Source organism: Ambystoma mexicanum (genome assembly GCF_040938575.1).
Source record: "Ambystoma mexicanum isolate Mex_15411 chromosome 12 unlocalized genomic scaffold, UKY_AmexF1_1 Mex_chr12_unloc.2, whole genome shotgun sequence".
In the NCBI taxonomy this organism is placed as follows: Eukaryota; Metazoa; Chordata; class Amphibia; order Caudata; family Ambystomatidae; genus Ambystoma; species Ambystoma mexicanum.
The window spans coordinates 7,838,965-7,911,053 of record NW_027182323.1 but is presented as its reverse complement, the minus strand read 5'-3'; the positions used below and the strand labels follow the sequence as shown (position 1 = coordinate 7,911,053).

Here is a 72,089-nt window from a genome sequence, read left to right as displayed (position 1 = left end):
CTGAAGATAAGAGAATCACGCTCTTCTACAGAGGTCTACGTGGGGAACTTAAAGACGTTTTAGCACAGGTGGTTAATCCGCCGCAAGACTGTTCAGATTATATCGACCTAGTGGTCCAATTAGATCATCGGCTACAGAACAGGAAGACTGATCGATCCAGATTTGAAACCCGGGTACTTTCAAGACCTCAGAGCTCCGCTAAAGGGAATGACTCTGTGGAACCAATGCAAATAGGAGTAGTAAAAGGACCATTAACTCAGAAAGAACGGGAAAGAAGAAGGCAATTACAGCTGTGCCTATACTGTGGGAATTCTGGACATTTCCTTCGTGATTGCTCAGTGAAAGTGGTCAAGAAGACCGTAGGAGCTTCTGATAAAAATGCTGAGAAACTGGAATCGGGAAACGACCTCGCCGGACAAGCGTAGAGGTCCGCTTGCCGAGCGTTAAAACCAGTTCCTTGACCTCGCATTTGGTAATGCCTATGGTCCTCATAAGTCCCAATAGACCAGATCGCATGCATGCTATCAAAGTATACATTGATAGCGGAGCAATCGGTAATTATGTGGACCACGACTTGGCTACCAGGATGGATCTTCCCCTACGTCCCAAGATGGTAAAGGACGTAATCACTACAGTGGATGGTACTGAAATAGCTTCCGGACCAGTTTCTCATACCACCATGGAGGTAACGTTGTTATGTCAAGGCGGACATCGGGAGAAGATCGTGTTTGATGTAATCAAGGCCCCGCAGTTTCAGGTGATTCTGGGAATGCCTTGGTTGGAAAAGCACAATCCTCAGATAAACTGGCGAGCCAAGGTAATTCGGTTTCCAGAATGCGCTTCAACCTGTTATCCTCAGCCCGAAATCAAGCTAGCAGCCATCACTTCCGAGGACCCCCGATTACCTCTGGAATACCAAGAGTTCAGCGACGTCTTTCAGAAAGATCAAGCCAACACCCTGCCTCTGCATCGGTCATACGACTGCCAGATAGACCTGATACCTGGGTCCACCCCTCCGTGCAGTAGAATATATGCCCTTACTGAACCAGAAAACCTCCATCTCAGGCAATACTTGGACCAGTACTTGGCTAACGGATTCATCCGCCCCTCGAAATCCCCGGCTTCCTCAGCTTTGTTCTTCGTCCCGAAAAAGGAAGGTGACCTAAGAACGTGTATCGATTATCGCACCCTGAACCAGATTACAGTAAAAAACCGATACCCGTTGCCCTTGATTCCTGAATTATTGGACCAGGTAAAAGGCGCCTGCATATACACAAAGTTAGACCTCAGAGGAGCTTACCATTTGGTACGCATTAAGGAGGGCGACGAATGGAAGACGGCCTTTCGCACTAAATATGGATTATTTGAGTATCAAGTAATGCCCTTCGGACTATGTAACGCACCGGCCGCTTTCCAGTTTTTCATGAATGATGTCCGCAGAGAACTTATTGATGTGTGCGTAGTCGTTTATATTGACGACATCCTGGTATACTCAGCCTCAGAAACTGATCATCGTAGACACGTCACAGCGGTTTTACAGAGACTTCGCCAATACCGCTTGTTTGCTAAACTGGAGAAGTCCACCTTTCACGCAAAGGAAGTGGAATTTTTAGGGTTCATCTTATCACCCAACGGAGTTCACATGGACTCAAGAAAAGTGGATGCTATCACCAAATGGCCTTCCCCAACTTCCGTGAAAGGTGTGCAGAGCATGCTGGGCTTCGCTAATTTTTACCGAAGGTTCATTCCTGAATTCTCTCGGGTAGTCCAACCTATCACGGCTCTTCTGAAAAAGAATAAAAAATTCAAGTGGACTCCAGAAGCCGAACAAGCCTTCCAAGAATTAAAAGCCAAATTTATCTCTGCTCCAGTCTTAAGGCATCCCCGTCCAGAACTTCCCTACATCGTCGAGACAGACGCTTCCAGTCTTGCAATGGGGGCGGTGCTGTCACGAAGAGACCCCAAAACGCACCAGTTACACCTTGTAGCCTTTTGGTCTCGCAAATTTTCGGCTCCTGAGATCAACTACACAATTACGGACAAAGAACTCTTGGCAATTAAGTCCGCCTTTAAGGCCTGGCGGCATTATCTTTTGGGAGCCCGGCACACAGTAACTGTAATCACGGATCACCGTAACCTCCAGTACCTGAAGTCAGCTAAAGCTCAATCTTCGAGGCAACTACGCTGGGCTTTATTCTTCGCAGAATTCGATTTTGTAATCACATTTCGACCAGGCGTTAGGAACGGAAAAGCAGACGCCCTTTCCCGGATAGGGGTAGACGAACTTACAGCTAATCCGGAGCCGGTGCCAATAATTCCTGAACAAAAGATACTAGAAGTAATCAACACATTATCCCTCGAAGAGATTAAAGCAAGGGTCAATCAACTCATAACTCCCGAAGATTCATCGAATTGGCAATTGAAAGGAAAGGATTTTACAATAGATCAGAACCTATTGTATTTCCAAGGAAGACTATTCTTACCCTGCGCTGACTTACAAAAACAGGTCATCACCTGCTACCACGATTCTCTAATGGAAGGACATCCTGGAGTTGCCAAAACCTCAGAGAAAATTAAAAGGCATTTTTGGTGGCCATCTTGGAGGAAAGATGTTAAGGAGTTTGTGGCTTCTTGTGGTATCTGCGCACAAAACAAGAGTCAGAAGGAAAAACCAGCAGGATTATTACGTCCAATAGACATTCCACCAGGCCCTTGGCACACGCTCTCGATGGATTTTATCACGGATTTACCCCCTTGCTCCGGATACAACACAATTCTAGTGATCGTGGACCTTTTTTCAAAAATGGCTCATTTTATCCCACTGAAGGGTTTACCTACAGCTTCCATTCTAGCCCGAGAATTTCTTGAAAGCATTGTCCGGTTGCACGGTTTCCCTTCAGTACTAATCTCTGACCGAGGGAGCCAATTTATTTCCCATTTTTGGCGGAGTTGTTGTCGTTCAGCACAAATTGATGTACGACTTTCCACCAGCCATCATCCTCAAACCGATGGGCAGACTGAGAGAACTAACCAAACTCTAGAACAATATCTGCGCTGCATGTTGCATCAATCCGAGGGTACTTGGAAGGATGTCCTTTGGATTGCTGAATACGCTTACAATAATTCAATCCATTCTGGGACGGGAAAAACCCCTTTTTTCCTGCTGTATGGAAGTCATCCTCGAACCTCAAATCTGGACCCACCTCAAGCTCTCGGAACACCTGCTGTTGACCATCTGCATTCGACGATAACTCAAGCATTTAAAGAAGCCGCAGCTCATCTTCAACGAGCTAAAGAATCATACAAAAAAGGAGCAGACCAACATCGAAAAGAGGCTCCTCAATATCAAAAAGGAGATCAAGTCTGGCTGTCCACTAAACATTTATCTTTAAAAGGGCCACGCACCTTCAACCCAAGATATTTAGGACCCTACTCGATCACGGCCGTGATTAACCCAGTGGCTGTCAAACTAGAATTACCTACTCGAATGAAGATACATCCTGTCTTCCATGTTTCTCTCCTGAAACCTGTGCAACCCGGAACCCGTTTGACTAAACCTCCTGAGCCAATCCAAGTTGACGGAGAATCCGAATTTGAAATTCGAGACATCTTGGACTCCAAAATTTCCAAATCAAAACTATACTACCTGATTGATTGGAAGGGATATGGACCCCAGGAGAGATTTTAGGAACCCTCAGAATATGTACATGCACCTCGTCTAGTCCCAAAATTTAATCGGGCTTTTCCCAACAAGCCAAAACCTCTGGAAAAGACAAGCTTGGGAGGGGCCTTGAGGGGGGGTGCTGTCATGACCGCAGCCTCCAAGGAGTCAGGTTTAGCCCAACTGCCTCGGAAGCTGGGTCACAACCTCATTTCCAGGCACCCATCGGCTCCCATAGGGGCCTTATGGACCTTGTCCTGGCGCCAGTGGCGCCAGGCTCATAAGGGGACCCAGTCCCGGCACAGGACGTGCCGGGCTCATGATGTAAGGAATGGTGCTTGGGTGGACCTACCTGCTGCAGACCATGCTGCTCACTCACCTGCAGGATGAAATCCTCATCCATCCATGGCTGGAACTACTTTACCTTCTGGGTGTGGCCAGCACCACTCCCTGGGACTGGATACTGGAACTATTCTGGAAGCTGGGACTTCTTTCCTGGGCGAGGCTGCTGTGGAAGGAGACACCTAAGCACTCCAGTAGGCTATTTAAACCACGCCCGATCAGAGCAACGTGCTTCGCGTTATTCTGCAATAGCAGCAGGACGCTCACCGTGTCAGCTCCAGAGAATCTTCAACTTCTGCATCTAGGGAAGAGAAATCTGTAATCTTACCTTCTGAAATACCATCTTCGTCTTCTGCAGCATCTGAGAAGGGAAAAGAACACCAGGTTAGCACGAGATAAAAACCAGCGCAGCACTTACCCAGTCCATCGGTGCATCTCAAGCCACGGGCTGCAGCTTTCCATTTTTCGGCACCCTGTGGAAGCAAGGACATTGGTTAGTAAACCTCCGTGAAACTTTCCTTACCTGCGCTGCATTCTTCTCGCCTCCGCCGACGCTGCTACTCGCATCTGCAAAACAAAAGGACATCATTAAGAAATACAAAACTCCATCTATACCCATGTGTTTTGGGCAGCTCTCATCTTTCTCTCTCCTCGGCGCATTCCTCGACATCTATTTTTTTACCCAGCTGCTTCTGCAACCTGAAAAAGGAAAAGAGACATTAAGAAGTGCTTTTAACTTCGAATTGACATTTTCTACTTACTTGCCTGCAATACCTTCGCCATTCCATCGCTCTCCGGACCTCCATATTCAAGCAACCGCCGTTCGTGCTGCTAACGACGGCCTAGCTCCAAATCTTCATCCTCTGCAACCAAGAGGCTGGACAATTAACCAGTGAAGTAACTGGCTTCGGCGCCCCTGCACAGACGCAGGATGGAGAGCTCCGCTTTCACCTACATAAGGTGAGCACATTTAGCCTACGAACTACTTGGGGAGTACCAGGAAGGGGAGTCAGCTTGCCCAGTTAGGCTTATATATCCTTATTAACCCCTTGCTCTCATAATTGCAGACACCTCACCCTTCAGATCAAGATCTCAGTGAGGAAAGGGCCTTTCCAGGGTGGCATTCGAGGCCTGTGCGTGACCCTAGAAGACTCTGAGAACCCCCAGCCCAGACCTGCGCCTCCGAGGGATTCAGGTGAGCGTTACAGAACGCGAAGACTACCGCAATATTCCCACCCAGGCGCAATGGAAACCTCGGACACAGATCAACTGGCTCAATTGCTTGGGGAACTAAAGGCAGAAGTACACGCATCTCGCCAAGAAACAAACGCTTTACGAAGGGAGTTGATCATTGCCAAGGAACGGACGGATGATCTGGCCAGACAGTTGCTACAGGCTCAAGCGGGACAGACGCCACTGCCTCCCTATGGAGGGGGCGGCACTCCTACAACCTCAAGTAATCCGGTGCAAATTAATCTGCCAGGGAATGTGCCTTTGGCCCCGCCCGAACGTTTTTCCGGTGATCCAAAGCGATATGCAGTATTCATCAATCAATGCCGCTTGCACTTTCTGTGTAGACCCGCCGCATTCCCAACGGACCAAGCCAAGGTAGCGTTTGTACTTTCCTATCTTAGCGGTAGTGCTGCAGATTGGTCCATTCCTCTCGTGACACAGGATGACCCGCTCCTCTATAACTTTCAAGACTTTCAGACCAGTATGGAAAAGTTGTTCGCAAGACATTCACAGGGGCAGGCCTTGGACAATGAACTCCTGTCACTCAGACAAGGTAATCAGGATCTCCTGGCTTACATAGCGTCCTTTAATAGACTGGTGGTTGAGACCAGGTGGCCTGAAGATAAGAGAATCACGCTCTTCTACAGAGGTCTACGTGGGGAACTTAAAGACGTTTTAGCACAGGTGGTTAATCCGCCGCAAGACTGTTCAGATTATATCGACCTAGTGGTCCAATTAGATCATCGGCTACAGAACAGGAAGACCGATCGATCCAGATTTGAAACCCGGGTACTTTCAAGACCTCAGAGCTCCGCTAAAGGGAATGACTCCGTGGAACCAATGCAAATAGGAGTAGTAAAAGGACCATTAACTCAGAAAGAACGGGAAAGAAGAAGGCAATTACAGCTGTGCCTATACTGTGGGAATTCTGGACATTTCCTTCGTGATTGCTCAGTGAAACCGGTCAAGAAGACCGTAGGAGCTTCTGATAAAAATGCTGAGAAACTGGAATCGGGAAACGACCTCGCCGGACAAGCGTAGAGGTCCGCTTGCCGAGCGTTAAAACCAGTTCCTTGACCTCGCATTTGGTAATGCCTATGGTCCTCATAAGTCCCAATAGACCAGATCGCATGCATGCTATCAAAGTATACATTGATAGCGGAGCAATCGGTAATTATGTGGACCACGACTTGGCTACCAGGATGGATCTTCCCCTACGTCCCAAGATGGTAAAGGACGTAATCACTACAGTGGATGGTACTGAAATAGCTTCCGGACCAGTTTCTCATACCACCATGGAGGTAACGTTGTTATGTCAAGGCGGACATCGGGAGAAGATCGTGTTTGATGTAATCAAGGCCCCGCAGTTTCAGGTGATTCTGGGAATGCCTTGGTTGGAAAAGCACAATCCTCAGATAAACTGGCGAGCCAAGGTAATTCGGTTTCCAGAATGCGCTTCAACCTGTTATCCTCAGCCCGAAATCAAGCTAGCAGCCATCACTTCCGAGGACCCCCGATTACCTCTGGAATACCAAGAGTTCAGCGACGTCTTTCAGAAAGATCAAGCCAACACCCTGCCTCCGCATCGGTCATACGACTGCCAGATAGACCTGATACCTGGGTCCACCCCTCCGTGCAGTAGAATATATGCCCTTACTGAACCAGAAAACCTCCATCTCAGGCAATACTTGGACCAGTACTTGGCTAACGGATTCATCCGCCCCTCGAAATCCCCGGCTTCCTCAGCTTTGTTCTTCGTCCCGAAAAAGGAAGGTGACCTAAGAACGTGTATCGATTATCGCACCCTGAACCAGATTACAGTAAAAAACCGATACCCGTTGCCCTTGATTCCTGAATTATTGGACCAGGTAAAAGGCGCCTGCATATACACAAAGTTAGACCTCAGAGGAGCTTACCATTTGGTACGCATTAAGGAGGGCGACGAATGGAAGACGGCCTTTCGCACTAAATATGGATTATTTGAGTATCAAGTAATGCCCTTCGGACTATGTAACGCACCGGCCGCTTTCCAGTTTTTCATGAATGATGTCCGCAGAGAACTTATTGATGTGTGCGTAGTCGTTTATATTGACGACATCCTGGTATACTCAGCCTCAGAAACTGATCATCGTAGACACGTCACAGCGGTTTTACAGAGACTTCGCCAATACCGCTTGTTTGCTAAACTGGAGAAGTCCACCTTTCACGCAAAGGAAGTGGAATTTTTAGGGTTCATCTTATCACCCAACGGAGTTCACATGGACTCAAGAAAAGTGGATGCTATCACCAAATGGCCTTCCCCAACTTCCGTGAAAGGTGTGCAGAGCATGCTGGGCTTCGCTAATTTTTACCGAAGGTTCATTCCTGAATTCTCTCGGGTAGTCCAACCTATCACGGCTCTTCTGAAAAAGAATAAAAAATTCAAGTGGACTCCAGAAGCCGAACAAGCCTTCCAAGAATTAAAAGCCAAATTTATCTCTGCTCCAGTCTTAAGGCATCCCCGTCCAGAACTTCCCTACATCGTCGAGACAGACGCTTCCAGTCTTGCAATGGGGGCGGTGCTGTCACGAAGAGACCCCAAAACGCACCAGTTACACCTTGTAGCCTTTTGGTCTCGCAAATTTTCGGCTCCTGAGATCAACTACACAATTACGGACAAAGAACTCTTGGCAATTAAGTCCGCCTTTAAGGCCTGGCGGCATTATCTTTTGGGAGCCCGGCACACAGTAACTGTAATCACGGATCACCGTAACCTCCAGTACCTGAAGTCAGCTAAAGCTCAATCTTCGAGGCAACTACGCTGGGCTTTATTCTTCGCAGAATTCGATTTTGTAATCACATTTCGACCAGGCGTTAGGAACGGAAAAGCAGACGCCCTTTCCCGGATAGGGGTAGACGAACTTACAGCTAATCCGGAGCCGGTGCCAATAATTCCTGAACAAAAGATACTAGAAGTAATCAACACATTATCCCTCGAAGAGATTAAAGCAAGGGTCAATCAACTCATAACTCCCGAAGATTCATCGAATTGGCAATTGAAAGGAAAGGATTTTACAATAGATCAGAACCTATTGTATTTCCAAGGAAGACTATTCTTACCCTGCGCTGACTTACAAAAACAGGTCATCACCTGCTACCACGATTCTCTAATGGAAGGACATCCTGGAGTTGCCAAAACCTCAGAGAAAATTAAAAGGCATTTTTGGTGGCCATCTTGGAGGAAAGATGTTAAGGAGTTTGTGGCTTCTTGTGGTATCTGCGCACAAAACAAGAGTCAGAAGGAAAAACCAGCAGGATTATTACGTCCAATAGACATTCCACCAGGCCCTTGGCACACGCTCTCGATGGATTTTATCACGGATTTACCCCCTTGCTCCGGATACAACACAATTCTAGTGATCGTGGACCTTTTTTCAAAAATTGCTCATTTTATCCCACTGAAGGGTTTACCTACAGCTTCCATTCTAGCCCGAGAATTTCTTGAAAGCATTGTCCGGTTGCACGGTTTCCCTTCAGTACTAATCTCTGACTGAGGGAGCCAATTTATTTCCCATTTTTGGCGGAGTTGTTGTCGTTCAGCACAAATTGATGTACGACTTTCCACCAGCCATCATCCTCAAACCGATGGGCAGACTGAGAGAACTAACCAAACTCTAGAACAATATCTGCGCTGCATGTTGCATCAATCCGAGGGTACTTGGAAGGATGTCCTTTGGATTGCTGAATACGCTTACAATAATTCAATCCATTCTGGGACGGGAAAAACCCCTTTTTTCCTGCTGTATGGAAGTCATCCTCGAACCTCAAATCTGGACCCACCTCAAGCTCTCGGAACACCTGCTGTTGACCATCTGCATTCGACGATAACTCAAGCATTTAAAGAAGCCGCAGCTCATCTTCAACGAGCTAAAGAATCATACAAAAAAGGAGCAGACCAACATCGAAAAGAGGCTCCTCAATATCAAAAAGGAGATCAAGTCTGGCTGTCCACTAAACATTTATCTTTAAAAGGGCCACGCACCTTCAACCCAAGATATTTAGGACCCTACTCGATCACGGCCGTGATTAACCCAGTGGCTGTCAAACTAGAATTACCTACTCGAATGAAGATACATCCTGTCTTCCATGTTTCTCTCCTGAAACCTGTGCAACCCGGAACCCGTTTGACTAAACCTCCTGAGCCAATCCAAGTTGACGGAGAATCCGAATTTGAAATTCGAGACATCTTGGACTCCAAAATTTCCAAATCAAAACTATACTACCTGATTGATTGGAAGGGATATGGACCCCAGGAGAGATTTTAGGAACCCTCAGAATATGTACATGCACCTCGTCTAGTCCGAAAATTTCATCGGGCTTTTCCCAACAAGCCAAAACCTCTGGAAAAGACAAGCTTGGGAGGGGCCTTGAGGGGGGGTGCTGTCATGACCGCAGCCTCCAAGGAGTCAGGTTTAGCCCAACTGCCTCGGAAGCTGGGTCACAACCTCATTTCCAGGCACCCATCGGCTCCCATAGGGGCCTTATGGACCTTGTCCTGGCGCCAGTGGCGCCAGGCTCATAAGGGGACCCAGTCCCGGCACAGGACGTGCCGGGCTCATGATGTAAGGAATGGTGCTTGGGTGGACCTACCTGCTGCAGACCATGCTGCTCACTCACCTGCAGGATGAAATCCTCATCCATCCATGGCTGGAACTACTTTACCTTCTGGGTGTGGCCAGCACCACTCCCTGGGACTGGATACTGGAACTATTCTGGAAGCTGGGACTTCTTTCCTGGGCGAGGCTGCTGTGGAAGGAGACACCTAAGCACTCCAGTAGGCTATTTAAACCACGCCCGATCAGAGCAACGTGCTTCGCGTTATTCTGCAATAGCAGCAGGACGCTCACCGTGTCAGCTCCAGAGAATCTTCAACTTCTGCATCTAGGGAAGAGAAATCTGTAATCTTACCTTCTGAAATACCATCTTCGTCTTCTGCAGCATCTGAGAAGGGAAAAGAACACCAGGCTAGCACGAGATAAAAACCAGCGCAGCACTTACCCAGTCCATCGGTGCATCTCAAGCCACGGGCTGCAGCTTTCCATTTTTCGGCACCCTGTGGAAGCAAGGACATTGGTTAGTAAACCTCCGTGTAACTTTCCTTACCTGCGCTGCATTCTTCTCGCCTCCACCGACGCTGCTACTCGCATCTGCAAAACAAAAGGACATCATTAAGAAATACAAAACTCCATCTATACGCACGTGTTTTGGGCAGCTCTCATCTTTCTCTCTCCTCGGCGCATTCCTCGACATCTATTTTTTTACCCAGCTGCTTCTGCAACCTGAAAAAGGAAAAGAGACATTAAGAAGTGCTTTTAACTTCGAATTGACATTTTCTACTTACTTGCCTGCAATACCTTCGCCATTCCATCGCTCTCCGGACCTCCATATTCAAGCAACCGCCGTTCGTGCTGCTAACGACGGCCTAGCTCCAAATCTTCATCCTCTGCAACCAAGAGGCTGGACAATTAACCAGTGAAGTAACTGGCTTCGGCGCCCCTGCACAGACGCAGGATGGAGAGCTCTGCTTTCACCTACATAAGGTGAGCACATTTAGCCTACAAACTACTTGGGGAGTACCAGGAAGGGGAGTCAGCTTGCCCAGTCAGGCTTATATATCCTTATTAACCCCTTGCATCATAATTGCAGACACCTCACCCTTCAGATCAAGATCTCAGTGAGGAAAGGGCCTTTCCAGGGTGGCATTCGAGGCCTGCGCGTGACCCTAGAAGACTCCGAGAACCCCCAGCCCAGACCTGCACCTCCGAGGGATTCAGGTGAGCGTTACACATACTCTATAAACGATTTGCTCTGTTTACATACATTCTTAGTGTCCACATTTTCTTTACTACTCCTAAGTGTGCATGGTACCTTGTATGGTCTTCTAAACTCCAGGACATATAACTGCAATCTCCACCTCGGTTGCACCATGCCCATTTTCCCCAATAGTTGCGTGAGTTAGTCGGGAACATGACCTTGGTGCCTTGCAGGAACAGAGGACACTGCTTCAGATATGAACTTAACGCATTGAGGGTCCTTGTTTCTTCGTCTTCTGTCTCTGCGTCCAGTAATAATGTCATTCCTATAGTCCTTTCAGTAGTTTTCCTACACTGCAATATTACTACTCTGACGACACAGAAGGTGAATAAAACTAGTATTAAAGCTGCTACTAGTACCTTCAGTCTATTGGCCATCCACAAGCTTATCCACAAGAAGATGTAGTATAACCAGTCGTCGTCTGTCCCTATGGAGTTTGTCTCTGCTTCCATTTTAACATGTAAGTCTGATAGCGAGATGATGGCTTCTGTTAATGTTCAATTCTCCTCATCATGGGTGGGTGTGTACGTGCAACAGGAAGGCCCAATCTTGGCACAGACCCCTCCCTCCATGGCAGCGAGGAGGTCTAAAACATATCTCATCTGGGGGGTCATTAACCTGACAGCTCTCAATTCTTCTTTTATGGCATTGAACCCTTTTGTAGTTGAATTTATTGTCTGCATCAGCTCCCATCATGTAATGTGGAGCCATTTAGCATTCACATCAGCTTGGATTGGTAGAATGACAGACGCAAAGAACTTTTCAGTTATGCTGAACAGTCTATGATCTGGTGGTATTGTGTCTAGTGCATCTTCCATTTTTTGAGGATGCACAGTTTCCTCTCTTCACTCTTGCCAGCTCTACAGACCTCTTCTTTCTCTGAGGAGCATCCATCTTCAGGAACCCGTCCACTTGTATGTCTTCGTGGGGTACTACTAATGCTGGTGTATTTATCTGCATTTGAGAACATATTCCTCCCCAATTTGACGGCAGTTGCATGTAGGCCTTAGATCCACAGGCCCAGTAATGATCCGTTAGTACTGAGTTGCTGACCTTCATGCCTGGGATCATAGATATTTGCTTGCATCCCTTTTTCTCTCTAATCTTCACTGGGCCATCATTTTGGAAGCACAATGAGGCACTCTCGAGCTGTGGAATTGCCATAGGACCAGCTTCATTTTCCACCCAAGTGAGCAGTTGTGCACTGACTTCCCATTTCTTGAGGCAATTATCATTTTCCTTCTGCACTACTTCTACTGGAACCGTTAGGAGTGCATGTGCTTTGCTCCCCACCACTCCTTCTCTCCACCTGTCAGAGGTATATACTAGTCCAAATACTAATAGTTGTGGCCTTTCCCAGAATCCTATTTCTACAATAAGTGTTCCTTCCTGTGTCACAATACAGAAAATTCTAATATTTCTTTTCATATCACAACAATGTATTAATTCCTTCATGGAACATTGAAAAACTTCATTTACAACAACATTAAAAGGTAATTGAAATATTAATACAAAACATGCATTTTGGACAATGTGCAAATAGTGCTACCCAGTGAGGCACAATCATTAAAGTGCAAGTTCTGTTATTCAACCAAAACACAAGATTCCCTGATTCACAATGTGCAAACATAGACAAAGATTAAAAATATGTTAGTGCAAAATATTCAAATAACCCTGATATAGCCCCTACAGGTTTCTGAATTCCGTAAATATACAGTAACTTGAATGGTCTATGTCCAAAAGATGTTTCGGCGTGTAACTTTTTTTGCCTTCCTCAGGTCCTTTCAAAGGATTTTCTGACTAGACATCAGTAAAACAAAATTAGACATCTAACAACCTTGTTGGTCACTTTCACATATAGTAGCTCAATTGAGGAAATAATGGATGCATCAATTTGGACTGTTCTGTGTACTTGTCCATCTTTGCGGAGTGTTTAAAGAATATGTATTTCTTTTGGGATCATGTAGGAGTTTTCATATCCATTGGTGGCTTTTTTGCATGCCCATGGGAAAAATAAAATGTTTGCAGTCAATCTTTTGGGATCATGTAGGAATTTTCACATCAAATACATTTAATATGCCCATGGAAAGAATACCATTCATGCAATAAATCTCTTTACTTGAGATAAACGCTCCCACATGTCTCGGAAATAATTAGTGCTGGGATATACTTGTGCTGTGTATGCACATCTGCCTCTGACTGCAAAAATGATTTCCTTCTCCACCTGGCCAGAACAAAATCATTTTTTCATATATAATAGTTTTTCCCTCAGTTCCTGTCTTTTGAGGTTAGCGAGAGTACTTGCTGCTTTCCCAGCATCCTGGCATCCCTCCTATTTCTTTTGGTCCCGTCTTAGGACATGGCAGCTCCTTTTGTGCTACTACCTTAGCTTCCCCCTTGTTGACCATCAAGGTTGTACTCTATTGTTTTGTCTGTGCTCCAGTAGTCATTTATCATTTGTTAGGTCTTGATGTAACTGTCTTCATACGGGAACGTCTTTCGCAACATCCATCTCAAGGTGGTCCACTTCCCCTTAAATCGACTTTGGGTTGTGCAGAGCGACAGGTGCATGAGGCACTGCCTCTGGTGGTTGTGATTTCAGTTTCTATGAATGTTCTGGATTTATGACATTGGGGAAGAGAGAGCACACATAACAGCTCTCCTTCATTGTTTCCTTCCCCACCTTGTTTATGTGCTTGTACCACATGTTGTTGGACACATGGGCTGAATTAATTAGATATGAATTTACCTGTTCAAAATCTATTTTTGTATTTCGTTTAACTCTTTTTACTTTTCTAGTAGTTTTGCTCATCCGCTGAGATAGGGCTTCCGTCACAGCAAGGATAGGGGTTGTGTGGTAATAAGGGCTAGAGTATGTGCGTGTGAGGAAATCATTTGGTGCAAATCAAAGAAGGTACAGAAATAGAGACAACAGAAGGCACAAAACATCAATACAGTGGATCTTATTACAGTTCCCATTTTTCTAATGAAAATGTCCTTTATGACGTCCAAACGTCTGAAGGATGGCATGGAAAGCCTAAAAAATGTGTTGTTATTGTTTAGTGTGGTAGTGAAGCTCTTCTAAAATATTGAGCAAGTACTGTATAAAACTATATAAAGCAATAATAATGAGCAAGTACTATATAAAACTGTCATGCCCGCGCCGCTGGCGCACGCATTGGCAACCATCATGGACTACTTGGTACTCATTTATCACCCTAATACTCCTTGAACAACTCCTTTTCACGCCTTGGTCTTTTATTTCCATTTGCTCAACTTTGGTTCTTTCTTATTTTATTCAATTAACTACATTTACCATAATGCACCTGGCTACAGTCCTCAATTCCTGGCTATTCTCATTCATCGTTATTGGGACCACAATCCCCAGAAGCCCTAGCAGCCAGTGCTGCTTCCACCTGCTCAGGACCAGAGAGGGAGGAGGCAGATTGTCTTCAGGTGTGCTGCTACAGGTGCTGTAATTAGCCTGCCTCAGAACAGGGCAGGGCTGTATATAAGAAGCTGCCTGCAGGAGCACAGTGTCTTGCATCTTGAGTCTCCCCGCTCCTGTTTGCCTTGACCCTTTACTTTGTATGCTGTTCCTGTTGCTACATTATCCTGTTTTGTTCCAGTGCCCTTTCCGGGCTCCCTGCCTTGCAGCCGATCACGCTCCGCTGCCTTCTACCTACAGCCCTTGTCCTCTGGGCTTCCTGCCTTGCAGCCTATTACAGTCCTCTGCAGCCCTCTACATTCAGCGGCCCTGCTCCTCTGGGCTCACTCCTTGCTGCCCTGCTCCTCTGGGTTCCTTGCCCTGCAGCCTGCCTCACTCCGGCTGCCTACAATCCTTGTCCTCTGGGCTACCTGCCATGCAGCCTGCCTCACTCCGGCTTCCTACCGTCCTTGTCCTCTGGGCTCCCTGCTCTGCAGCCTGCTTCACTCCAGCTGCCTACAGTCCTAGTCCTCTGCTGCCTGCCTTGCAGCCTGCCTCACTCCGGCTGCCTACAATCCTTGTCCTCTGGGCTCCCTGCCCTGCAGCCTGCCTCACTCCGGCTACCTACCGTCCTTGTCCTCTGGGCTCCCTGCCCTGCAGCCTGCCTCACTCCGGCTGCCTACAGCCCTTGTCCTCTGGGCTCCCTACCGTGCAGCTTGCAACCTTCTGCTGTCTCCAAGCCCTTGTTCCCTGGGCTCCCTACCTTGCAGCCTGCACCTCTTCGCTGCCTACATCCCTGCTCCTCTAGGCTCCCTACCTAGCGGCCCTATTCTTTTTGGCTCTCTGTCTGTCGCCTACTACTAATCTCTCTCTGTCCTGTTCTTCTGGACTCCCTGCCTTTCAGCCTACTACAGTCCTCCGCAGTCCAATACAGTTTGCCTGCACCTAGTGCCACTCTTGACTGCAGACCTGCTTCCTACTTTGCAGCCTTCTGTTTTCCTGACTGCTGCTCCTTGTTCTCCTCCTTGAGTCCTCTGTACTCCACCTTAGGTTATCTATTTCAGTCTAACTGCCTTTCCTTCATTTCCTTCTGCTAGATTGCTCATTGACTTCCTTTTCGCTGGATATTTCTGTTCTTGTCTTCTCATGTGTCTTATGTAATCCCTTTGTACAGAGCTTGCCTGTTGGTTTCCGACAGGCAACCTCTGCCCCTTCTTTTGTCGCGTTTTCAGTGTTACAGACACCCACTGCTGTTGTTCCCAGCCATGAGCATACAGCGTGGGCCTCTCTTATAGCAATCTGTGCAGAAGGCTGGAGTTTCCTAAGGTTCGTGGAACACTCTTTCCAATTCCAGTATACATCCCAAGAGGGAATCCATTTTGTTTGTACCTTTGTATCTTTTGCCCCTTTTGGCTCACAGCTACTGTTTCCTACTCTTCTTTCTTGTTGAACTTCCTGCTGTGTGTGCTTATCTGCTACCTTACCTCAGCACAGCCACCCAAACCCTACTTGGGTACCCTATGCCACTCTTGACACAGTGCCATTCCTGACAGAATGCAAGACCAAAAAGATTCTTGTTCCATAGGCAGGAAGGGCACACACAGACCAAAGATGCTTTCTTTTCGGTTCAAGAAACCTCTGCAAAAATCTAATGTTTTCTTAAGGACTGCAAACAAAAACCATAGTTTAAAAGACAGACTCGCCCTAGTAAACAAAGGTTTACAAGCACAGTACTACACTCACTGGCTCACTGACCCTTCCATGTGTAACTACTATGACATTTGCAACTATGATCCGCAGTCTCTATCTATAGAAGAGCTACAGCAAGAAAATGAATTCCTGCAGATTTTGTTAGCCCAACCAGTGGAAAACACTCATGCAGTTTCTGGCATTTCTTCTGACACTACATTCGACATTCAGCCAGTACACAAACCTTGTATTCCTTTATCCCAGGCTTCCCGGTCTCAGGACCAATGTTGTAACACTGCTTCAGCCAAGGATATTGCACTCATTGTGGCAGACTCTCAACCAGAGTATGCTGTTGCCAAAGTGATATGCTCAAGATCATCTTGGCAAACTACACAACCTCCCCTGACTGCTGTAAACACTCATTTAACCGGACAAGGCATTCAGTATCCTGAGGTTAGTGCAGCTGGTCCTGGGTACAAAAGACCAATACTGACCATCGGTTGTCTTAATGCTTCCCCAGTAACTACTAACCATGATAACTCTAAGGTCAGTCTTCCTATTGCAACACCCAAATTTTCTGCTGCACCAGATTCTGAAGCTGTAGAACAGGCTAATGGAACATACCTGTTACAAGAACAACTCTTAAGCCTTAAAAGACAAACCGAAGACCTCTATGATGAATTTGTCTATCTGCATTATAAGAATCTAGCTAAGGGACACAATTTACTAGACCATCTGACACTATGTCCAACACCCGACATTCTGTCTTTAGAGTTTAACAGATTAAGGCCTGTACTGGTAACACAGAAGAGGATACAGACCTATACAGAGCAGTTGGAAGACCTGAACTTGGCATATACATACCAGTTAAAGCTTGACACCGCTCATTCACTTACTAGCCACAGTAACACAGGCTGCCGTTCAGATAGTGAAGAATGGACTCCTCCAGTGGGCCAGATCGCTCACACGGCCATTACACCAAAGATCAAGTGTAATCATCTGACTGGACATTCCGCTGAGTCAAAGGATTGTTCCATTCTTGCCCTTGATGTCAGTCCTTTACTCCCACTTACAGCCTCTACTGAAGTGAGCAGATCTGAGATGTATTCTGCTTCTATGAACATTGGCACTCCTGACCAGGAGTCAGATCCTGAAACATACCCAGTACCTGTCTGGAATCCAACTTTGCCTACTGTCAATACCCCAGATCCATGTATCAACTTGGGCACACAAGACTTTGCAGGCCAGCCTTCGGAAGGCTTACCCTTTCCTGGTACTACATCCACCATGCTACTTGTTACAAGATCTGCTAGCCCTATCTCTGCTGCTCCCCCTGCTAGTACTCCTGAATCTGCTACTGATGCCTCATCTCAGATCACTCCTACTGCAGTCGAAGCACCCCCTTCCTCTCTGCCTGCAAGGACAGTACCTGTTGCAAAGCCAGTTAAAAGTTCTCCTATTAAGGCTACAGCTCCGGTAGATCCTGTTGGTGCCTCTGCAGCACCTAAACTACCAGTCACGACACCATCAGTCTCAGTTGCGTCCCTGTTGGCTGGTGCTCCTGTGACACCTATACTTCCAGCTGTTACAGCATCTGAACTTCCTACTGCCATTCCTGATCTTCCTGCAACTCATGGTGTTCCTGCAACATTTGTTACTCCTGAAGACTCTGTCGCAAATCTTCATGTTGCCATTGCTGCTTCTGACTATTTGGACGACCGTCCTAGAGCAACCAATTCAGCTGAATCTCTGGTTCCATCTTTCAGCACTGTACCATTGCCAGTCCTAAGGAAGACCACTTCTTTCAAAGCAATATATGCCGTGGAGTCTGCAGCACATCTCCACAGTTCCTCAGTTCATGAACGCACTGTTGGGTTTTTGGTCCCTAAGAAGTTGTCTTTTCTGAATTATACCTCAAAGGTTTGAAACATTGGTAATGTCTCCTCCCTTCAAGACTCTCACCTTGCAGCATTAAACAGTTTTTGGTGCTTCATGATGTGCCTTTTTGGTATAAGACTCTCTCGCGGTGTGACAGGCCTTGGACGTGCTCTTCTTGTTGGTCAGTCTTCAGGGGGCCTGGAGAGGGGCATGGAGAGGGGCATACTGTCATGCCCGCGCCGCTGGCGCATGCATTGGCAACCATCATGGACTACTTGGTACTCATTTATCCTCCTAATACTCCTTGAACAACTCCTTTTCACGCCTTGGTCTTTTATTTCCATTTTCTCAACTTTGGTTCTTTCTTATTTTATTCAATTAACTACATTTACCATAATGCATCTGGCTAAAGTCCTCAATTCCTGGCTATTCTCATTCATCGTTATTTGGACCACAATCCCCAGAAGCCCTAGCGGCCAGTGCTGCTTCCACCTGCTCAGGACCAGAGAGGGAGGAGGCAGATTGTCTTCAGGTGTGCTGCTACAGGTGCTGTAATTAGCCTGCCTCAGAACAGGGCAGGGCTGTATATAAGCAGCTGCCTGCAGGAGCACAGTGTCTTGCATCTTGAGTCTCCCCGCTCCTGTTTGCCTTGACCCTTTACTTTGTATACTTTTCCTGTTGCTGCATTATCCTGTTTTGTTCCAGTGCCCTTTCCGGGCTCCCTGCCTTGCAGCCGATCACGCTCCGCTGCCTTCTACCTACAGCCCTTGTCCTCTGGGCTTCCTGCCTTGCAGCCTATTACAGTCCTCTGCAGCCCTCTACAGTCAGTGGCCCTGCTCCTCTGGGCTCACTCCTTGCTGCCCTGCTCCTCTGGGCTCCTTGCCCTGCAGCCTGCCTCACTCCGGCTGCCTACAATCCTTGTCCTCTGGGCTACCTGCCCTGCAGCCTGCCTCACTCCGGCTGCCTACCGTCCTTGTCCTCTGGGCTCCCTGCTCTGCAGCCTGCTTCACTCCAGCTGCCTACAGTCCTAGTCCTCTGCTGCCCGCCTTGCAGCCTGCCTCACTCCGGCTGCCCACAATCCCTGTCCTCTGGGCTCCCTGCCCTGCAGCCTGCCTCACTCTGGCTGCCTAACGTCCTTGTCCTCTGGGCTCCCTGCCCTGCAGCCTGCCTCACTCCGGCTGCCTACAGCCCTTGTTCTCTGGGCTCCCTACCGTGCAGCTTGCTACCTTCTGCTGTCTCCAAGCCCTTGTTCCCTGGGCTCCCTACCTTGCAGCCTGCACCTCTTCGCTGCCTACAGCCCTGCTCCTCTGGGCTCCCTACCTAGCGGCCCTATTCTTTTGGGCTCTCTGTCTGTCGCCTACTACTAATCTCTCTCTGTCCTGTTCTTCTGGACTCCCTGCCTTTCAGCCTACTACAGTCCTCCGCAGTCCAATACAGTTTGCCTGCACCTAGTGCCACTCTTGACTGCAGACCTGCTTCCTACTTTTCAGCCTTCTGTTTTCCTGACTGCTGCTCCTTGTTCTCTTCCTTGAGTCCTCTGTACTCCACCTTAGGTTATCTTTTTCAGTCTAACTGCCTTTCCTTCATTTCCTTCTGCTAGATTGCTCACTGACTTCCTTTTCGCTGGATATTTCTGTTCTTGTCTTCTCATGTGTCTTATGTAATCCCTTTGTACAGAGCGTGCCTGTTGGTTTCCGGCAGGCAACCTCTGCCCCTTCCTTTGTCGCGTTTTCAGTGTTGCAGACACCCACTGCTGTTGTTCCCAGCCATGAGCATACAGCGTGGGCCTCTGTTATAGCAATCTGTGCAGAAGGCTTGAGTTTCCTAAGGTTCGTGGAACACTCTTTCCCATTTCAGCATACACCCCAAGAGGGAATCCATTTTGTTTGTACCTTTGTATCTTTTGCCCCTTTTGGCTCACAGCTACTGTTTCCTACTCTTCTTTCTTGTTGAACTTCCTGCTGTGTGTGCTTATCTGCTACCTTACCTCAGCACAGCCACCCAAACCCTACTTGGGTACCCTGTGCCACTCTTGACAGAGTGCCATTCCTGACAAAAACAGTCACTCCCACACAAGTCGAATTGGAAATTACTGAACAGGGTGATAACTGATGGGTCACCATGATTCAGGCGCCCATATGTTTGTGCCACATAAAGAAAGGAATGCATGAAAGAACAATCTGGGAGGGATAATTCGGCTGTTTTCTATTATAAATGTAATGAAGTGCTCTTCAACAGTGGGATGCAATTATAGAATCATATATTTTGAATAGGCCTTTGGTTTCATGATGAATACCTAATGTGAAAGGAAAACATGTATTTCAAATGTCCATTGCGTTCACAATGAATACCTGGTGTGAAAGGAAAAGGTGTGCCTATTCTAGCTTCATGTCTTGCTCCTCCTTAGCTCTGGTCATCAAACTTGTTTGTCTCTGTTGTGGGGCTTCTTCTCTGTCTTGTTCTTCTTCTTGCATCAAATCGTCTTTGCAGTGGCGGAAGAAGGTCTCAATTCGGCAGGGCTTGACATCTCTAATATAGTTCCAAGCCTTTTTACCCCTAAGCTTAACAGCACAATCAGTGACCTGCTCTACTGTAAAGGGACCCTCAAACCTGGTGTGCAGATATACCAAGTCATTGGGGCATAGAGGTGCCTGTTTTAGTAGCTCAACTGTCGTTTCTGGTGTGTTGTCTTCCTCACTCTTTTCGACCTCTCGCGCTGTGTTCAAAGCTGTTGAGAGATAAAAGAATCACTAGCTATCATCTTAGCCAGGTAATCATGCATTTCATCACACAGAATAACAGCAGTGCCCTGGGTGTCTGTCAACGCTCTAGTGGGAGGAGCAAGTGAGAGTCACATGCATCGTCTTGTCATCATCCTCATGGGGAGTTAATTGGTCATCAGATCCAGGTTGGTTACGCAGTGCAAACAGGGCTAGGGGTAGGCAATGGAGCCATCCCTTTTTCAGTGTGGCTTTGATTTTAGCTAATTTTCCCTTCAATAGGCCATTGAGGCACTTACATATTCCATTCGAATGCGGGTGATAAGCACAGGAAAACTTGTGCTCTAGCCACAATAGGGCTGTATTGTGTTTGAATGTCTCATTTACAAAATGAGGCCCATTGTCAGACTGCGGGGCCACACCCACACCCCAATGTGGAAATACCTCACTAACGAAGAATCTGGATGCCCTAAGGGCATCACGGTGTGATCATGGACCAGCTTCTATCCATCTGGAGAATGGGCACACCACTACTATCATGTAACTGTAGCCTTGACATACTTGGATCATGTCTATGTAATCTAAATGGAGGTGTTGTAAGGGCCCAATTGGATGGGGTATTGCTCCTTGCACTACTCATAGCGTATTACCAGCATTATATTTCTTGCACACATTACAGTTGTCTATAAATGTGGCTACATGCTCTGCCATATTCTGACAGAACCACTCTTCCTCAACATGTGCGGCAAGTAAGTCCCTGCTTAAATGAGTTGGATAATGCAATTGTGCGAGGGCAACTTGTAACAATGCTGCTGGAATCACTGGCTTACCTGTGCTTTCTTGTCGCCACAGCACATTGGTAGGGGATATTGAATAGCCACTCCTTACCCACAATTCATTCTCTTCCATGGATGCCCTTCCCTGAAACTCCATTATCTGTTTTGCAGGTAGTGAACTGTACCCTTCCCTCAGTAACATATTACACACACGTATGCATGTGTGATATGGGGTATTGAACTCTGTAATTCCTGTGAAATATGATGTGCGCTTCACTTCTGCATCTGCTGCTTCACAGCCCCAGGAGACTAGGTCCTACCCTCTCGTGTGTGCTTAGCACTTCACGACCGCTATGGTTGATGGAAGTTGTAGCGCATCTATGAGTCAGCCCAATAGGGGTGCGTGCTGTAGTGGTGTGTCGTCAGTACATCGGAAGCTCCTCCTCTGCCACTGTGACAATCCAGCGTGTACTGTAGATGTCACGTAGGCTGAATCAGAATACACTGTAACTTCCTGATCCTTACATGCTTCTAGTGCCATTATGAGAGCCACCAATTCTGCAGCCTGCGACAAAAAATGTGATGGCAATCTTGCACTTGCCACTACCTTGGCTGTCCCGTCTGTGTCCATTATCACCACTGCTATACCAGTATGTCTTTCCTCCATCGCCTGAACTATCGTTGAAGACCCATCACTATAAAGTACGTCTCCCCCTTAAACGGTATTCTCCCTCACTTTAGGAAGATCGTCATACTGTTCCATGTATGTAGTACAGTCGTGCACATAGTCGTCTTCCTCCACAGGTTTGGCTATGAATGTCGCCAGCTTTACAAATCTGCATCTCACTACCTTTATTGCTGGATTCGAAATGAGTACTTCATATCCAGATGATCTATGGGTAGTCAATGTGCTGTTAGGCCTTTTGAGGATCGTAAAGAGGACATGCGCCACAAAAAGCATGGTGCTGCACCCTGTTGTGATACTTGCCGACTTCCGCTACAAATACGGCAGCTGCCAGAACCTGTTCGTAGGGGCAATTTCCTCTCATTGCTGGGCCCAGCAAGCCATTGGTTTGTGTCCTAAGGTTGTCTTTTGCGTGAGTACCCTGGTCATCACAACCCTGTTGGCGTCTGAGAACAAATAGAATTTGTCCTGGTAGGTGGGGATTCCTAGCACTGGAGCTGTGCATTTCACTTCCTTGAGTTCCTTAAATGCTTCAGTCATATTGTGTGCCCAAATCAGGTAATTTCCCCCCCTCTGTGTCCCACAGAGCCCACTCAATAGGGGTCTTGTGTATGTGCTGTGATCGAATACCCAGGCCCTGCAATAATTACGAAGACAAAGGAACTGCTGCATCTCTCTCACTGTCCGCAGTTGTGGTGTTCTGAAGATAACCTCCACCCTTTCAGGGATTACTTTTCTTCCCTCTTGAGAGATTAACTGTCCAATGTACAGTACCTCCCTCTGGCAACATTGTAGCTTTGTCTTGTTTACCCTATAAGCCTTCTCTGTTAGTACTGTCAGTAAATATACTCAGTCCTTGCAGCACTGCTCTTTGGTCCTGCTTCATATTGAAATATCATCCAGGTACTGAATAACTGTGCTCTCTGTCTGTATATTCCCTGAATCCATTTGGAGTACCCTGTTAAAGTTAGATGGTGATTCACAATACCCTTGAGGTAATCTTGGATGTTTCCACTTTAGGTTTCCATATAGGAAGGAAGTCAGGTGCTGTGACTCCTCGTGGAGCGGTATAGAGAATAAAGCATTCTTCAAGTCTATTACCATGAAATAGGTATCTTCTGGTGGAATGCTACGTAGGATTGCCGCTGGGCTGGGGACTAATGGAAATGATGCCTCAACAATCTGATTTATAGGATGTTAGTCCTGGATAAAATGCCATGATCCCCCGGTTGCCTTTTTCACCGGATACACAGCAGTGTTGCACTGTGACTCCGAAGGGACAGAAATATCTTTTTTCACTAATGCAGCGATTGCTTCATAAATGCCTTTGTCTACTTCCCTAGATGAAGGATATTGTCTTACTCTTAGTAAAATGGCCCCTGGCGTGAGCTTTATTTTGACCACCCCCCTCCTCTTAGCAGGCCCACGTCATATGGACTGTTAGTCCACAGGCTACTGCGGTAGGTCATCTTCAAGAAATAGTGGTGCTGGTTTCTCCAGCAGCAACATTCTCTGCAGTACCTCTCGATAATGTATCCACACCCAATAGGTAATGCTCATGGAGAACACTACCTCGTGGTCTGAGCGCTTGTCCGAAACAATTCTTCGTATGTCAAGTCAGTCAGTCTGTATCCTTCTCCTACTGCCACTACAGTCCTCCAAGCTTATCCCGTGCCATCAGTCCCATACAATACTATTCTTTCGCCCCTCACTATAACTGCCTCTAGTTCTATTGGTATCACTTTCCCTTCCTTCTACTCTAAGGGAACCTCTGGTCTGAACAAAAATGTATTGGGTATACATAGCAGTTTGCCTTGTATTCCTGGAATCCATGCTATTAGTACTTCTACTCCATATTGGAATAGTACATAATTCACTGGCATCCCTTCTGTGTGGTTAGTCCGCAATTTGACTGAATGAGATCCCTCACATTCATGTAGTGAATCCCTGGAGTTGAACACACTATCCCCTGATCAGTGTATGAAATGGTCATGTTAACCCTGCTCATCATGTCCCTTCCCATGATGTTCACTGGTGTCTGTCGGGAATACAGTAATGGCATAGTCAAGTCATGTTCCCCCACAGAAAGTGGAAGTTCATCGGTGAAAGGAACCAAGGTAGTACCCCTAGAAAATCCCTACACATTCATGGAAATGCCTGACATCGGATATCTCCCCATCTTAATACAGGACCTAGTCGCCCCTGTACCCATAAGGAAAGACACAGTCTTGTCACCTATGGTCATGCCTATATATGGTTCCTCGTTCGGGTCGGGTGTAACGGATAGGATCAAGCACATCAGGTTCATCTGTGGTTTGTCCTACTGTGGATACATTGTCATTCCCATCCCAGTAAAGAGGTTGCCGCCACTACTGTCACTCCACTCAGCTTCTGTATGTCAGTCTGCTTCGTGGAGTCTGTGTGTGTCATTGCTACAGCTTTTTGCTGGGTGGTGCTTGCTGTGCCTGTTGAGATAACCGTGGATATTCTTGTGTTCGCAGTGTTTTCATCGTGGGTCAATTTGGCTGCATTGGTGTTTTCCTGAGGTTGCATGAGGTTGCACTGGTTGTGGTGCATATGTCTGTGTTTGCGTGTTATCTTGGGCATAATATTCGGCCTGTTCTGTCTAACATGTTGGCTGATTTGTCATTCCCCCATTCTGCTGCATCCCGCCTCTGCTCCTGCACATTCATGCTTTGTGACCTGCGCTTCCACATTGCCAGCAGTTTATGGGACCCCCCATTATCCTCGACTGTCCCCCATCAAACCGGTCTCCATTCTTTTTCATTGGATATTCAAACCCTCTTCCCCGGGGTGGTCCACCCTGTCCCCTTGGCCAATCATTTGTATCGCCTCCTCCCATAAAGGCTCCTCCTGCTGTATGTGGTTGATTCTGTGCATTTTGGGCAACTATCCCCCCTCCACTTGTCAGCATCGCTCTTTCCATTGCGTACTTTGATCGTTTTTTCTGTACCAGCTTCGCTTCCTCCTGCATTCTGTCCTCACACTTGTTTCTCGCGTTCTCCTGCAATAGTGCACTATAGTCAGCTGAATTTCTGACCATGGTTTAGCCTCCATCCCCACTAACTTCTTCAGCTGTTTCTGTACCTGTTCTGGTAGGCCCTGGCATAATAAGTGATAAAATAATCCCACTGTTTTGTCCCACAGTTAACGAGTCAAGAGATGCCAATGCTCTTGAATCTCCTGAGTATATTGAAGTGGGTCTTCATCCGCACGCATTTTGCATGCCATAATCGTGCTTATGTCTGATGTGTCTGGGTACTGTACCCTTAGCACTTGGCATATGGCTGCTCAGCAGTTGTTGAACTCCGGGGTACCCTACTCTTTTCCAAACATTATCAGCTGCTTCCCCAAGAATAACTGAGAGTAACCTCTTCATGTCTCCCACTGCCAGTGTCTTTCCTGCTGTCACTCTCTCTAGTTAATAAATTCATTTCCCAGCCACTGCAGTCAACAAAGGCAATTTACACCTCAAAGAATCCTTATAAATATGTTGCCACGGAATGTATCGTAGTCATCCGCACCCCCCCGCTGTCATGATCCCTGCCACCATCCTTCATAGGCAAGTCATTGGAGCCAGGCTACGATTCTTCATTATGGCCTTAAGGGCCTTGCCACCTCATCAAAGACTCTCCTGGAGTCAATCCTGGCGTCTTTGAGGATGACATGGGATCTGGACGGTTCCATGTAATAATGTTGCCACAAAAATATCGCCGAAAAATTGTCGTTTTTTGTGGCAACATTATTGCATGGAACATGCAGGGGACACCCCGCAAACCCCACATTTTTTTGTTTTTCTTTTTTTTCTTTTTTTTGCCCCTGTCGCCATATATATGATCACCCAAATCATATCGCCACAACATTTTCCCGGCGATATTATTTGCGGCGACCATATATGTGGCGATATTATTACCTGATACCATCTGGACTTGTTAAATTAGCTTTTGTGCAACATGGAGGCACCCACATAGCTCAGTTCTAAGAACTGTGCAGTGCGGTCTAGTGTTTTGGGTGTGGTCAGGCCTTGGAATACCTGGGGGCTATATAAGCCATGCCCAGGCAGAGGAACATGCTTCACGTTACTCTGCGGTTAGCAGCGTGAGTCTCACCGTGTTCAGCTCGGTCTCCTGAGTTCCTTACCTGCCATCCATCGCTCACCCAGTCCAGTGAACACAGCATCTCGGCACCGCATCCATCTCCGGAACGTTGCAACCTGGAAAGAAGGGAGCGAAAACAGCATTAGTAAGCGTTTCCATATTTCAATGAAGAAAGCAGCAAGAACCATCAGACGCTTACCTGAATTCGAGCCGCTCTTGGTCAGCACCCATTCCAGGAACCTCACAACGACCTACAAAAGAGAGGAGTCACAGGTTAGCACATGAAAAGTCAAGAAGGCGCCACACATCGCACATTCACTCACCAATTAGTGCTCTCTCGGTCAGCATCCATTCTGGGACATTACAGCGGCCTACAAGAAAGAGGGGAGACACAGGTCAGCACAAGAAAAGACAAATAGCGCTGCGCATCACACATTCACTCACCGCCTCGTACTCAACCCCAATCAGCACAACAATAACCTCTTCCTGCACCTAGGGGAAGAAACAGAGACAATATCAAGGGACAAGAGAAAGAGAGAAGGACAGATTATCAAGACTGTAAAAAACAGTACGCTCACCTTAACGAACTGGAGTCACAGCAGGTCTGGACTCGAACAGGGCCCGCACCAGTGAAGCAACTAGGTTGCGATGCGCCAACACCAGCTACGCTCCCCTGCACCCAGAAGCAGGACGGAGAGCGCATCATACAAAAAAGCAAGGTGAGGAGAAGGTTTGGTCCTCCAGGGAGGTGGGAGCCAAGCAACAAGAGAAAATAGGGTTTTAAATCCGATATTCCTGTATTGCAGGCCCAATCATCGACCGAACAAATTCCAAGGGAGCAGTTCGAGAGTGCGAGTGGTCCTACCAGGGCTGAGTGGAGTCCGGGTGGATATCAGGTGAGTGTTACAGAACGCAAAGCCTCATACCACAATCCACCATGGAAACATCAGAAACCGACCAGTTAGCGCAGATGCTGGGGCAGTTACGTGCTGAAGTACGTTCAGCCAGGCAGGAGACCAACGCCCTGAGGAGGGAATTGATAGTTGCTAAAGAACGCACCGACGGATTGAGCAGGCAACTTCTCCAATCACAGGCATGACAGGCACCGCTGCCTGGTAGCGTTTCATCAGTGCCAACATCATCAGCCAATCCTGTACAGATAACCCTTCCTGGGGCAGTTCCTCTGGCGCCACCTGAACGATTCATGGGAGATCCCAAGAAGTATGCAACATTTATGAACCAATGTCGCCTTCATTTCCTTTGTAGGCCTGGGACTTTCCCTAACGACCAGTCATGGGTAGCTTTCGTTCTATCTTATTTGAGTGGCAGTGCTTCGGACTGGTCTGTACCATTCATCAGTCAGGATGATCCTCTGCTACATGACTTCAGGGTTTTCCAGCAAAAGATGGAGAAGCTCTTTGCTCGTCGTACCCATGGGCAGGCATTAGACATTGAACTTTTGTCCCTCTGTCAAGGAAACCAAGACTTATTAACATATATAGCAACCTTCAACAGGCTCGTGGTAGAAGCAGGGTGGCCTGAAGAGAAAAGAACCACATTATTCCATCGGGGCCTACGAGGGGGAGCTAAAAGACGTTCTTGCTCAAGTGGTTGATCCACCAAAAGACTGTGCAGAGTTTATTAATCTTGTTGTTCAGCTGGATCATAGGTTGCAATACCGAAGAGTAGATCTGATTAAACTGGATGCCCGCGCTGCATATGTTCGATCAAAGGACAATGTCCCACATTCAACAGAAAGTACGATGGAACCAATGCAGATCGGAAGGGTAAGTGTCCCTTTAATTAAGGCTGAAAGAGACTAGAGAAGGCAACAGGAGTATGTTTATACTCTGGAAAGCCAGGCCATTTCCTTAAAGAGTGTCCAGTGAAACCACCAAGGAGAACGGTTGGGGCAACAGAGAAAGAAGATACTAACAAGGAGTCGGAAAACTACCAAGCCTGACAAGTGTAGGTGACCGTTTGTCGAGGGAAGAAAGTGAACTACAGACCTCCCATTTTGCGTTGTCAGTGATCTTGATCAACCACCAGCAACCATCTGAGATGCATGCCGTAGAAGCATACATAGACAGCGGAGCAGTTGGAAACTATATGGACCAAGATCTCGCAGTAAAGATGGAGCTTCCCTTATGCCCAAAGTCGACCACTGAAACGGTCACCACCGTTGATTGTACGGAAATAGCTTCTGGTCCAGTATCCCAATCTACAGCAGTCTTAACCCTTGTGTGCCAGGATGGACACCGGGAATCTATTGCTTTTGGCCTCATCAAGGCGCCTCAGTTTAGGTTAATCTTAGGGATGCCGTGGTTGGTAACTCACAATCCTCGAATATATAGGCGTGCAAAGAAGTTGACCTTTTCCGAAAGTTGTGCTCTCACTTGTTACCACAGAGAAAAGCAGCAAACAGATACAAGTACATCTGCTCATGGAACAGCGGCAATAATTCTGGGTGTAACCGGAACCCTACCAAGTGAATACCAGGACTTTAAAGATGTATTTCAGAAAGAACAAGCTAATACCTTTCTGCCGCCATATAACTGTCAGATCGACCTGGTACCCGGTGCACAAATCCCTTGTGGTCGAATCTATGCACTCACCGAACCAGAAAACCAGCATTTGAAGTCTTATTTAGATCAATACCTGGCAAATGGTTTTATCTGCCCATCTAAGTCACCAGCAGCCTCTCCTCTATTCTTCGTGCCGAAGAAGGAAGGAGATTTGAGGACTTGCATTGGCTACCGCACATTAAACCAAATCACTGTAAAAAATCACTACCCACTCACACTTATTCCGGAACTGTTAAATCAAGTCAAAGATGCCCAAATCTATACTAAACTGGACCTTAGAGGAGCGTACCATCTTGTTCGAGTAAAAAAGGGGACAAATGGCAAACCGCCTTTCGTACCAAATATGGCCTATACGAATACCAGGTAATTCCCTTTGGGCTTTGCAATGCTCCCACTGCATTCCAGTACTTCATGAACAACGTCTTAAGAAAATGAATTGACATTTGTGCTCTAGTCTACATTGATGATATCCTAGTATATTCAGCTTCAAAACAGGACCACGTCAAGCATGTTTGCTCTGTTCTTGCAAAACTCTGCCAACATCAACTATATGCCAAACTCGAAAAATGCTCATTTCATGTCACCGAAGTGGAGTTCCTCGGTTTCATCCTCACCCCAAAAGGAATCCGAATGGACGTTCACTAAGTAGATGCCATTCTTAATTGGCCGTCACCAAATTCGTTCGAAGGAATCCAGAGCATGCTGGGTTTTGCAAACTTCTACCGCCGATTCATCCCAGGGTTATCTCAGATAGTGCATCCGATCCCATCATTATTAAGAAAAAACAATAAGAAACTCCAATGGACAGAAGAAGCAGAGAAGGCCTTCCAAGAACTAAAGGTGAGGTTCATTTCTGCCCCGATTCTACGACATCCTCGTCCGGATCTCCCTAACGTGGTAGAAACGATGCCTCAAGCATGGCAATGGGAGCTGTTCTCTCGCAAAGGGACCCCAAAACTGTTCAATTGCACCCTGTAGCATTCTGGTCACGTAAGTTCTCACAACCCGAACTCAACTACGCTATCACGGACAAAGAACTTCTAGCCATCAAGTCAGCCTTTAAGGCCTGGCGACGTTATCTCCTAGGTGCCAGGCATACAATCACCGTAATAACTGACCATCGAAACCTACAATACCTGAAAACAACAAAGGCTCAGTCTTCACATCAACTACGCTGGGCCCTCTTCTTCGCGGAATACGATTATGTGATAACGTTTCGACTGGGAGTCAGAAACAGAAAGGCTGATGCCCTTTCCCGTATGGGTATTGATGAGAAGGTATATATGACCCCAGATCCAGTGGCCATCATTCCAAGTGACAAACTCCTGGGCCTTACAGCAACAATGACTCAGAGCGAACTGCAGGAGAAGATTCAACACTTGATGAGTCCTAATCTATTACAAGAGTGGAGCACACAAGGAGAATACCATACAATTAAAGACCAACTACCGTATTTCAGGAACTGTTTATACATACCAAGTAAAGAATTACAAGAACAAATCATCTCTGTCTATCACGACTCTTTAATTGAGGGTCATCCTGGAATTGCTAAAACTCTAGCCAAAATAAAACAAAGCTCCTGGTGGCCCCTTTGGCGCAAGAACGTTATTCACTTTATCCTATCCTCGGAGTGTGTGCACAATAATAATCACTGAAGCAAAAACCAGCTGGACTCCTTCGACCATTGGAAATTCCACCGGCACCCTGGCATACACTGTCTCTCGATTTCATCACCGACTTACCTCCCAGTCAAGGATTCAACACCATTCTAGTGGTCGTGGACTTATTTTAAAAAATGGCACATTTCGTTCCTTTTAAAGGTCTCCCGAATGCATCTAGCCTGGCAAAGGTATTTCTTGAACATATTGTGCGGCTACATGGGTTTCCTTCGGTGCTGATCTCAGACCAAGGTACTCAATTTGTGTCTTACTTCTGGAGGAAGTTCTGTTCTATGACCCAAAGCGATATTCGATTATCCACTAGTCACCATACCCAAACGGATGGTCAAACAGGAAGAATGAACCAAACACTCGAACAATACCTACGCTGTATGCTACATCAAGTGGAAGGAAGTTGGATGGACTTGTTTCATGGACAACGAGCAGAGGCATTCCAGCAATTATTAATCTGCTGATGCATCAGGTCCGGTTCTCTGGGGAGAGTACCTTGTGGTTAGCCTGGGTCAGGTAGACAGATTGGAGAATGGTGGTTCAATGTGTATGCTTCTGATGAAAAGATAAGTTGAATTAGTGCTTGGAAATGCAGGGCAAAAGATTTGATCTGTTCAGTTTTAGGTCTCTTGAAACATGGCTCGTTCATTCAACGCCGAGCACACTCCACACAGTTTTGACCTAGCACAGCCAGTTTGATGCACCCTTCTTCCACCACTACTGCTGTAAGGGCCAGCTGTGTGCTGGAGGATCTGAGAGTTGATGGCAATGGGAACTTTGCAGGCATAGAGTCCCTGTCTATTGCCGCTCAGCATGTGAGTGCGCTTTACGTGGAAATGCCCCAGAAACTGCAGGCACATGCAGTTCACTGCAAATTTTGCTCGGTCCTGTGAACGAGACTGTAAATATGGAGCCAGAAAGTGCATTAATGTATTATCCTAATTATGTGCCTTTTTTAAGTGGACTCGCTTAACAGAGCAAAGCGCAGAAGCATCATTGAGACACAAAGTTTACATATTTACTTTGCTGCTCTTATGATGCAGCTATCTGTGTGCCAGCAACAGAGCTTCACCAACCAAAAAGCACCTGTTTAAAAGAAAAACCCTCTTCAAGGTTCATGAATTCCCACCTGAATTCCTTTATGCGCTACAGAGTGCCTTGACCAATGGATAGATGAATGGATGGATGGACGGCATAGGTTGGTGTATATAGTAATGGATCCATGGATGGATGGATGGGCAGGAGGAAGTTGGGCCAGCTGGAATTTTGTGACAATGAATCTCCATATCAGTGTTTATTGCACAACTTATTTTGTTGCATGTGTTAAATCACTGAAAGTACAGTGTGTTTATATAGATTTTTCAGGTTGCCATTATCTCACCTTCTGGGACGTATAGCTTACTATTCAGGATGTGAAAATTAAAGCCACAAAATATTCTTTTCGCTTAACATGTTGCTATACGGATTTACATGTTGTCATGTGGCTCGATTATGCCATTTCTGTTTTTTGTAAGTAAACTCTATAAGACATTATTACTGAAGGCCTTGAAATCCAAACTATTTGTACCCAGTCAAGCTTGGAAGGTATGTGATCAAATTTGAAGAGTGGCGCTTAGCGTTCAGCCAAAGTTTGTGATCCTCCTAGTCCATTCCACCCACCCCCCTCCAACAGCTGTTTGGCCATCCCACTCCCTCCTTTTTGGATGCAGCCAGAGTACCACTAGTTTCGTATTTCCACTTCCACCACTGCACACATCACAGTCCCCAGAATTGTACAGCACATGCATTAATCCACTCCTTTTCATGCATAGCCTGTTCTTGCAGGGGTGAGTTGTCGGATTGGCTTGGGGTCCGCGGTGGCACCAATGGAGAGTGGTAGATTGAGGCAGCGTGGGCCAGCCCAGGTACTCGCATTCACAACGTGGGGTGTATCTGTGATTCTTCTGTAATGCCGGGTGATGCCTGTGCGACACACAACCTAATTCAACAGATTCCTGCGGCAGGTGTGTTCACCCACTGGATTATCATACCGGTGCGTGGCCTCGAGCATAACGTGTTCTTGCAGGAGCTATGCCCTGCAAGTTCAGAGAGTTGTGGTATCGCCAGCGGTAACAGGTGGCCCCAACAAAGTGTGGGAGTTGTTGGCAGTGTGTGCCAGGTACTCAAGACCAGCTTACAGGATGTGAGCTGCCTCTGTAAGGCAGGTCACACCTGATACCATAACATGCCTCCACAGATTTCTGCAGCAGGTGTAGTCGCCCATTTGGTTATCTTACCGGTGCATGCAATGTTGTGAATTGACGTGATTCACGGATGCTGGTTTGAGGGCCCCTCTTTTTGAGGCGAAGGACTGGCCACTTTTCTTTTAGGTGCCCGGCCGTCTTTCTTGTCCCAGTCCGAGCCTGACTGCTATATGACAGCTTTTACGCACTCTCGTGGTCATGCAGGAAGCTGATCAGCAGGCAAACCTTCCCTCCAGCATCCCACCAGAAAATGGAGGCTGGCTCCATCCCTGGATCTATACCGCAAGGGATGCAGGCCATTCTAGTATACATCACATTTCCTTCACTGTTGACAACTTTCTGCGCCGTCTAGCGGTGAAATTCGATCAGCATGACTAACTCCCCTCACCCTCTCTGGTTGTAGACGACTTTTTCTGCAAGGGAAATCACCTTCAGTAAAAATGTTTATGGGTGAAATGAGCTCAGCAGGTGTTCTACTTTTCAACATTGTTTTTTTTTATCCGATTCTGTAGTATTGTGGCAAGTTTTAGATGCAGAATCATTAGCATATGCAGAACAAAATCGAATCTGAAAACTATTATTGGTAGTCTTAAGGAGAGTTTGAATGTAATGATAGCAGTGACAGCATGGAAGCCAATATACATAAATGCAATTGGCCTGGGTTTCTGATATAAGCCGTGTTGAGGTACACAACGACAGTGCCTTCTTAGCGCAGTAGGCAGCGCGTCAGTCTCATAATCTGAAGGTCGTGAGTTCGAGCCTCACAGAGGGCATTTACTTTTGACTATTCATTAGAATCAACTGCTTCGGGCCTTTTCAACCTTTACTTTTAAATATTATTCTCCTTCGGCTGTTGTGCAGATCCATGAAATCACTGCACATTCTCACTCCAATTCATCCATTCGTAAATCAAGTCATCCATTAATAAATCACATTAATTGCAGTAACAGTGGCCTGGTTTTCGATTAATCTCAAAGGAACGCGGGATTACCAGCTCATGTCATTCAAAGTGCAGGAGAAAGATAGTTTGTGCTCGTGTGTAAAAAAGCATGTGATCCAGGCAACGTATGGTGCCGCACTCAAACCAATATATATGGATCCGGGGGAATCTCATCACGGATTACGTTGAAGGTTGACAGGAGATTTCAAAAAATGAATTCCCAAAATCACACAGGTCTGCCATTTTCTTGATATCCACTCCTGTCAATAAGAATGGTCCAGTGCCTTTGAAAGCCTACCGGTTAGTTATCAAGGCAACCTATAGATTCAAGAAAGCATCCCATTTTGGGTCCGAGAACAAGACAACTGCAGTTGCTTCATCTGAGCTGTACATTGAAACACAACACAAAAACCAAAGTCTAGCATCATCTACTCTCGGGGCATTATGTACTAATGTGCTTTAAATGGGCGGGTACTTGCCAGCCCAGAGTAGCGGCATGTCTTTTATCGGAAAGACTATGGTGTTCCTTACGAGTTTGCCGGTAAGCCGCCAACAGCAAACACAGCTTACTGCTTCCACCGCCCGATATCCCGATATTACCGGGATATTGCAGCTGGCGCAGTCACGGTAAGTGCCCATTGAGAACCACTGAATCACTGGCACCGCTGTTAACGGTGCCAGTGATACAGTGAATTCACTGCCGGCAGGGGCCTGAAAATGAGAAACAGTTCAAATGTTTTTGCCTTGAAAACAGGCAAAGACTTGGATAACTCTCTGCAACTTAATTTTGGGCTTTGAGCTACAAAATAACTAATGTCCCCTCATTACTATTCACTGACGATTACAAAGAGATGTTAAGTGTTCAAATACCACGGTGGTCGCTCTTTTCTGCCTGAGCGGGGTTGTTTACCTTGCTTGTCACACAGCCATCCTCAGATCACCGACGAGATATGAGAGAAGAGAGGCACTGCATTTTATTGCCGGCCCATACAAACCCAGAGATTTCTTGCTCTTCCCCAGGTACTCGGAGAAGAGCATGAAAACCCAGAGACCCTGGGACAATCCCCAAGGTTTGATAGGTCTCGGTGGGGCACATAACACGCCAAATGGGATTGTGGATGCTTGGGAGTTCGGAAGGGCAAGGACAGTGTCCTGTGAAACCATTTTGTGAAGTTGTCCACCCTAACAACGAGGGTTTTGCCATTCGACCAACAGCACACGGCAAATAGGTGCCCATGTCCCACCTCGTTTTGGGCTGCTGCATCAGATGCAGCCTGGAGCTGTGAGGGACATGGACACCAGACAGTGTTGCATGCTCTGACTTCAGCTCCAGTCCTGCGCGCATTTACTAGTCTGAACTTCTGAAAGAAGTCAGGTCATTTCTTTCCGGGGTCAGAGTGTACGACTCCAGAAAGAAATGATTTGACTAACTTCTGAAATCGGACTAGTGAATGCGCTCAGGGACTTAAGAAAGTAAAGTTCTAGCTGCAGCGCACACGCCGTTGTTTATCAAATGGCGCGGCGGAAACGATTGCATGTCAGTTTAGTCTGGATTTTCCAAGCTGTGTTTGGGGGACATGTTGCAGGACTTTTTTGTGGCTCGCTCCCCCACTCTTGCAATGCTGTATACTCCCCTGGGGTCAGGAGTGGCAGGGAGCGGTGTGTGGGGGTCATCTCCAAAGAATAAATGACACACCTGAAAGTTATTTGCATGGCCAGTCACTGACAGATTCCGACCTGCATTCCAGAACACCTAATTTTCCAGAAGCGCTCCTCTGAATTTGAAATGTGCAAGTCCCCAGTTTGAAACCAGATAAGAGTGCCCAATGGGTTAATGGACTGACTTCAGACCTCTCTGTATAACCTGCAGGCCACACATCCAGTTCTGGTGAGACTCCGATGCATGTTTGCTTGATAGGCTGGGAACTTTAGTCATCTCGCCTGGTCTCGAGAAGTTGCCCTGTTTGATTCGCAGCACAGAAAACTTATCAGCACTGACATTAAGCTTCACATATTTTCCTCATGTCAGTCGGGTGCAGAGAGACACGTTTGTATGCTGTGGGTTACCGAGGTAAGAGTGCACAAAACATAGGCACAATTGATAGTGGGCTTGCAGGCACTTGGAGGGGCACTAGGCGTTGGGTGACCATGCATGGCTCCACTTGTAACACACTTTTCAAAACTGTCCATCAGCCACCAAAATGCAACCTCCCCCCAAACAAAAGTTGAGAGTTGCTCAAACCCTGTATTTATACCTCAGGGGATTCAGGGCACTGTAGTTTGCATCTCATTTCCTTCACTGCTGTCAGGGGCGGACTGCCCTATCGGACGTTCTGCCACCGGCAGAATGCAATTCGGACTCGGGATGGCCTGGGGACAGTTTTACAAGCCACCCTGGGGCCAGTTTGGAATATAACATTATTTTTGCGATTGAGTAACTTAAGTTACTTTAGGCAAGGTAATGTTACATATTGCTCTGAGTTACTCGCCGCCGCACAGCTGATGGAATGCAGAAGGCATCCATCAAAGAAGGTTAACACTTAGTAAGTGTTAACTTTGCTTTGATGAATGCACACAATAGCTGAGGCCGTGATGGGCAGTGTGTGTCCCCAGCCATCTGCCGGTGTGGTGCCAGGTTAAACACCAAATTGTAACAAATTGTCCTGGGGGTTGGGAGGGAGAGAGCTGAGAGCTCGCCTTCTGATATGGGCGGTTCCTGTCCTGTGTTGTGTGCATGTTTGTTTTGGGTTAGGGTGGTGCGCGGGGTGACCTGCCTAGTGTATAGTCCTCCTCGCTGTGAGCGTCGGGGCAGCGACCAGGCAACTGCCAGGGGCCTGCTGCTGCAATGTGGCTTGGGCTGGCTTGGCAGTCAATCACGTGAGCGGACCGCATGTGCATGGTGTATTGTGCTGCTGGGTCTGGGTGCGGTCGGTCACTCACCACGACAGCCCCCCGCACATTTGGTAAGCAAGGAAGGAATTTTTGACATGGAGTAGCAGCCTGCAGGCCTCTGGCCCTCTGGCTATTGCAAAGCAAAGCACATGCAACTTGCAAGTGTAACGACAGCGACAAGGCCTCTATCCGGAGCTACAGCAGGCCAACAGAAGGCTCCGCCTAGCTCAACCCAGCTCTGCAACCCAGCCGAGGTGGACAGCAGAAGACATTATTTGTGCATGCACGTGGGCCGACGTGATCACAAATAGTAAGTAAAGATAAAAACATAAAATAAAGGGGCCAGTGCCCGGCCAGGTCATCTACCCTTTATAGCTTTTTTTACTCTGGAGGACTGGACTGGGCTTGTAGACCGTCTGCAAGCCCAGTACTCGAGGCCCATCCACTCCATGCAAAGACCCCTGCTGTTAAGCAACTTAAATTAACTAGTGATTGCCCTGAAGCTGCTGCCGTCTGAAACCTCTTTAAAATGAATAGAAAGGACCCGGCTACTTCTTGAAAAGGATAGATGTGCTGAAGGTCAAAAGGAGAAAGAAAGCAGAGCAGCCATCCATGCCATAGACCCGTTGAAGCATTGCTTCATTTAGAAGTCACTGTAGGCATGCCGCTAAGAGCACACCGTTTATTTTGCAGTTTTGCTTGCTTTGTACTTTTATTCTCTTGTTACTAGTATTCCTAGTGCTACCAGTAAATCTAAAAATATATGTATTTGTTAAAAATGAACCTTTATTAAGTTAACTGAATGAACAAGAAAATAATTCCCAGCACCAGATAGCAGAGTGTGTATAACTGAAATGACATACCCAGCGGGTAAACTGCCCAATGTACACATACTTCAATGGAACATGACATCATGAAAACATCCTTTTTGACAGAGTGAAATGTCCCAGTAACAATCTATATATCTTAAAGAAATATGTGCCCTAAGATCCCATTCCCTTATCTTTTACATTTCTAACAGTGAATACGCTAAAGTGTACGCATGGCAGAGTTCAATGATTTGTTTGATCTAACACAACTGTCTGTTCCATTCTGTATAGTTCAGGAAATCATGCTCCGAGTTTAGTTTCTTTTTCAAACAATTAAGTTCCATTGTGCGGCTGGCCCTGCCCATTTCTGTAACTCTCTCTCTGTAGGATCGTGCAGTACATGGAAGTGCGTGTAAACAGACTACATGCCTCCACACATTCTGCGTGTTTTATGTTCATTTAAATCGGCCGAGACGAGGTCCATGACTGCAGAGATGTTTTGGAGAGACTAACCCACCCTGTGCTGGTATCAATTTGCGACGCACATACACACTGCATATGCATACAAATATTTTTTTTATTTCTAAACTTCCCTTTTACCTGCAGTGATCTTCTTTATGGTTGGTGCAGGTCAGCAACACAGCACGCTCCACCTGATGACTGATATCTTGAAATATGCACCAAAAGTAGTTGCTTTATGTCACTAATCAAATTTTTTCAACATCGCTTTCATGGACAACGAGCAGATGAGGCATTCCAGCAATTATTAATTTGCTGATGCATCAGGTCCGGTTCTCTGGGGAGAGTACCTTGTGGTTAGCCTGGGGCAGGTAGACAGATTGGAGAATGGTGGTTCAATGTGTATGCTTCTGATGAAAAAATAAGTTGAATTAGTGCTTGGAAATGCAGGGCAAAAGATTAGATCTGTTCAGTTTTAGGTCTCATGAAACGTGGCTCGTTCATTCAACGCCGAGCACACTCCACACAGTTTTGACGTAGCACAGCCAGTTTGATGCACCCTTCTTCCACCACTACTGCTGTAAGGGCCAGCCGTGTGCTGGAGGATCTGAGAGTTGATGGCAATGGGAACTTTGCAGGCATAGAGTCCCTGTCTATTGCCGCTCAGCATGTGAGTGCGCTTTACGTGGAAATGCCCCAGAAACTGCAGGCACATGCAGTTCACTGCAAATTTTGCTCAGTCTTGTGAACGAGACTGTAAATATGGAGCCAGAAAGTGCATTAATGTATTATCCTAATTATGTGCCTTTTTTAAGTGGACTCGCTTAACAGAGCAAAGCACAGAAGCATCATTGAGACACAAAGTTTACATATTTACTCTGCTGCTCTTATGATGCAGCTATCTGTGTGCCAGCAACAGAGCTTCACCAACCAAAAAGCACCTGTTTAAAAGAAAAACCCTCTTCAAGGTTCATGAATTCCCACCTGAATTCCTTTATGCGCTACAGAGTGCCTTGACCAATGGATAGATGAATGGATGGATGGACGGCATAGGTTGGTGTATATAGTAATGGATCCATGGATGGATGGATGGGCAGGAGGAAGTTGGGCCAGCTGGAATTTTGTGACAATGAATCTCCATATCAGTGTTTATTGCACAACTTATTTTGTTGCATGTGTTAAATCACTTAAAGTATAGTGTGTTTATATAGATTTTTCAGGTTGCCATTATCTCACCTTCTGGGACGTATAGCTTACTATTCAGCATGTGAAAATTAAAGCCACAAAATATTCTTTTGGCTTAACATGTTGCTATACGGATTTACATGTTGTCATGTGGCTCGATTATGCCATTTCTGTTTTTTGTAAGTAAACTCTATAAGACATTATTACTGAAGGCCTTGAAATCCAAACTATTTGTACCCAGTCAAGCTTGGAAGGTATGTGATCAAATTTGAAGAGTGGCGCTTAGCGTTCAGCCAAAGTTTGTGATCCTCCTAGTCCATTCCACCCACCCCCCTCCAACAGCTGTTTGGCCATCCCACTCCCTCCTTTTTGGATGCAGCCAGAGTACCACTAGTTTCGTATTTCCACTTCCACCACTGCACACATCACAGTCCCCAGAATTGTACAGCACATGCATTAATCCACTCCTTTTCATGCATAGCCTGTTCTTGCAGGGGTGAGTTGTCGGATTGGCTTGGGGTCCGCGGTGGCACCAATGGAGAGTGGTAGATTGAGGCAGCGTGGGCCAGCCCAGGTACTCGCATTCACAACGTGGGGTGTATCTGTGATTCTTCTGTAATGCCGGGTGATGCCTGTGCGACACACAACCTAATTCAACAGATTCCTGCGGCAGGTGTGTTCACCCACTGGATTATCATACCGGTGCGTGGCCTCGAGCATAACGTGTTCTTGCAGGAGCTATGCCCTGCAAGTTCAGAGAGTTGTGGTATCGCCAGCGGTAACAGGTGGCCCCAACAAAGTGTGGGAGTTGTTGGCAGTGTGTGCCAGGTACTCAAGACCAGCTTACAGGATGTGAGCTGCCTCTGTAAGGCAGGTCACACCTGATACCATAACATGCCTCCACAGATTTCTGCAGCAGGTGTAGTCGCCCATTTGGTTATCTTACCGGTGCATGCAATGTTGTGAATTGACGTGATTCACGGATGCTGGTTTGAGGGCCCCTCTTTTTGAGGCGAAGGACTGGCCACTTTTCTTTTAGGTGCCCGGCCGTCTTTCTTGTCCCAGTCCGAGCCTGACTGCTATATGACAGCTTTTACGCACTCTCGTGGTCATGCAGGAAGCTGATCAGCAGGCAAACCTTCCCTCCAGCATCCCACCAGAAAATGGAGGCTGGCTCCATCCCTGGATCTATACCGCAAGGGATGCAGGCCATTCTAGTATACATTACATTTCCTTCACTGTTGACAACTTTCTGCGCCGTCTAGCGGTGAAATTCGATCAGCATGACTAACTCCCCTCACCCTCTCTGGTTGTAGACGACTTTTTCTGCAAGGGAAATCACCTTCAGTAAAAATGTTTATGGGTGAAATGAGCTCAGCAGGTGTTCTACTTTTCAACATTGTTTTTTTTTATCCGATTCTGTAGTATTGTGGCAAGTTTTAGATGCAGAATCATTAGCATATGCAGAACAAAATCGAATCTGAAAACTATTATTGGTAGTCTTAAGGAGAGTTTGAATGTAATGATAGCAGTGACAGCATGGAAGCCAATATACATAAATGCAATTGGCCTGGGTTTCTGGTATAAGCCGTGTTGAGGTACAGAACGACAGTGCCTTCTTAGCGCAGTAGTCAGCGCGACAGTCTCATAATCTGAAGGTCGTGAGTTCGAGCCTCACAGAGGGCATTTACTTTTGACTATTCATTAGAATTAACTGCTTCGGGCCTTTTCAACCTTTACTTTTAAATATTATTCTCCTTCGGCTGTTGTGCAGATCCATGAAATCACTGCACATTCTCACTCCAATTCATCCATTCGTAAATCAAGTCATCCATTAATAAATCACATTAATTGCAGTAACAGTGGCCTGGTTTTCGATTAATCTCAAAGGAACGCGGGATTACCAGCTCATGTCATTCAAAGTGCAGGAGAAAGATAGTTTGTGCTCGTGTGTAAAAAAGCATGTGATCCAGGCAACGTATGGTGCCGCACTCAAACCAATATATATGGATCCGGGGGAATCTCATCACGGATTACGTTGAAGGTTGACAGGAGATTTCAAAAAATGAATTCCCAAAATCACACAGGTCTGCCATTTTCTTGATATCCACTCCTGTCAATAAGAATGGTCCAGTGCCTTTGAAAGCCTACCGGTTAGTTATCAAGGCAACCTATAGATTCAAGAAAGCATCCCATTTTGGGTCCGAGAACAAGACAACTGCAGTTGCTTCATCTGAGCTGTACATTGAAACACAACACAAAAACCAAAGTCTAGCATCATCTACTCTCGGGGCATTATGTACTAATGTGCTTTAAATGGGCGGGTACTTGCCAGCCCAGAGTAGCGGCATGTCTTTTATCGGAAAGACTATGGTGTTCCTTACGAGTTTGCCGGTAAGCCGCCAACAGCAAACACAGCTTACTGCTTCCACCGCCCGATATCCCGATATTACCGGGATATTGCAGCTGGCGCAGTCACGGTAAGTGCCCATTGAGAACCACTGAATCACTGGCACCGCTGTTAACGGTGCCAGTGATACAGTGAATTCACTGCCGGCAGGGGCCTGAAAATGAGAAACAGTTCAAATGTTTTTGCCTTGAAAACAGGCAAAGACTTGGATAACTCTCTGCAACTTAATTTTGGGCTTTGAGCTACAAAATAACTAATGTCCCCTCATTACTATTCACTGACGATTACAAAGAGATGTTAAGTGTTCAAATACCACGGTGGTCGCTCTTTTCTGCCTGAGCGGGGTTGTTTACCTTGCTTGTCACACAGCCATCCTCAGATCACCGACGAGATATGAGAGAAGAGAGGCACTGCATTTTATTGCCGGCCCATACAAACCCAGAGATTTCTTGCTCTTCCCCAGGTACTCGGAGAAGAGCATGAAAACCCAGAGACCCTGGGACAATCCCCAAGGTTTGATAGGTCTCGGTGGGGCACATAACACGCCAAATGGGATTGTGGATGCTTGGGAGTTCGGAAGGGCAAGGACAGTGTCCTGTGAAACCATTTTGTGAAGTTGTCCACCCTAACAACGAGGGTTTTGCCATTCGACCAACAGCACACGGCAAATAGGTGCCCATGTCCCACCTCGTTTTGGGTTGCTGCATCAGATGCAGCCTGGAGCGGTGAGGGACATGGACACCAGACAGTGTTGCATGCTCTGACTTCAGCTCCAGTCCTGCGCGCATTTACTAGTCTGAACTTCTGAAAGAAGTCAGGTCATTTCTTTCCGGGGTCAGAGTGTACGACTCCAGAAAGAAATGATTTGACTAATTTCTGAAATCGGACTAGTGAATGCGCTCAGGGACTTAAGAAAGTAAAGTTCTAGCTGCAGCGCACACGCCGTTGTTTATCAAATGGCGCGGCGGAAACGATTGCATGTCAGTTTAGTCTGGATTTTCCAAGCTGTGTTTGGGGGACATGTTGCAGGACTTTTTTGTGGCTCGCTCCCCCACTCTTGCAATGCTGTATACTCCCCTGGGGTCAGGAGTGGCAGGGAGCGGTGTGTGGGGGTCATCTCCAAAGAATAAATGACACACCTGAAAGTTATTTGCATGGCCAGTCACTGACAGATTCCGACCTGCATTCCAGAACACCTAATTTTCCAGAAGCGCTCCTCTGAATTTGAAATGTGCAAGTCCCCAGTTTGAAACCAGATAAGAGTGCCCAATGGGTTAATGGACTGACTTCAGACCTCTCTGTATAACCTGCAGGCCACACATCCAGTTCTGGTGAGACTCCGATGCATGTTTGCTTGATAGGCTGGGAACTTTAGTCATCTCGCCTGGTCTCGAGAAGTTGCCCTGTTTGATTCGCAGCACAGAAAACTTATCAGCACTGACATTAAGCTTCACATATTTTCCTCATGTCAGTCGGGTGCAGAGAGACACGTTTGTATGCTGTGGGTTACCGAGGTAAGAGTGCACAAAACATAGGCACAATTGATAGTGGGCTTGCAGGCACTTGGAGGGGCACTAGGCGTTGGGTGACCATGCATGGCTCCACTTGTAACACACTTTTCAAAACTGTCCATCAGCCACCAAAATGCAACCTCCCCCCAAACAAAAGTTGAGAGTTGCTCAAACCCTGTATTTATACCTCAGGGGATTCAGGGCACTGTAGTTTGCATCTCATTTCCTTCACTGCTGTCAGGGGCGGACTGCCCTATCGGACGTTCTGCCACCGGCAGAATGCAATTCGGACTCGGGATGGCCTGGGGCCAGTTTTACAAGCCACCCTGGGGCCAGTTTGGAATATAAGATTATTTTTGCGATTGAGTAACTTAAGTTACTTTAGGCAAGGTAATGTTACATATTGCTCTGAGTTACTCACCGCCGCACAGCTGATGGAATGCAGAAGGCATCCATCAAAGAAGGTTAACACTTAGTAAGTGTTAACTTTGCTTTGATGAATGCACACAATAGCTGAGGCCGTGATGGGCAGTGTGTGTCCCCAGCCATCTGCCGGTGTGGTGCCAGGTTAAACACCAAATTGTAACAAATTGTCCTGGGGGTTGGGAGGGAGAGAGCTGAGAGCTCGCCTTCTGATATGGGCGGTTCCTGTCCTGTGTTGTGTGCATGTTTGTTTTGGGTTAGGGTGGTGCGCGGGGTGACCTGCCTAGTGTATAGTCCTCCTCGCTGTGAGCGTCGGGGCAGCGACCAGGCAACTGCCAGGGGCCTGCTGCTGCAATGTGGCTTGGGCTGGCTTGGCAGTCAATCACGTGAGCGGACCGCATGTGCATGGTGTATTGTGCTGCTGGGTCTGGGTGCGGTCGGTCACTCACCACGACAGCCCCCCGCACATTTGGTAAACAAGGAAGGAATTTTTGACATGGAGTAGCAGCCTGCAGGCCTCTGGCCCTCTGGCTATTGCAAAGCAAAGCACATGCAACTTGCAAGTGTAACAACAGCGACAAGGCCTCTATCCGGAGCTACAGCAGGCCAACAGAAGGCTCCGCCTAGCTCAACCCAGCTCTGCAACCCAGCCGAGGTGGACAGCAGAAGACATTATTTGTGCATGCACGTGGGCCGACGTGATCACAAATAGTAAGTAAAGATAAAAACATAAAATAAAGGGGCCAGTGCCCGGCCAGGTCATCTACCCTTTATAGCTTTTTTTACTCTGGAGGACTGGACTGGGCTTGTAGACCGTCTGCAAGCCCAGTACTCGAGGCCCATCCACTCCATGCAAAGACCCCTGCTGTTAAGCAACTTAAATTAACTAGTGATTGCCCTGAAGCTGCTGCCGTCTGAAACCTCTTTAAAATGAATAGAAAGGACCCGGCTACTTCTTGAAAAGGATAGATGTGCTGAAGGTCAAAAGGAGAAAGAAAGCAGAGCAGCCATCCATGCCATAGACCCGTTGAAGCATTGCTTCATTTAGAAGTCACTGTAGGCATGCCGCTAAGAGCACACCGTTTATTTTGCAGTTTTGCTTGCTTTGTACTTTTATTCTCTTGTTACTAGTATTCCTAGTGCTACCAGTAAATCTAAAAATATATGTATTTGTTAAAAATGAACCTTTATTAAGTTAACTGAATGAACAAGAAAATAATTCCCAGCACCAGATAGCAGAGTGTGTATAACTGAAATGACATACCCAGCGGGTAAACTGCCCAATGTACACATACTTCAATGGAACATGACATCATGAAAACATCCTTTTTGACAGAGTGAAATGTCCCAGTAACAATCTATATATCTTAAAGAAATATGTGCCCTAAGATCCCATTCCCTTATCTTTTACATTTCTAACAGTGAATACGCTAAAGTGTACGCATGGCAGAGTTCAATGATTTGTTTGATCTAACACAACTGTCTGTTCCATTCTGTATAGTTCAGGAAATCATGCTCCGAGTTTAGTTTCTTTTTCAAACAATTAAGTTCCATTGTGCGGCTGGCCCTGCCCATTTCTGTAACTCTCTCTCTGTAGGATCGTGCAGTACATGGAAGTGCGTGTAAACGGACTACATGCCTCCACACATTCTGCGTGTTTTATGTTCATTTAAATCGGCCGAGACGAGGTCCATGACTGCAGAGATGTTTTGGAGAGACTAACCCACCCTGTGCTGGTATCAATTTGCGACGCACATACACACTGCATATGCATACAAATATTTTTTTTATTTCTAAACTTCCCTTTTACCTGCAGTGATCTTCTTTATGGTTGGTGCAGGTCAGCAACACAGCACGCTCCACCTGATGACTGATATCTTGAAATATGCACCAAAAGTAGTTGCTTTATGTCACTAATCAAATTTTTTCAACATCGCTTTCATGGACAACGAGCAGATGAGGCATTCCAGCAATTATTAATCTGCTGATGCATCAGGTCCGGTTCTCTGGGGAGAGTACCTTGTGGTTAGCCTGGGGCAGGTAGACAGATTGGAGAATGGTGGTTCAATGTGTATGCTTCTGATGAAAAAATAAGTTGAATTAGTGCTTGGAAATGCAGGGCAAAAGATTAGATCTGTTCAGTTTTAGGTCTCTTGAAACGTGGCTCGTTCATTCAACGCCGAGCACACTCCACACAGTTTTGACCTAGCACAGCCAGTTTGATGCACCCTTCTTCCACCACTACTGCTGTAAGGGCCAGCCGTGTGCTGGAGGATCTGAGAGTTGATGGCAATGGGAACTTTGCAGGCATAGAGTCCCTGTCTATTGCCGCTCAGCATGTGAGTGCGCTTTACGTGGAAATGCCCCAGAAACTGCAGGCACATGCAGTTCACTGCAAATTTTGCTCAGTCCTGTGAACGAGACTGTAAATATGGAGCCAGAAAGTGCATTAATGTATTATCCTAATTATGTGCCTTTTTTAAGTGGACTCGCTTAACAGAGCAAAGCACAGAAGCATCATTGAGACACAAAGTTTACATATTTACTCTGCTGCTCTTATGATGCAGCTATCTGTGTGCCAGCAACAGAGCTTCACCAACCAAAAAGCACCTGTTTAAAAGAAAAACCCTCTTCAAGGTTCATGAATTCCCACCTGAATTCCTTTATGCGCTACAGAGTGCCTTGACCAATGGATAGATGAATGGATGGATGGACGGCATAGGTTGGTGTATATAGTAATGGATCCATGGATGGATGGATGGGCAGGAGGAAGTTGGGCCAGCTGGAATTTTGTGACAATGAATCTCCATATCAGTGTTTATTGCACAACTTATTTTGTTGCATGTGTTAAATCACTGAAAGTACAGTGTGTTTATATAGATTTTTCAGGTTGCCATTATCTCACCTTCTGGGACGTATAGCTTACTATTCAGGATGTGAAAATTAAAGCCACAAAATATTCTTTTGGCTTAACATGTTGCTATACGGATTTACATGTTGTCATGTGGCTCGATTATGCCATTTCTGTTTTTTGTAAGTAAACTCTATAAGACATTATTACTGAAGGCCTTGAAATCCAAACTATTTGTACCCAGTCAAGCTTGGAAGGTATGTGATCAAATTTGAAGAGTGGCGCTTAGCGTTCAGCCAAAGTTTGTGATCCTCCTAGTCCATTCCACCCACCCCCCTCCAACAGCTGTTTGGCCATCCCACTCCCTCCTTTTTGGATGCAGCCAGAGTACCACTAGTTTCGTATTTCCACTTCCACCACTGCACACATCACAGTCCCCAGAATTGTACAGCACATGCATTAATCCACTCCTTTTCATGCATAGCCTGTTCTTGCAGGGGTGAGTTGTCGGATTGGCTTGGGGTCCTCAGTGGCACCAATGGAGAGTGGTAGATTGAGGCAGCGTGGGCCAGCCCAGGTACTCGCATTCACAACGTGGGGTGTATCTGTGATTCTTCTGTAATGCCGGGTGATGCCTGTGCGACACACAACCTAATTCAACAGATTCCTGCGGCAGGTGTGTTCACCCACTGGATTATCATACCGGTGCGTGGCCTCGAGCATAACGTGTTCTTGCAGGAGCTATGCCCTGCAAGTTCAGAGAGTTGTGGTATCGCCAGCGGTAACAGGTGGCCCCAACAAAGTGTGGGAGTTGTTGGCAGTGTGTGCCAGGTACTCAAGACCAGCTTACAGGATGTGAGCTGCCTCTGTAAGGCAGGTCACACCTGATACCATAACATGCCTCCACAGATTTCTGCAGCAGGTGTAGTCGCCCATTTGGTTATCTTACCGGTGCATGCAATGTTGTGAATTGACGTGATTCACGGATGCTGGTTTGAGGGCCCCTCTTTTTGAGGCGAAGGACTGGCCACTTTTCTTTTAGGTGCCCGGCCGTCTTTCTTGTCCCAGTCCGAGCCTGACTGCTATATGACAGCTTTTACGCACTCTCGTGGTCATGCAGGAAGCTGATCAGCAGGCAAACCTTCCCTCCAGCATCCCACCAGAAAATGGAGGCTGGCTCCATCCCTGGATCTATACCGCAAGGGATGCAGGCCATTCTAGTATACATCACATTTCCTTCACTGTTGACAACTTTCTGCGCCGTCTAGCGGTGAAATTCGATCAGCATGACTAACTCCCCTCACCCTCTCTGGTTGTAGACGACTTTTTCTGCAAGGGAAATCACCTTCAGTAAAAATGTTTATGGGTGAAATGAGCTCAGCAGGTGTTCTACTTTTCAACATTGTTTTTTTTTTTATCCGATTCTGTAGTATTGTGGCAAGTTTTAGATGCAGAATCATTAGCATATGCAGAACAAAATCGAATCTGAAAACTATTATTGGTAGTCTTAAGGAGAGTTTGAATGTAATGATAGCAGTGACAGCATGGAAGCCAATATACATAAATGCAATTGGCCTGGGTTTCTGGTATAAGCCGTGTTGAGGTACAGAACGACAGTGCCTTCTTAGCGCAGTAGGCAGCGCGTCAGTCTCATAATCTGAAGGTCGTGAGTTCGAGCCTCACAGAGGGCATTTACTTTTGACTATTCATTAGAATTAACTGCTTCGGGCCTTTTCAACCTTTACTTTTAAATATTATTCTCCTTCGGCTGTTGTGCAGAACCATGAAATCACTGCACATTCTCACTCCAATTCATCCATTCGTAAATCAAGTCATCCATTAATAAATCACATTAATTGCAGTAACAGTGGCCTGGTTTTCGATTAATCTCAAAGGAACGCGGGATTACCAGCTCATGTCATTCAAAGTGCAGGAGAAAGATAGTTTGTGCTCGTGTGTAAAAAAGCATGTGATCCAGGCAACGTATGGTGCCGCACTCAAACCAATATATATGGATCCGGGGGAATCTCATCACGGATTACGTTGAAGGTTGACAGGAGATTTCAAAAAATGAATTCCCAAAATCACACAGGTCTGCCATTTTCTTGATATCCACTCCTGTCAATAAGAATGGTCCAGTGCCTTTGAAAGCCTACCGGTTAGTTATCAAGGCAACCTATAGATTCAAGAAAGCATCCCATTTTGGGTCCGAGAACAAGACAACTGCAGTTGCTTCATCTGAGCTGTACATTGAAACACAACACAAAAACCAAAGTCTAGCATCATCTACTCTCGGGGCATTATGTACTAATGTGCTTTAAATGGGCGGGTACTTGCCAGCCCAGAGTAGCGGCATGTCTTTTATCGGAAAGACTATGGTGTTCCTTACGAGTTTGCCGGTAAGCCGCCAACAGCAAACACAGCTTACTGCTTCCACCGCCCGATATCCCGATATTACCGGGATATTGCAGCTGGCGCAGTCACGGTAAGTGCCCATTGAGAACCACTGAATCACTGGCACCGCTGTTAACGGTGCCAGTGATACAGTGAATTCACTGCCGGCAGGGGCCTGAAAATGAGAAACAGTTCAAATGTTTTTGCCTTGAAAACAGGCAAAGACTTGGATAACTCTCTGCAACTTAATTTTGGGCTTTGAGCTACAAAATAACTAATGTCCCCTCATTACTATTCACTGACGATTACAAAGAGATGTTAAGTGTTCAAATACCACGGTGGTCGCTCTTTTCTCCCTGAGCGGGGTTGTTTACCTTGCTTGTCACACAGCCATCCTCAGATCACCGACGAGATATGAGAGAAGAGAGGCACTGCATTTTATTGCCGGCCCATACAAACCCAGAGATTTCTTGCTCTTCCCCAGGTACTCGGAGAAGAGCATGAAAACCCAGAGACCCTGGGACAATCCCCAAGGTTTGATAGGTCTCGGTGGGGCACATAACACGCCAAATGGGATTGTGGATGCTTGGGAGTTCGGAAGGGCAAGGACAGTGTCCTGTGAAACCATTTTGTGAAGTTGTCCACCCTAACAACGAGGGTTTTGCCATTCGACCAACAGCACACGGCAAATAGGTGCCCATGTCCCACCTCGTTTTGGGCTGCTGCATCAGATGCAGCCTGGAGCGGTGAGGGACATGGACACCAGACAGTGTTGCATGCTCTGACTTCAGCTCCAGTCCTGCGCGCATTTACTAGTCTGAACTTCTGAAAGAAGTCAGGTCATTTCTTTCCGGGGTCAGAGTGTACGACTCCAGAAAGAAATGATTTGACTAATTTCTGAAATCGGACTAGTGAATGCGCTCAGGGACTTAAGAAAGTAAAGTTCTAGCTGCAGCGCACACGCCGTTGTTTATCAAATGGCGCGGCGGAAACGATTGCATGTCAGTTTAGTCTGGATTTTCCAAGCTGTGTTTGGGGGACATGTTGCAGGACTTTTTTGTGGCTCGCTCCCCCACTCTTGCAATGCTGTATACTCCCCTGGGGTCAGGAGTGGCAGGGAGCGGTGTGTGGGGGTCATCTCCAAAGAATAAATGACACACCTGAAAGTTATTTGCATGGCCAGTCACTGACAGATTCCGACCTGCATTCCAGAACACCTAATTTTCCAGAAGCGCTCCTCTGAATTTGAAATGTGCAAGTCCCCAGTTTGAAACCAGATAAGAGTGCCCAATGGGTTAATGGACTGACTTCAGACCTCTCTGTATAACCTGCAGGCCACACATCCAGTTCTGGTGAGACTCCGATGCATGTTTGCTTGATAGGCTGGGAACTTTAGTCATCTCGCCTGGTCTCGAGAAGTTGCCCTGTTTGATTCGCAGCACAGAAAACTTATCAGCACTGACATTAAGCTTCACATATTTTCCTCATGTCAGTCGGGTGCAGAGAGACACGTTTGTATGCTGTGGGTTACCGAGGTAAGAGTGCACAAAACATAGGCACAATTGATAGTGGGCTTGCAGGCACTTGGAGGGGCACTAGGCGTTGGGTGACCATGCATGGCTCCACTTGTAACACACTTTTCAAAACTGTCCATCAGCCACCAAAATGCAACCTCCCCCCAAACAAAAGTTGAGAGTTGCTCAAACCCTGTATTTATACCTCAGGGGATTCAGGGCACTGTAGTTTGCATCTCATTTCCTTCACTGCTGTCAGGGGCGGACTGCCCTATCGGACGTTCTGCCACCGGCAGAATGCAATTCGGACTCGGGATGGCCTGGGGCCAGTTTTACAAGCCACCCTGGGGCCAGTTTGGAATATAAGATTATTTTTGCGATTGAGTAACTTAAGTTACTTTAGGCAAGGTAATGTTACATATTGCTCTGAGTTACTCGCCGCCGCACAGCTGATGGAATGCAGAAGGCATCCATCAAAGAAGGTTAACACTTAGTAAGTGTTAACTTTGCTTTGATGAATGCACACAATAGCTGAGGCCGTGATGGGCAGTGTGTGTCCCCAGCCATCTGCCGGTGTGGTGCCAGGTTAAACACCAAATTGTAACAAATTGTCCTGGGGGTTGGGAGGGAGAGAGCTGAGAGCTCGCCTTCTGATATGGGCGGTTCCTGTCCTGTGTTGTGTGCATGTTTGTTTTGGGTTAGGGTGGTGCGCGGGGTGACCTGCCTAGTGTATAGTCCTCCTCGCTGTGAGCGTCGGGGCAGCGACCAGGCAACTGCCAGGGGCCTGCTGCTGCAATGTGGCTTGGGCTGGCTTGGCAGTCAATCACGTGAGCGGACCGCATGTGCATGGTGTATTGTGCTGCTGGGTCTGGGTGCGGTCGGTCACTCACCACGACAGCCCCCCGCACATTTGGTAAACAAGGAAGGAATTTTTGACATGGAGTAGCAGCCTGCAGGCCTCTGGCCCTCTGGCTATTGCAAAGCAAAGCACATGCAACTTGCAAGTGTAACAACAGCGACAAGGCCTCTATCCGGAGCTACAGCAGGCCAACAGAAGGCTCCGCCTAGCTCAACCCAGCTCTGCAACCCAGCCGAGGTGGACAGCAGAAGACATTATTTGTGCATGCACGTGGGCCGACGTGATCACAAATAGTAAGTAAAGATAAAAACATAAAATAAAGGGGCCAGTGCCCGGCCAGGTCATCTACCCTTTATAGCTTTTTTTACTCTGGAGGACTGGACTGGGCTTGTAGACCGTCTGCAAGCCCAGTACTCGAGGCCCATCCACTCCATGCAAAGACCCCTGCTGTTAAGCAACTTAAATTAACTAGTGATTGCCCTGAAGCTGCTGCCGTCTGAAACCTCTTTAAAATGAATAGAAAGGACCCGGCTACTTCTTGAAAAGGATAGATGTGCTGAAGGTCAAAAGGAGAAAGAAAGCAGAGCAGCCATCCATGCCATAGACCCGTTGAAGCATTGCTTCATTTAGAAGTCACTGTAGGCATGCCGCTAAGAGCACACCGTTTATTTTGCAGTTTTGCTTGCTTTGTACTTTTATTCTCTTGTTACTAGTATTCCTAGTGCTACCAGTAAATCTAAAAATATATGTATTTGTTAAAAATGAACCTTTATTAAGTTAACTGAATGAACAAGAAAATAATTCCCAGCACCAGATAGCAGAGTGTGTATAACTGAAATGACATACCCAGCGGGTAAACTGCCCAATGTACACATACTTCAATGGAACATGACATCATGAAAACATCCTTTTTGACAGAGTGAAATGTCCCAGTAACAATCTATATATCTTAAAGAAATATGTGCCCTAAGATCCCATTCCCTTATCTTTTACATTTCTAACAGTGAATACGCTAAAGTGTACGCATGGCAGAGTTCAATGATTTGTTTGATCTAACACAACTGTCTGTTCCATTCTGTATAGTTCAGGAAATCATGCTCCGAGTTTAGTTTCTTTTTCAAACAATTAAGTTCCATTGTGCGGCTGGCCCTGCCCATTTCTGTAACTCTCTCTCTGTAGGATCGTGCAGTACATGGAAGTGCGTGTAAACGGACTACATGCCTCCACACATTCTGCGTGTTTTATGTTCATTTAAATCGGCCGAGACGAGGTCCATGACTGCAGAGATGTTTTGGAGAGACTAACCCACCCTGTGCTGGTATCAATTTGCGACGCACATACACACTGCATATGCATACAAATATTTTTTTTATTTCTAAACTTCCCTTTTACCTGCAGTGATCTTCTTTATGGTTGGTGCAGGTCAGCAACACAGCACGCTCCACCTGATGACTGATATCTTGAAATATGCACCAAAAGTAGTTGCTTTATGTCACTAATCAAATTTTTTCAACATCGCTTTCATGGACAACGAGCAGATGAGGCATTCCAGCAATTATTAATCTGCTGATGCATCAGGTCCGGTTCTCTGGGGAGAGTACCTTGTGGTTAGCCTGGGGCAGGTAGACAGATTGGAGAATGGTGGTTCAATGTGTATGCTTCTGATGAAAAAATAAGTTGAATTAGTGCTTGGAAATGCAGGGCAAAAGATTAGATCTGTTCAGTTTTAGGTCTCTTGAAACGTGGCTCGTTCATTCAACGCCGAGCACACTCCACACAGTTTTGACCTAGCACAGCCAGTTTGATGCACCCTTCTTCCACCACTACTGCTGTAAGGGCCAGCCGTGTGCTGGAGGATCTGAGAGTTGATGGCAATGGGAACTTTGCAGGCATAGAGTCCCTGTCTATTGCCGCTCAGCATGTGAGTGCGCTTTACGTGGAAATGCCCCAGAAACTGCAGGCACATGCAGTTCACTGCAAATTTTGCTCAGTCCTGTGAACGAGACTGTAAATATGGAGCCAGAAAGTGCATTAATGTATTATCCTAATTATGTGCCTTTTTTAAGTGGACTCGCTTAACAGAGCAAAGCACAGAAGCATCATTGAGACACAAAGTTTACATATTTACTCTGCTGCTCTTATGATGCAGCTATCTGTGTGCCAGCAACAGAGCTTCACCAACCAAAAAGCACCTGTTTAAAAGAAAAACCCTCTTCAAGGTTCATGAATTCCCACCTGAATTCCTTTATGCGCTACAGAGTGCCTTGACCAATGGATAGATGAATGGATGGATGGACGGCATAGGTTGGTGTATATAGTAATGGATCCATGGATGGATGGATGGGCAGGAGGAAGTTGGGCCAGCTGGAATTTTGTGACAATGAATCTCCATATCAGTGTTTATTGCACAACTTATTTTGTTGCATGTGTTAAATCACTGAAAGTACAGTGTGTTTATATAGATTTTTCAGGTTGCCATTATCTCACCTTCTGGGACGTATAGCTTACTATTCAGGATGTGAAAATTAAAGCCACAAAATATTCTTTTGGCTTAACATGTTGCTATACGGATTTACATGTTGTCATGTGGCTCGATTATGCCATTTCTGTTTTTTGTAAGTAAACTCTATAAGACATTATTACTGAAGGCCTTGAAATCCAAACTATTTGTACCCAGTCAAGCTTGGAAGGTATGTGATCAAATTTGAAGAGTGGCGCTTAGCGTTCAGCCAAAGTTTGTGATCCTCCTAGTCCATTCCACCCACCCCCCTCCAACAGCTGTTTGGCCATCCCACTCCCTCCTTTTTGGATGCAGCCAGAGTACCACTAGTTTCGTATTTCCACTTCCACCACTGCACACATCACAGTCCCCAGAATTGTACAGCACATGCATTAATCCACTCCTTTTCATGCATAGCCTGTTCTTGCAGGGGTGAGTTGTCGGATTGGCTTGGGGTCCGCAGTGGCACCAATGGAGAGTGGTAGATTGAGGCAGCGTGGGCCAGCCCAGGTACTCGCATTCACAACGTGGGGTGTATCTGTGATTCTTCTGTAATGCCGGGTGATGCCTGTGCGACACACAACCTAATTCAACAGATTCCTGCGGCAGGTGTGTTCACCCACTGGATTATCATACCGGTGCGTGGCCTCGAGCATAACGTGTTCTTGCAGGAGCTATGCCCTGCAAGTTCAGAGAGTTGTGGTATCGCCAGCGGTAACAGGTGGCCCCAACAAAGTGTGGGAGTTGTTGGCAGTGTGTGCCAGGTACTCAAGACCAGCTTACAGGATGTGAGCTGCCTCTGTAAGGCAGGTCACACCTGATACCATAACATGCCTCCACAGATTTCTGCAGCAGGTGTAGTCGCCCATTTGGTTATCTTACCGGTGCATGCAATGTTGTGAATTGACGTGATTCACGGATGCTGGTTTGAGGGCCCCTCTTTTTGAGGCGAAGGACTGGCCACTTTTCTTTTAGGTGCCCGGCCGTCTTTCTTGTCCCAGTCCGAGCCTGACTGCTATATGACAGCTTTTACGCACTCTCGTGGTCATGCAGGAAGCTGATCAGCAGGCAAACCTTCCCTCCAGCATCCCACCAGAAAATGGAGGCTGGCTCCATCCCTGGATCTATACCGCAAGGGATGCAGGCCATTCTAGTATACATCACATTTCCTTCACTGTTGACAACTTTCTGCGCCGTCTAGCGGTGAAATTCGATCAGCATGACTAACTCCCCTCACCCTCTCTGGTTGTAGACGACTTTTTCTGCAAGGGAAATCACCTTCAGTAAAAATGTTTATGGGTGAAATGAGCTCAGCAGGTGTTCTACTTTTCAACATTGTTGTTTTTTATCCGATTCTGTAGTATTGTGGCAAGTTTTAGATGCAGAATCATTAGCATATGCAGAACAAAATCGAATCTGAAAACTATTATTGGTAGTCTTAAGGAGAGTTTGAATGTAATGATAGCAGTGACAGCATGGAAGCCAATATACATAAATGCAATTGGCCTGGGTTTCTGGTATAAGCCGTGTTGAGGTACAGAACGACAGTGCCTTCTTAGCGCAGTAGGCAGCGCGTCAGTCTCATAATCTGAAGGTCGTGAGTTCGAGCCTCACAGAGGGCATTTACTTTTGACTATTCATTAGAATTAACTGCTTCGGGCCTTTTCAACCTTTACTTTTAAATATTATTCTCCTTCGGCTGTTGTGCAGATCCATGAAATCACTGCACATTCTCACTCCAATTCATCCATTCGTAAATCAAGTCATCCATTAATAAATCACATTAATTGCAGTAACAGTGGCCTGGTTTTCGATTAATCTCAAAGGAACGCGGGATTACCAGCTCATGTCATTCAAAGTGCAGGAGAAAGATAGTTTGTGCTCGTGTGTAAAAAAGCATGTGATCCAGGCAACGTATGGTGCCGCACTCAAACCAATATATATGGATCCGGGGGAATCTCATCACGGATTACGTTGAAGGTTGACAGGAGATTTCAAAAAATGAATTCCCAAAATCACACAGGTCTGCCATTTTCTTGATATCCACTCCTGTCAATAAGAATGGTCCAGTGCCTTTGAAAGCCTACCGGTTAGTTATCAAGGCAACCTATAGATTCAAGAAAGCATCCCATTTTGGGTCCGAGAACAAGACAACTGCAGTTGCTTCATCTGAGCTGTACATTGAAACACAACACAAAAACCAAAGTCTAGCATCATCTACTCTCGGGGCATTATGTACTAATGTGCTTTAAATGGGCGGGTACTTGCCAGCCCAGAGTAGCGGCATGTCTTTTATCGGAAAGACTATGGTGTTCCTTACGAGTTTGCCGGTAAGCCGCCAACAGCAAACACAGCTTACTGCTTCCACCGCCCGATATCCCGATATTACCGGGATATTGCAGCTGGCGCAGTCACGGTAAGTGCCCATTGAGAACCACTGAATCACTGGCACCGCTGTTAACGGTGCCAGTGATACAGTGAATTCACTGCCGGCAGGGGCCTGAAAATGAGAAACAGTTCAAATGTTTTTGCCTTGAAAACAGGCAAAGACTTGGATAACTCTCTGCAACTTAATTTTGGGCTTTGAGCTACAAAATAACTAATGTCCCCTCATTACTATTCACTGACGATTACAAAGAGATGTTAAGTGTTCAAATACCACGGTGGTCGCTCTTTTCTGCCTGAGCGGGGTTGTTTACCTTGCTTGTCACACAGCCATCCTCAGATCACCGACGAGATATGAGAGAAGAGAGGCACTGCATTTTATTGCCGGCCCATACAAACCCAGAGATTTCTTGCTCTTCCCCAGGTACTCGGAGAAGAGCATGAAAACCCAGAGACCCTGGGACAATCCCCAAGGTTTGATAGGTCTCGGTGGGGCACATAACACGCCAAATGGGATTGTGGATGCTTGGGAGTTCGGAAGGGCAAGGACAGTGTCCTGTGAAACCATTTTGTGAAGTTGTCCACCCTAACAACGAGGGTTTTGCCATTCGACCAACAGCACACGGCAAATAGGTGCCCATGTCCCACCTCGTTTTGGGTTGCTGCATCAGATGCAGCCTGGAGCGGTGAGGGACATGGACACCAGACAGTGTTGCATGCTCTGACTTCAGCTCCAGTCCTGCGCGCATTTACTAGTCTGAACTTCTGAAAGAAGTCAGGTCATTTCTTTCCGGGGTCAGAGTGTACGACTCCAGAAAGAAATGATTTGACTAATTTCTGAAATCGGACTAGTGAATGCGCTCAGGGACTTAAGAAAGTAAAGTTCTAGCTGCAGCGCACACGCCGTTGTTTATCAAATGGCGCGGCGGAAACGATTGCATGTCAGTTTAGTCTGGATTTTCCAAGCTGTGTTTGGGGGACATGTTGCAGGACTTTTTTGTGGCTCGCTCCCCCACTCTTGCAATGCTGTATACTCCCCTGGGGTCAGGAGTGGCAGGGAGCGGTGTGTGGGGGTCATCTCCAAAGAATAAATGACACACCTGAAAGTTATTTGCATGGCCAGTCACTGACAGATTCCGACCTGCATTCCAGAACACCTAATTTTCCAGAAGCGCTCCTCTGAATTTGAAATGTGCAAGTCCCCAGTTTGAAACCAGATAAGAGTGCCCAATGGGTTAATGGACTGACTTCAGACCTCTCTGTATAACCTGCAGGCCACACATCCAGTTCTGGTGAGACTCCGATGCATGTTTGCTTGATAGGCTGGGAACTTTAGTCATCTCGCCTGGTCTCGAGAAGTTGCCCTGTTTGATTCGCAGCACAGAAAACTTATCAGCACTGACATTAAGCTTCACATATTTTCCTCATGTCAGTCGGGTGCAGAGAGACACGTTTGTATGCTGTGGGTTACCGAGGTAAGAGTGCACAAAACATAGGCACAATTGATAGTGGGCTTGCAGGCACTTGGAGGGGCACTAGGCGTTGGGTGACCATGCATGGCTCCACTTGTAACACACTTTTCAAAACTGTCCATCAGCCACCAAAATGCAACCTCCCCCCAAACAAAAGTTGAGAGTTGCTCAAACCCTGTATTTATACCTCAGGGGATTCAGGGCACTGTAGTTTGCATCTCATTTCCTTCACTGCTGTCAGGGGCGGACTGCCCTATCGGACGTTCTGCCACCGGCAGAATGCAATTCGGACTCGGGATGGCCTGGGGCCAGTTTTACAAGCCACCCTGGGGCCAGTTTGGAATATAACATTATTTTTGCGATTGAGTAACTTAAGTTACTTTAGGCAAGGTAATGTTACATATTGCTCTGAGTTACTCGCCGCCGCACAGCTGATGGAATGCAGAAGGCATCCATCAAAGAAGGTTAACACTTAGTAAGTGTTAACTTTGCTTTGATGAATGCACACAATAGCTGAGGCCGTGATGGGCAGTGTGTGTCCCCAGCCATCTGCCGGTGTGGTGCCAGGTTAAACACCAAATTGTAACAAATTGTCCTGGGGGTTGGGAGGGAGAGAGCTGAGAGCTCGCCTTCTGATATGGGCGGTTCCTGTCCTGTGTTGTGTGCATGTTTGTTTTGGGTTAGGGTGGTGCGCGGGGTGACCTGCCTAGTGTATAGTCCTCCTCGCTGTGAGCGTCGGGGCAGCGACCAGGCAACTGCCAGGGGCCTGCTGCTGCAATGTGGCTTGGGCTGGCTTGGCAGTCAATCACGTGAGCGGACCGCATGTGCATGGTGTATTGTGCTGCTGGGTCTGGGTGCGGTCGGTCACTCACCACGACAGCCCCCCGCACATTTGGTAAACAAGGAAGGAATTTTTGACATGGAGTAGCAGCCTGCAGGCCTCTGGCCCTCTGGCTATTGCAAAGCAAAGCACATGCAACTTGCAAGTGTAACAACAGCGACAAGGCCTCTATCCGGAGCTACAGCAGGCCAACAGAAGGCTCCGCCTAGCTCAACCCAGCTCTGCAACCCAGCCGAGGTGGACAGCAGAAGACATTATTTGTGCATGCACGTGGGCCGACGTGATCACAAATAGTAAGTAAAGATAAAAACATAAAATAAAGGGGCCAGTGCCCGGCCAGGTCATCTACCCTTTATAGCTTTTTTTACTCTGGAGGACTGGACTGGGCTTGTAGACCGTCTGCAAGCCCAGTACTCGAGGCCCATCCACTCCATGCAAAGACCCCTGCTGTTAAGCAACTTAAATTAACTAGTGATTGCCCTGAAGCTGCTGCCGTCTGAAACCTCTTTAAAATGAATAGAAAGGACCCGGCTACTTCTTGAAAAGGATAGATGTGCTGAAGGTCAAAAGGAGAAAGAAAGCAGAGCAGCCATCCATGCCATAGACCCGTTGAAGCATTGCTTCATTTAGAAGTCACTGTAGGCATGCCGCTAAGAGCACACCGTTTATTTTGCAGTTTTGCTTGCTTTGTACTTTTATTCTCTTGTTACTAGTATTCCTAGTGCTACCAGTAAATCTAAAAATATATGTATTTGTTAAAAATGAACCTTTATTAAGTTAACTGAATGAACAAGAAAATAATTCCCAGCACCAGATAGCAGAGTGTGTATAACTGAAATGACATACCCAGCGGGTAAACTGCCCAATGTACACATACTTCAATGGAACATGACATCATGAAAACATCCTTTTTGACAGAGTGAAATGTCCCAGTCACAATCTATATATCTTAAAGAAATATGTGCCCTAAGATCCCATTCCCTTATCTTTTACATTTCTAACAGTGAATACGCTAAAGTGTACGCATGGCAGAGTTCAATGATTTGTTTGATCTAACACAACTGTCTGTTCCATTCTGTATAGTTCAGGAAATCATGCTCCGAGTTTAGTTTCTTTTTCAAACAATTAAGTTCCATTGTGCGGCTGGCCCTGCCCATTTCTGTAACTCTCTCTCTGTAGGATCGTGCAGTACATGGAAGTGCGTGTAAACGGACTACATGCCTCCACACATTCTGCGTGTTTTATGTTCATTTAAATCGGCCGAGACGAGGTCCATGACTGCAGAGATGTTTTGGAGAGACTAACCCACCCTGTGCTGGTATCAATTTGCGACGCACATACACACTGCATATGCATACAAATATTTTTTTTATTTCTAAACTTCCCTTTTACCTGCAGTGATCTTCTTTATGGTTGGTGCAGGTCAGCAACACAGCACGCTCCACCTGATGACTGATATCTTGAAATATGCACCAAAAGTAGTTGCTTTATGTCACTAATCAAATTTTTTCAACATCGCTTTCATGGACAACGAGCAGATGAGGCATTCCAGCAATTATTAATCTGCTGATGCATCAGGTCCGGTTCTCTGGGGAGAGTACCTTGTGGTTAGCCTGGGGCAGGTAGACAGATTGGAGAATGGTGGTTCAATGTGTATGCTTCTGATGAAAAAATAAGTTGAATTAGTGCTTGGAAATGCAGGGCAAAAGATTAGATCTGTTCAGTTTTAGGTCTCTTGAAACGTGGCTCGTTCATTCAACGCCGAGCACACTCCACACAGTTTTGACCTAGCACAGCCAGTTTGATGCACCCTTCTTCCACCACTACTGCTGTAAGGGCCAGCCGTGTGCTGGAGGATCTGAGAGTTGATGGCAATGGGAACTTTGCAGGCATAGAGTCCCTGTCTATTGCCGCTCAGCATGTGAGTGCGCTTTACGTGGAAATGCCCCAGAAACTGCAGGCACATGCAGTTCACTGCAAATTTTGCTCAGTCCTGTGAACGAGACTGTAAATATGGAGCCAGAAAGTGCATTAATGTATTATCCTAATTATGTGCCTTTTTTAAGTGGACTCGCTTAACAGAGCAAAGCACAGAAGCATCATTGAGACACAAAGTTTACATATTTACTCTGCTGCTCTTATGATGCAGCTATCTGTGTGCCAGCAACAGAGCTTCACCAACCAAAAAGCACCTGTTTAAAAGAAAAACCCTCTTCAAGGTTCATGAATTCCCACCTGAATTCCTTTATGCGCTACAGAGTGCCTTGACCAATGGATAGATGAATGGATGGATGGACGGCATAGGTTGGTGTATATAGTAATGGATCCATGGATGGATGGATGGGCAGGAGGAAGTTGGGCCAGCTGGAATTTTGTGACAATGAATCTCCATATCAGTGTTTATTGCACAACTTATTTTGTTGCATGTGTTAAATCACTGAAAGTACAGTGTGTTTATATAGATTTTTCAGGTTGCCATTATCTCACCTTCTGGGACGTATAGCTTACTATTCAGGATGTGAAAATTAAAGCCACAAAATATTCTTTTGGCTTAACATGTTGCTATACGGATTTACATGTTGTCATGTGGCTCGATTATGCCATTTCTGTTTTTTGTAAGTAAACTCTATAAGACATTATTACTGAAGGCCTTGAAATCCAAACTATTTGTACCCAGTCAAGCTTGGAAGGTATGTGATCAAATTTGAAGAGTGGCGCTTAGCGTTCAGCCAAAGTTTGTGATCCTCCTAGTCCATTCCACCCACCCCCCTCCAACAGCTGTTTGGCCATCCCACTCCCTCCTTTTTGGATGCAGCCAGAGTACCACTAGTTTCGTATTTCCACTTCCACCACTGCACACATCACAGTCCCCAGAATTGTACAGCACATGCATTAATCCACTCCTTTTCATGCATAGCCTGTTCTTGCAGGGGTGAGTTGTCGGATTGGCTTGGGGTCCGCGGTGGCACCAATGGAGAGTGGTAGATTGAGGCAGCGTGGGCCAGCCCAGGTACTCGCATTCACAACGTGGGGTGTATCTGTGATTCTTCTGTAATGCCGGGTGATGCCTGTGCGACACACAACCTAATTCAACAGATTCCTGCGGCAGGTGTGTTCACCCACTGGATTATCATACCGGTGCGTGGCCTCGAGCATAACGTGTTCTTGCAGGAGCTATGCCCTGCAAGTTCAGAGAGTTGTGGTATCGCCAGCGGTAACAGGTGGCCCCAACAAAGTGTGGGAGTTGTTGGCAGTGTGTGCCAGGTACTCAAGACCAGCTTACAGGATGTGAGCTGCCTCTGTAAGGCAGGTCACACCTGATACCATAACATGCCTCCACAGATTTCTGCAGCAGGTGTAGTCGCCCATTTGGTTATCTTACCGGTGCATGCAATGTTGTGAATTGACGTGATTCACGGATGCTGGTTTGAGGGCCCCTCTTTTTGAGGCGAAGGACTGGCCACTTTTCTTTTAGGTGCCCGGCCGTCTTTCTTGTCCCAGTCCGAGCCTGACTGCTATATGACAGCTTTTACGCACTCTCGTGGTCATGCAGGAAGCTGATCAGCAGGCAAACCTTCCCTCCAGCATCCCACCAGAAAATGGAGGCTGGCTCCATCCCTGGATCTATACCGCAAGGGATGCAGGCCATTCTAGTATACATCACATTTCCTTCACTGTTGACAACTTTCTGCGCCGTCTAGCGGTGAAATTCGATCAGCATGACTAACTCCCCTCACCCTCTCTGGTTGTAGACGACTTTTTCTGCAAGGGAAATCACCTTCAGTAAAAATGTTTATGGGTGAAATGAGCTCAGCAGGTGTTCTACTTTTCAACATTGTTTTTTTTTATCCGATTCTGTAGTATTGTGGCAAGTTTTAGATGCAGAATCATTAGCATATGCAGAACAAAATCGAATCTGAAAACTATTATTGGTAGTCTTAAGGAGAGTTTGAATGTAATGATAGCAGTGACAGCATGGAAGCCAATATACATAAATGCAATTGGCCTGGGTTTCTGGTATAAGCCGTGTTGAGGTACAGAACGACAGTGCCTTCTTAGCGCAGTAGGCAGCGCGTCAGTCTCATAATCTGAAGGTCGTGAGTTCGAGCCTCACAGAGGGCATTTACTCTTGACTATTCATTAGAATTAACTGCTTCGGGCCTTTTCAACCTTTACTTTTAAATATTATTCTCCTTCGGCTGTTGTGCAGATCCATGAAATCACTGCACATTCTCACTCCAATTCATCCATTCGTAAATCAAGTCATCCATTAATAAATCACATTAATTGCAGTAACAGTGGCCTGGTTTTCGATTAATCTCAAAGGAACGCGGGATTACCAGCTCATGTCATTCAAAGTGCAGGAGAAAGATAGTTTGTGCTCGTGTGTAAAAAAGCATGTGATCCAGGCAACGTATGGTGCCGCACTCAAACCAATATATATGGATCCGGGGGAATCTCATCACGGATTACGTTGAAGGTTGACAGGAGATTTCAAAAAATGAATTCCCAAAATCACACAGGTCTGCCATTTTCTTGATATCCACTCCTGTCAATAAGAATGGTCCAGTGCCTTTGAAAGCCTACCGGTTAGTTATCAAGGCAACCTATAGATTCAAGAAAGCATCCCATTTTGGGTCCGAGAACAAGACAACTGCAGTTGCTTCATCTGAGCTGTACATTGAAACACAACACAAAAACCAAAGTCTAGCATCATCTACTCTCGGGGCATTATGTACTAATGTGCTTTAAATGGGCGGGTACTTGCCAGCCCAGAGTAGCGGCATGTCTTTTATCGGAAAGACTATGGTGTTCCTTACGAGTTTGCCGGTAAGCCGCCAACAGCAAACACAGCTTACTGCTTCCACCGCCCGATATCCCGATATTACCGGGATATTGCAGCTGGCGCAGTCACGGTAAGTGCCCATTGAGAACCACTGAATCACTGGCACCGCTGTTAACGGTGCCAGTGATACAGTGAATTCACTGCCGGCAGGGGCCTGAAAATGAGAAACAGTTCAAATGTTTTTGCCTTGAAAACAGGCAAAGACTTGGATAACTCTCTGCAACTTAATTTTGGGCTTTGAGCTACAAAATAACTAATGTCCCCTCATTACTATTCACTGACGATTACAAAGAGATGTTAAGTGTTCAAATACCACGGTGGTCGCTCTTTTCTGCCTGAGCGGGGTTGTTTACCTTGCTTGTCACACAGCCATCCTCAGATCACCGACGAGATATGAGAGAAGAGAGGCACTGCATTTTATTGCCGGCCCATACAAACCCAGAGATTTCTTGCTCTTCCCCAGGTACTCGGAGAAGAGCATGAAAACCCAGAGACCCTGGGACAATCCCCAAGGTTTGATAGGTCTCGGTGGGGCACATAACACGCCAAATGGGATTGTGGATGCTTGGGAGTTCGGAAGGGCAAGGACAGTGTCCTGTGAAACCATTTTGTGAAGTTGTCCACCCTAACAACGAGGGTTTTGCCATTCGACCAACAGCACACGGCAAATAGGTGCCCATGTCCCACCTCGTTTTGGGTTGCTGCATCAGATGCAGCCTGGAGCGGTGAGGGACATGGACACCAGACAGTGTTGCATGCTCTGACTTCAGCTCCAGTCCTGCGCGCATTTACTAGTCTGAACTTCTGAAAGAAGTCAGGTCATTTCTTTCCGGGGTCAGAGTGTACGACTCCAGAAAGAAATGATTTGACTAATTTCTGAAATCGGACTAGTGAATGCGCTCAGGGACTTAAGAAAGTAAAGTTCTAGCTGCAGCGCACACGCCGTTGTTTATCAAATGGCGCGGCGGAAACGATTGCATGTCAGTTTAGTCTGGATTTTCCAAGCTGTGTTTGGGGGACATGTTGCAGGACTTTTTTGTGGCTCGCTCCCCCACTCTTGCAATGCTGTATACTCCCCTGGGGTCAGGAGTGGCAGGGAGCGGTGTGTGGGGGTCATCTCCAAAGAATAAATGACACACCTGAAAGTTATTTGCATGGCCAGTCACTGACAGATTCCGACCTGCATTCCAGAACACCTAATTTTCCAGAAGCGCTCCTCTGAATTTGAAATGTGCAAGTCCCCAGTTTGAAACCAGATAAGAGTGCCCAATGGGTTAATGGACTGACTTCAGACCTCTCTGTATAACCTGCAGGCCACACATCCAGTTCTGGTGAGACTCCGATGCATGTTTGCTTGATAGGCTGGGAACTTTAGTCATCTCGCCTGGTCTCGAGAAGTTGCCCTGTTTGATTCGCAGCACAGAAAACTTATCAGCACTGACATTAAGCTTCACATATTTTCCTCATGTCAGTCGGGTGCAGAGAGACACGTTTGTATGCTGTGGGTTACCGAGGTAAGAGTGCACAAAACATAGGCACAATTGATAGTGGGCTTGCAGGCACTTGGAGGGGCACTAGGCGTTGGGTGACCATGCATGGCTCCACTTGTAACACACTTTTCAAAACTGTCCATCAGCCACCAAAATGCAACCTCCCCCCAAACAAAAGTTGAGAGTTGCTCAAACCCTGTATTTATACCTCAGGGGATTCAGGGCACTGTAGTTTGCATCTCATTTCCTTCACTGCTGTCAGGGGCGGACTGCCCTATCGGACGTTCTGCCACCGGCAGAATGCAATTCGGACTCGGGATGGCCTGGGGCCAGTTTTACAAGCCACCCTGGGGCCAGTTTGGAATATAAGATTATTTTTGCGATTGAGTAACTTAAGTTACTTTAGGCAAGGTAATGTTACATATTGCTCTGAGTTACTCGCCGCCGCACAGCTGATGGAATGCAGAAGGCATCCATCAAAGAAGGTTAACACTTAGTAAGTGTTAACTTTGCTTTGATGAATGCACACAATAGCTGAGGCCGTGATGGGCAGTGTGTGTCCCCAGCCATCTGCCGGTGTGGTGCCAGGTTAAACACCAAATTGTAACAAATTGTCCTGGGGGTTGGGAGGGAGAGAGCTGAGAGCTCGCCTTCTGATATGGGCGGTTCCTGTCCTGTGTTGTGTGCATGTTTGTTTTGGGTTAGGGTGGTGCGCGGGGTGACCTGCCTAGTGTATAGTCCTCCTCGCTGTGAGCGTCGGGGCAGCGACCAGGCAACTGCCAGGGGCCTGCTGCTGCAATGTGGCTTGGGCTGGCTTGGCAGTCAATCACGTGAGCGGACCGCATGTGCATGGTGTATTGTGCTGCTGGGTCTGGGTGCGGTCGGTCACTCACCACGACAGCCCCCCGCACATTTGGTAAACAAGGAAGGAATTTTTGACATGGAGTAGCAGCCTGCAGGCCTCTGGCCCTCTGGCTATTGCAAAGCAAAGCACATGCAACTTGCAAGTGTAACAACAGCGACAAGGCCTCTATCCGGAGCTACAGCAGGCCAACAGAAGGCTCCGCCTAGCTCAACCCAGCTCTGCAACCCAGCCGAGGTGGACAGCAGAAGACATTATTTGTGCATGCACGTGGGCCGACGTGATCACAAATAGTAAGTAAAGATAAAAACATAAAATAAAGGGGCCAGTGCCCGGCCAGGTCATCTACCCTTTATAGCTTTTTTTACTCTGGAGGACTGGACTGGGCTTGTAGACCGTCTGCAAGCCCAGTACTCGAGGCCCATCCACTCCATGCAAAGACCCCTGCTGTTAAGCAACTTAAATTAACTAGTGATTGCCCTGAAGCTGCTGCCGTCTGAAACCTCTTTAAAATGAATAGAAAGGACCCGGCTACTTCTTGAAAAGGATAGATGTGCTGAAGGTCAAAAGGAGAAAGAAAGCAGAGCAGCCATCCATGCCATAGACCCGTTGAAGCATTGCTTCATTTAGAAGTCACTGTAGGCATGCCGCTAAGAGCACACCGTTTATTTTGCAGTTTTGCTTGCTTTGTACTTTTATTCTCTTGTTACTAGTATTCCTAGTGCTACCAGTAAATCTAAAAATATATGTATTTGTTAAAAATGAACCTTTATTAAGTTAACTGAATGAACAAGAAAATAATTCCCAGCACCAGATAGCAGAGTGTGTATAACTGAAATGACATACCCAGCGGGTAAACTGCCCAATGTACACATACTTCAATGGAACATGACATCATGAAAACATCCTTTTTGACAGAGTGAAATGTCCCAGTAACAATCTATATATCTTAAAGAAATATGTGCCCTAAGATCCCATTCCCTTATCTTTTACATTTCTAACAGTGAATACGCTAAAGTGTACGCATGGCAGAGTTCAATGATTTGTTTGATCTAACACAACTGTCTGTTCCATTCTGTATAGTTCAGGAAATCATGCTCCGAGTTTAGTTTCTTTTTCAAACAATTAAGTTCCATTGTGCGGCTGGCCCTGCCCATTTCTGTAACTCTCTCTCTGTAGGATCGTGCAGTACATGGAAGTGCGTGTAAACGGACTACATGCCTCCACACATTCTGCGTGTTTTATGTTCATTTAAATCGGCCGAGACGAGGTCCATGACTGCAGAGATGTTTTGGAGAGACTAACCCACCCTGTGCTGGTATCAATTTGCGACGCACATACACACTGCATATGCATACAAATATTTTTTTTATTTCTAAACTTCCCTTTTACCTGCAGTGATCTTCTTTATGGTTGGTGCAGGTCAGCAACACAGCACGCTCCACCTGATGACTGATATCTTGAAATATGCACCAAAAGTAGTTGCTTTATGTCACTAATCAAATTTTTTCAACATCGCTTTCATGGACAACGAGCAGATGAGGCATTCCAGCAATTATTAATCTGCTGATGCATCAGGTCCGGTTCTCTGGGGAGAGTACCTTGTGGTTAGCCTGGGGCAGGTAGACAGATTGGAGAATGGTGGTTCAATGTGTATGCTTCTGATGAAAAAATAAGTTGAATTAGTGCTTGGAAATGCAGGGCAAAAGATTAGATCTGTTCAGTTTTAGGTCTCTTGAAACGTGGCTCGTTCATTCAACGCCGAGCACACTCCACACAGTTTTGACCTAGCACAGCCAGTTTGATGCACCCTTCTTCCACCACTACTGCTGTAAGGGCCAGCCGTGTGCTGGAGGATCTGAGAGTTGATGGCAATGGGAACTTTGCAGGCATAGAGTCCCTGTCTATTGCCGCTCAGCATGTGAGTGCGCTTTACGTGGAAATGCCCCAGAAACTGCAGGCACATGCAGTTCACTGCAAATTTTGCTCAGTCCTGTGAACGAGACTGTAAATATGGAGCCAGAAAGTGCATTAATGTATTATCCTAATTATGTGCCTTTTTTAAGTGGACTCGCTTAACAGAGCAAAGCACAGAAGCATCATTGAGACACAAAGTTTACATATTTACTCTGCTGCTCTTATGATGCAGCTATCTGTGTGCCAGCAACAGAGCTTCACCAACCAAAAAGCACCTGTTTAAAAGAAAAACCCTCTTCAAGGTTCATGAATTCCCACCTGAATTCCTTTATGCGCTACAGAGTGCCTTGACCAATGGATAGATGAATGGATGGATGGACGGCATAGGTTGGTGTATATAGTAATGGATCCATGGATGGATGGATGGGCAGGAGGAAGTTGGGCCAGCTGGAATTTTGTGACAATGAATCTCCATATCAGTGTTTATTGCACAACTTATTTTGTTGCATGTGTTAAATCACTGAAAGTACAGTGTGTTTATATAGATTTTTCAGGTTGCCATTATCTCACCTTCTGGGACGTATAGCTTACTATTCAGGATGTGAAAATTAAAGCCACAAAATATTCTTTTGGCTTAACATGTTGCTATACGGATTTACATGTTGTCATGTGGCTCGATTATGCCATTTCTGTTTTTTGTAAGTAAACTCTATAAGACATTATTACTGAAGGCCTTGAAATCCAAACTATTTGTACCCAGTCAAGCTTGGAAGGTATGTGATCAAATTTGAAGAGTGGCGCTTAGCGTTCAGCCAAAGTTTGTGATCCTCCTAGTCCATTCCACCCACCCCCCTCCAACAGCTGTTTGGCCATCCCACTCCCTCCTTTTTGGATGCAGCCAGAGTACCACTAGTTTCGTATTTCCACTTCCACCACTGCACACATCACAGTCCCCAGAATTGTACAGCACATGCATTAATCCACTCCTTTTCATGCATAGCCTGTTCTTGCAGGGGTGAGTTGTCGGATTGGCTTGGGGTCCGCGGTGGCACCAATGGAGAGTGGTAGATTGAGGCAGCGTGGGCCAGCCCAGGTACTCGCATTCACAACGTGGGGTGTATCTGTGATTCTTCTGTAATGCCGGGTGATGCCTGTGCGACACACAACCTAATTCAACAGATTCCTGCGGCAGGTGTGTTCACCCACTGGATTATCATACCGGTGCGTGGCCTCGAGCATAACGTGTTCTTGCAGGAGCTATGCCCTGCAAGTTCAGAGAGTTGTGGTATCGCCAGCGGTAACAGGTGGCCCCAACAAAGTGTGGGAGTTGTTGGCAGTGTGTGCCAGGTACTCAAGACCAGCTTACAGGATGTGAGCTGCCTCTGTAAGGCAGGTCACACCTGATACCATAACATGCCTCCACAGATTTCTGCAGCAGGTGTAGTCGCCCATTTGGTTATCTTACCGGTGCATGCAATGTTGTGAATTGACGTGATTCACGGATGCTGGTTTGAGGGCCCCTCTTTTTGAGGCGAAGGACTGGCCACTTTTCTTTTAGGTGCCCGGCCGTCTTTCTTGTCCCAGTCCGAGCCTGACTGCTATATGACAGCTTTTACGCACTCTCGTGGTCATGCAGGAAGCTGATCAGCAGGCAAACCTTCCCTCCAGCATCCCACCAGAAAATGGAGGCTGGCTCCATCCCTGGATCTATACCGCAAGGGATGCAGGCCATTCTAGTATACATCACATTTCCTTCACTGTTGACAACTTTCTGCGCCGTCTAGCGGTGAAATTCGATCAGCATGACTAACTCCCCTCACCCTCTCTGGTTGTAGACGACTTTTTCTGCAAGGGAAATCACCTTCAGTAAAAATGTTTATGGGTGAAATGAGCTCAGCAGGTGTTCTACTTTTCAACATTGTTTTTTTTTTATCCGATTCTGTAGTATTGTGGCAAGTTTTAGATGCAGAATCATTAGCATATGCAGAACAAAATCGAATCTGAAAACTATTATTGGTAGTCTTAAGGAGAGTTTGAATGTAATGATAGCAGTGACAGCATGGAAGCCAATATACATAAATGCAATTGGCCTGGGTTTCTGGTATAAGCCGTGTTGAGGTACAGAAGGACAGTGCCTTCTTAGCGCAGTAGGCAGCGCGTCAGTCTCATAATCTGAAGGTCGTGAGTTCGAGCCTCACAGAGGGCATTTACTTTTGACTATTCATTAGAATTAACTGCTTCGGGCCTTTTCAACCTTTACTTTTAAATATTATTCTCCTTCGGCTGTTGTGCAGATCCATGAAATCACTGCACATTCCCACTCCAATTCATCCATTCATAAATCAAGTCATCCATTAATAAATCACATTAATTGCAGTAACAGTGGCCTGGTTTTCGATTAATCTCAAAGGAACGCGGGATTACCAGCTCATGTCATTCAAAGTGCAGGAGAAAGATAGTTTGTGCTCGTGTGTAAAAAAGCATGTGATCCAGGCAACGTATGGTGCCGCACTCAAACCAATATATATGGATCCGGGGGAATCTCATCACGGATTACGTTGAAGGTTGACAGGAGATTTCAAAAAATGAATTCCCAAAATCACACAGGTCTGCCATTTTCTTGATATCCACTCCTGTCAATAAGAATGGTCCAGTGCCTTTGAAAGCCTACCGGTTAGTTATCAAGGCAACCTATAGATTCAAGAAAGCATCCCATTTTGGGTCCGAGAACAAGACAACTGCAGTTGCTTCATCTGAGCTGTACATTGAAACACAACACAAAAACCAAAGTCTAGCATCATCTACTCTCGGGGCATTATGTACTAATGTGCTTTAAATGGGCGGGTACTTGCCAGCCCAGAGTAGCGGCATGTCTTTTATCGGAAAGACTATGGTGTTCCTTACGAGTTTGCCGGTAAGCCGCCAACAGCAAACACAGCTTACTGCTTCCACCGCCCGATATCCCGATATTACCGGGATATTGCAGCTGGCGCAGTCACGGTAAGTGCCCATTGAGAACCACTGAATCACTGGCACCGCTGTTAACGGTGCCAGTGATACAGTGAATTCACTGCCGGCAGGGGCCTGAAAATGAGAAACAGTTCAAATGTTTTTGCCTTGAAAACAGGCAAAGACTTGGATAACTCTCTGCAACTTAATTTTGGGCTTTGAGCTACAAAATAACTAATGTCCCCTCATTACTATTCACTGACGATTACAAAGAGATGTTAAGTGTTCAAATACCACGGTGGTCGCTCTTTTCTGCCTGAGCGGGGTTGTTTACCTTGCTTGTCACACAGCCATCCTCAGATCACCGACGAGATATGAGAGAAGAGAGGCACTGCATTTTATTGCCGGCCCATACAAACCCAGAGATTTCTTGCTCTTCCCCAGGTACTCGGAGAAGAGCATGAAAACCCAGAGACCCTGGGACAATCCCCAAGGTTTGATAGGTCTCGGTGGGGCACATAACACGCCAAATGGGATTGTGGATGCTTGGGAGTTCGGAAGGGCAAGGACAGTGTCCTGTGAAACCATTTTGTGAAGTTGTCCACCCTAACAACGAGGGTTTTGCCATTCGACCAACAGCACACGGCAAATAGGTGCCCATGTCCCACCTCGTTTTGGGCTGCTGCATCAGATGCAGCCTGGAGCGGTGAGGGACATGGACACCAGACAGTGTTGCATGCTCTGACTTCAGCTCCAGTCCTGCGCGCATTTACTAGTCTGAACTTCTGAAAGAAGTCAGGTCATTTCTTTCCGGGGTCAGAGTGTACGACTCCAGAAAGAAATGATTTGACTAATTTCTGAAATCGGACTAGTGAATGCGCTCAGGGACTTAAGAAAGTAAAGTTCTAGCTGCAGCGCACACGCCGTTGTTTATCAAATGGCGCGGCGGAAACGATTGCATGTCAGTTTAGTCTGGATTTTCCAAGCTGTGTTTGGGGGACATGTTGCAGGACTTTTTTGTGGCTCGCTCCCCCACTCTTGCAATGCTGTATACTCCCCTGGGGTCAGGAGTGGCAGGGAGCGGTGTGTGGGGGTCATCTCCAAAGAATAAATGACACACCTGAAAGTTATTTGCATGGCCAGTCACTGACAGATTCCGACCTGCATTCCAGAACACCTAATTTTCCAGAAGCGCTCCTCTGAATTTGAAATGTGCAAGTCCCCAGTTTGAAACCAGATAAGAGTGCCCAATGGGTTAATGGACTGACTTCAGACCTCTCTGTATAACCTGCAGGCCACACATCCAGTTCTGGTGAGACTCCGATGCATGTTTGCTTGATAGGCTGGGAACTTTAGTCATCTCGCCTGGTCTCGAGAAGTTGCCCTGTTTGATTCGCAGCACAGAAAACTTATCAGCACTGACATTAAGCTTCACATATTTTCCTCATGTCAGTCGGGTGCAGAGAGACACGTTTGTATGCTGTGGGTTACCGAGGTAAGAGTGCACAAAACATAGGCACAATTGATAGTGGGCTTGCAGGCACTTGGAGGGGCACTAGGCGTTGGGTGACCATGCATGGCTCCACTTGTAACACACTTTTCAAAACTGTCCATCAGCCACCAAAATGCAACCTCCCCCCAAACAAAAGTTGAGAGTTGCTCAAACCCTGTATTTATACCTCAGGGGATTCAGGGCACTG

At 46.6% G+C, this 72,089-nt stretch overlaps 6 non-coding genes across 6 annotated transcripts; all 6 read left to right on the top strand.

The window, feature by feature from the left end:
• The first annotated feature begins 33,580 nt into the window (after positions 1–33,580).
• On the top strand, positions 33,581–33,653 carry TRNAM-CAU (transfer RNA methionine (anticodon CAU)). The gene has a single exon. It is a non-coding gene; the product is annotated as a tRNA-Met (tRNA).
• Positions 33,654–40,778: 7,125 nt separating this feature from the next.
• On the top strand, positions 40,779–40,851 carry TRNAM-CAU (transfer RNA methionine (anticodon CAU)). Its single transcript has one exon. It is a non-coding gene; the product is annotated as a tRNA-Met (tRNA).
• A 7,127-nt stretch (positions 40,852–47,978) lies between these two features.
• Positions 47,979–48,051, top strand: TRNAM-CAU (transfer RNA methionine (anticodon CAU)). Its single transcript has one exon. It is a non-coding gene; the product is annotated as a tRNA-Met (tRNA).
• Positions 48,052–55,176: 7,125 nt separating this feature from the next.
• On the top strand, positions 55,177–55,249 carry TRNAM-CAU (transfer RNA methionine (anticodon CAU)). Its single transcript has one exon. It is a non-coding gene; the product is annotated as a tRNA-Met (tRNA).
• A 7,125-nt stretch (positions 55,250–62,374) lies between these two features.
• On the top strand, positions 62,375–62,447 carry TRNAM-CAU (transfer RNA methionine (anticodon CAU)). Its single transcript has one exon. It is a non-coding gene; the product is annotated as a tRNA-Met (tRNA).
• Positions 62,448–69,573: 7,126 nt separating this feature from the next.
• TRNAM-CAU (transfer RNA methionine (anticodon CAU)) lies at positions 69,574–69,646 on the top strand. The gene has a single exon. It is a non-coding gene; the product is annotated as a tRNA-Met (tRNA).
• The last annotated feature ends 2,443 nt before the right edge of the window (positions 69,647–72,089 follow it).